This window comes from Symsagittifera roscoffensis, chromosome 7 (assembly GCF_963678635.1).
Source record: "Symsagittifera roscoffensis chromosome 7, txSymRosc1.1, whole genome shotgun sequence".
NCBI lineage: Eukaryota > Metazoa > Xenacoelomorpha > Acoela > Convolutidae > Symsagittifera > Symsagittifera roscoffensis.
Genome location: NC_087068.1, coordinates 59,212,147 through 59,273,094, shown reverse-complemented (window position 1 = coordinate 59,273,094; position 60,948 = coordinate 59,212,147). Strand labels below are relative to the sequence as shown.

General features: G+C 36.6%; 2 protein-coding genes across 4 annotated transcripts; one reads left to right on the top strand and one right to left on the bottom strand.

The window, feature by feature from the left end:
* The first annotated feature begins 559 nt into the window (after positions 1-559).
* On the top strand, positions 560-29,836 carry LOC134850882 (WASH complex subunit 5-like). The gene is made up of 17 exons (XM_063866645.1): positions 560-844; positions 1,243-1,532; positions 1,925-2,201; positions 2,855-3,037; positions 3,327-3,549; positions 4,096-4,221; positions 8,544-8,708; positions 11,939-12,087; positions 12,813-13,055; positions 15,937-16,174; positions 16,620-16,891; positions 20,204-20,352; positions 22,264-22,484; positions 27,643-27,776; positions 28,246-28,460; positions 28,993-29,273; positions 29,535-29,836. Exons 1-17 carry the CDS (start codon positions 654-656, stop codon positions 29,751-29,753), a joined length of 3,576 nt encoding a protein of 1,191 aa, XP_063722715.1. The 5' UTR covers positions 560-653; the 3' UTR covers positions 29,754-29,836.
* Positions 29,837-29,993: 157 nt separating this feature from the next.
* On the bottom strand, positions 29,994-37,511 carry LOC134850883 (uncharacterized). 3 transcript variants are annotated; one of them, XM_063866647.1, is made up of 5 exons: positions 37,196-37,511; positions 36,957-37,088; positions 36,480-36,694; positions 36,014-36,149; positions 29,994-30,431 (listed from the first exon to the last, which is right to left on the bottom strand). In XM_063866647.1, exons 2-5 carry the CDS (start codon positions 37,007-37,009, stop codon positions 30,398-30,400), a joined length of 438 nt encoding a protein of 145 aa, XP_063722717.1. In that variant the 5' UTR covers positions 37,010-37,088; positions 37,196-37,511; the 3' UTR covers positions 29,994-30,397. The 3 variants fall into 3 exon arrangements, 2 of the variants coding, with proteins under 2 accessions (XP_063722717.1, XP_063722716.1); XM_063866646.1 differs by having other exon boundaries at positions 36,019-36,149; XR_010164204.1 differs by lacking the exons at positions 36,014-36,149; positions 36,480-36,694; positions 36,957-37,088; positions 37,196-37,511 and adding an exon at positions 30,898-33,479.
* Between the last annotated feature and the right edge of the window lie 23,437 nt (positions 37,512-60,948).

The window sequence follows — 60,948 nt, the reverse complement described above, 5'->3', positions numbered from 1 at the left end:
CGACAATTATTTTTGGGATAATGTTGGATAATGACTGTTTGGCTCCCATATTTAAGAAATTTTAAAATTAATTATGCCGAAACAGTGATTAATAGATAACTAATTACACTTGCGAAAACCAGCCTGACAAATTCTTCTCTTTTTTCCCTTTTTTGTTCTCTTAACTTCTTCCAGGTTCCTTCCTACTTGGCCTAGGGTTAGCGCTTTCGCCTTTTTACCCTTAGGTCTGGGGTTCGAGTATGGGCCGGACCTTATATTTCAGTATGCATGCAATTGAAAAAAAAATAGGTAAAAATTGAACTTTTTGAATTTTGTTTTCGATTTCTTATGTTTTTTATGTTTGTCGTGTAAAGCAAGTGGTGAGAAGCTCAGCTTCGCCTCTGTGTATACAATAGATGCCACCTTCATCTTTTCCACGTGCTTCAATTGAATTCACAGGTCATCTCTGATCCTGGCGTTCTTGCAAACTTTTATTTTAAGTCGGAAAGTGTATAAATTTAGGTTTTTGAACGCGTTGGTGTATGGTGGGTGGGGCTGATGCAATTTAATTTTTTAGATTAAATGGTCAGTAGTAAATTGACATAATTCCCGACTAAAGAGTTGAAAACTATAGAACAGATACAAGTAAGTTGTAGAAAGTGGGGGTTGCAGACATGGCCGACAATCAGGGCGACTTCCTCTCCGAGGAAAACTTGTGTGGCCAAACTATCCTCAAGTTGGTGTCCCGGGGGAATGCGATCATAGCTGAGATACTGAGACTGTCCGACTTCATCCCCCCAGTTTTTAATGGCCAGGGGGACCATGAGAAATACGCACCCCTCCTTATGGACTTCCACTATTTCACGTGAGTAAAGAATTGATTTTTGAAGAAAAGAAGTTGTAATGGGTGATGCATAATAGAAAGGACCAACATACCAGCTGTTCAGCTCGTCACGGAGGACCGCGGTTGTGTCCATGGTTATAATTAGGTGCAATCTTTTTGGTTATTTTCCTGGGCTGGGTAATGATGCCTCGCCCTTAAGCAACAAGTACGAAGGGCTTTTCGATTGACAGGTAAAGACTTGGCCACTTCAACGTAGCTCAAAAAATATACATCTCTTTTGTTGAGAGCTAGAAAGAGCATATCTGATTTTGAAGTACATCGATTATGTAGAGTTATGGACACGGCAGCCCTTGCAGGTAGTATTGTACAAGTATAGGCCACAAAATGTAGCCCAAAATTAAAATGACATTTGTTCTTAGAATATCGGAGAGCTTTGAGAAGAGTTACAGTGGGAACGGGAAGCTGGTGGATCTGAACGAGGAGTTCCGAGACAACCACAAACTCATCATAGAGAGGTTCTACCTGGTGTTCGAGAGTGTGTACAAGTACGTGGACGACCTGAACAAGTATGTCACTCAGCTGTCAGAGGGCTCCTTTGTGCAGGAGACGGTGGACAGTGTGATCAAGACTATAGAGGGCAAACAGTTGCTGGCAGAGGCAGTCTACATCTACGGGGTGATGCTACTGCTCTTGGACATCAAGGTACCCGGTGAGTGCACATTGAGAACATTTGGGGGAAATAGTCTCTACTCAGAGCTAAGAATTTAGAAAAAAAGAACTTATGTCAAGTGAACCGGCTTCTTAGTAATTTAAGATTTAATGATTGGTTCTAATATAGTTTCAACATAAAACCATTTATAAACGACATAGCGGACTAAGGCTGTCGCGTGCGTTTCAGCTCCTAGATGGAACTGATATTGATATAGTCTTAATAAAGACATCTTGGCTTTTCTTGACGAGAGTTAATTCATGGACCAGGATGTGGTTGGAAGCACCAGTCTGCTTCCTGTAGAGGGACCGGAACTAGTAGCCACTCAACTTTCGTTCACCGTGGTATCTTCTGTGCACTTTTGTATGTTCTTCGATTGAGTCTCTTTTTAGGAGACGTGAGGGAGAAGATGCTCGTGTTCTACTACCGCAATGGAGGCACACACGTGTCCACAGACTCGCACATAGACGAAGTGTGCAAACTACTGGCCTCCACTGGCTACATCCACTCCTCCTCTGTGGACAAGCAGAGTGTGCGGCCACAGGACTACCCGGAGAGTTTGTTCAGAAGGGTCCCTCTCAACGACTACTTCCTCCAGATTGTGTGTGGCAGGATGGAGTCGGATGACTTGTACAATCTCATCTCCTTCTACCCAAACCCCACACACAGGTGACTCAAAGAGAAGACATGAGATATATTCCACAAGTCCCCCACCCCCTGTTCAAAAGGATTGGGGTGGGGTGGAGACGAAAAGCTGCCTCAATAATGCTCGCAAATGTATCAATGTCTGCAAAATGCCTCAATCAGTAGATCAATGGCCGGAAAAATATTTATGGATTCCAAAACGTTTGATTGTTCGTCTATATGGGTTGAGATTAGCCGCTTGATACCATACGGGCTGTGGGAAATCTATTGAGAGATCCCAGATATTTCTTTCGTCAACTGTTGACCTATAATAGCAGCAAGCGCATAATAGCAGCAGTTTCTGTCGAATAATGAATTGGAACCCAAATCGCTCGTCCGTTCAATTGTGAATAAACAAAGATTGAAAACTATTGTGGGAAAGTGAATAAACTGGTTCACCACGTTGTGATCAAAATAAGCGCAGTTAGAAGGCTGCCAAAAGTTTTCATTATGGACCTGTTTTACATTGCGGTGGTAATAAAAAAAGCTTTTAGAAATCTTAATTGAGAATACTTTTGTTCTATGTATGTATGTATGTATGTATGTCTGTATGTATGTCTGTATGTATGTATGTATGTATGTATGTATGTATGTATGTATGTATGTATGTATGTATGTATGTATGTATGGTGTTGTAGGAGTCATGCATTGTCTGGACAGGCCTCTATGATCTACGTGATGCTGTACTTTGTGCCTGAGTTGCTGCACTCGGACAGTGCCAAGATGAGGGGAATAGTGGACAAGTTCTTCCCAGACAACTGGATCATCAACCTCTACATGACCATCCCAGTCAATCTGGCAGAGGCGTGGGAGCCATACAAGTACATACGCTTTTCTTCTTGTCTCTAACATATACTTACTAGCTATTTCCGTTTGTAGACTTAAGATGACTCATGGGTTATAGAGATTTGCAAAGATGTTTATACATGTACAATGGTCGTTAGTAATTCTACTTGTGCTGTTTTCGATGAAAGTGTGTATTTGATTCACTTATATTCGGGCCCGTTTTTTGACCCCCTTACATTTTCTGTGAGCCTATTATTGCAATTGTTGAGGGGTTGGCGGGAGGTGGAAAAGAAAAGATAGAGCAGCTGTGTTGTTTTGTTGAAGGGCAGCTCGTCTAGCTTTGGCACAGAGTCTGATGCTAGAGAACGTGAAGCGACTGTCGCTGAAGATGCACAAGAAGATGGGCGAGTGTGGGGTGAGTGTGAACAACTTCCTGAAGGAGGGGGTGCTGACTGTGAACTACCTGTTGGACAACAGAGACAAACTGCTCAACTGTATCCGGGAGTCAAACACCACACTCAAGTGGATGCTGCTGCACAACAGCAAGGTACATGCAATGCAACAACCATATGCTCACTATGCTATTCCGAAACACTCACACTCAACAGGGCCCCCCATTTATGTACTAGTTAAATCAGATATCAAGACATTCAGACCATATGACTACTGCCCGCTGTACTTAATAATGTTTTTTTTTATATATCATTAGTAGCTGTGCAAAAAGTAGCAGATAAAAGCGAGTAGATTTTGGTAGATTTAAAAATTTCAAAATTTGGAAGTAATACAGTAATTTGAAAATGCAACTGAACAATGGAAACAGGGCTGTAATGTCGATTGACTACCCGGTGGAAATATCACTTGACTAATTGAAAGTCATAATGATGGTCTCTGAAATTGATGATACAATTACTCATAACTTTTTGCGCAACATTTAGATTGTAGTTTGTCGATAATATATGCATCATGAAAGGTCAAAATATGATATCAGCTCGTATGTTGGTTCTTTCCGTTGTTATAAATAGTCTAATCTGTTGAGTGGCTTGGTCCAGTAATGAATGTGGGTTATGAGTGGAGATGGTTGAGTGTGTTTCAGATGGCACAGGCAACCAACCGAATGAAGCAGTACAAGACAGTGCAGGAGACCATCTCCACACACTCACACTTCACACACGAGGCTGTGCTAGAACTCCTCATGAACAGTGCCCAGCTGGAACTCAAGGTTCAAAACTCTTCTTCTTTTCAAACAGAACTTGAAACATTTGAGCCAGTTCGGCATTTAGCAACAATCCCGCTCACCAATTAAACCCTTTCGCTATCTAAACACTCACGCTATATCTGTTGAGTCCATTCAACATCCATTTTTCGCCAGCAAACTTTATTTTACAGCAGCCTTTCAACCTCATTTTTGGAAAGTTTTTATTCTAAAAAAAATCAAAGAGTTCACAAATGATTTTGAGATTTATGACACTGCCGAGCTAGCGAGCGTAGTGTATTAGTTTGAATCTTCTTTTTCCTCCAATATAACTCGCAAATAAAATCGCTCAATTGGTGGCACTTCTGAAACAATCACGATCTGTAGCAATGGAATTTTCAAAGCGTCTCTTCTCTGCTTTTTTGTGGATAGTGTTTATTGATCGTTAAGCATCTAAGACCGAGAGAGAAGGCCGTGGGACTCCAAATCTAGAGGTCATCGAAACGAACCCGGTACGTAGCAAAAGTTTTAATAATTCGAGACTTGCTTTTTATTTTTTCACTTTACAGAGCTGCTTTTTTGTCGTTTTCCCTCTAGTGTTTGCGAAGCGCAGCTTAGCTTGCGTGCTAAGCCTTTGACACTCCCTTGTTGAAATTTTATAGTAAGTGCGCTTGTCCAGTGCTGAATTTTCACTGCCAGAATGACCGAATGCTAAAATATTTAATACCAATAAGATTTCTGTATTTGAAAATCTGAAATGAATGAAAAGGGAAATTAAGTGAAACTTTGAAGGTGTTATTGGTTGAAAGTTTTCGCGCATTTAGTCTTCTTCGTCCGCATAAGGATTTTTCAAGGTTCTTGAGATAATGAACTACAGATTTGAACAAAAGCGAAGTGTCGTGTGTTATTACGAAGATATTTTTTTCTAACTCAAGTTGCAAATAAAAGTACCCATTTGGTTGAATTTTTGGTATGAACCAATTTTATCATTTTTTCAGCTTATTTAAGCAAAAAATATATAATGGCATATGTTGCTGCTTTATTTGCTTTATTTTTGGCTAGTGTTAGTTCCTGTTTGTAAAAACATGTAACATGAAAATGTATGGGATTTGTTGTTTTCCGTTTTTTCGCTTTGGAAAATTTTTGAGCTCTTTTATGAACTTTCAATTTTTCTCAAAAACTACAGCTAATTTTCAAAATGATGAGACCAAATGAAAAAACGGCTGCTCTTCTATGTGCCTGGATGTTTCGCTAGTCTCTTTTCATTTTATTTCACGTTCTATGGCCTTCGTAATTTTCAATAGGAGGATTTTTCGCATATTTGTTGTGAATTTTTCTCATTCTCTCAAATATTAAATGCACAAATCCGAGATAGAAAACAAGTATGGCCTCAAACAAGACCATTTTTTGAGATTTTGGTTAATTTTAAAAAGTTTTACGTCTTTTCTCAAAAATTACCCTGCCAAATCGCAGATGAAGGGTTTAACCGAAAGAATAAAACCAGTTATGCGAATCTTCCTTGTGCAAGCGTCTATGTCCTGCTTTTCAAAAAAAGAATATGGCCTTAGGAAATGTCCAATTTTTGAATTTTTGAACTTTTTTGGAAACTTCTTTCTTCTTCAAAAAGTAACCTACTGATTCTGAGGTTGATAGTTCATTTAAACTAACATGGTGCTTATATTTTCCCCCCGTAATCCTATTTTTTTGTAGAAAAACCGAGATGGACTTCCGGAAAATTCCTTATTGTTTGAAACTTTTACTTTTAGAAATTTTGTCATTATTCTCGAAAACTACTGATTAAATCTGATAATGAGGATTCAATCTAAAAAATCAGGGTTTCAGAAATCTTCAATCTAAAAATCAGAGTGTGGAAAGCAGAGGCCATTTCCATGCTTAAGTAGAGAAAATTTTATGGATTTAGGAAAATCAAACTTTTGAACGATTTTTGGGATTTTTTTGATTTATTTCGCCAATTATCCAATCAAATCTGAGGAAAAATTTTCTATCGAAAGAAAAAGTAGGCGTTTAATTCCCTACTTAAGAAGAGGGTTTAGCGTAAAGTCCATTTTTTTGAAATTTGGAAATTTACGCATTTCCGTATCAGTACAATATATGGTTAAAAACATTAGAACAGGTAGGTTCAGCTGTAACTGGGCCACTAGTTTACTTCCAAGCTACCGTGGCGCAGATGCGAGGACGTGGGACTCCTAATCATTAGGTCGGATATTCAAATCTGGAACATTTAAATAGTTCTATTTTTTGGTCGAATTTTTGCTGCATAATATTGGCAAATTGATAGAAACTATAGCTACTTTTTTGGTGGCTAGTTTTAGTAAAGTTACAAACAGTAGTGGTAGAGATGTGAGATTGTGATGCTCCTAAACTAAACACCTTTTTTTCAAGGTTTGTTTTAAATTTTTTCCGTAACTCACTTTGTTTTTGCATTTTCCTTGCTTATGTTTGCGAAGCGCAGCTTCGCCTCTGTGTTAAAATTTTGATTTCACTGCTTTCTAACCTGTATTACTTGACAAGGTAGCTGTTTCTTTTGATGGACGGGGTGCTATCAAACCAGTAAAAGTTCACTTTTTGGTGGCATTTTTGAATCTGTATGATTCATTAGCACTACAATATTGTGCTTTGAATTTTGGTTAGTATTAAAATGAACACAGTTGATGCTTTCTTAATTCGTCAATTGAGCTGGAAAAAAATTATTCCAACTCGATATACTTCGTGAGATTTTCGAAATGCATAAATTATGCGCAATATGGTTTTTATACATTTTAATTAGTTGCATGCAAAATTGGTGGAAGTTGCCTTTAGTTTTTTACATTTCAAATTATTACATGCAAAATTTGAGTTTTTATGCATTTTACAGCTAAATCTCTGTGGCTTTCCCAAACTTAGCTTTAGTTTTATTTACATTATTTGAAATTCATTATTTGAAAAGCACATGTCTATATGGAAGACGACTAGTCCAAGTAGCACATGTCTATATGGAAGACGACTAGTCCAAGGATTGAGATTCAAATCTCGCGTAGATGTCATTTAATGTTCAGAGCTAGTTTTTAAGTGTAAAGAACGAAGTGATTTTCAATTTTATAGGAACTGATGATTTTTTAATTGGACCAGACGTGTGGAAGGGTATCCGCTTGATTGGTAGCTAGTGCTTTAATGCTATCAAGAGCACTTAGCAATGATGTGAAAACTTGAGACTCTTAATCACCAAGTTAGTGGGTAGATTCCTGTACTTAACGAAAGTTTTGCTATTCAAGACTAAAGTTGGATTTTTCATTCCATATTAGGATAGAATACACCTAGTGAAGATCCTTGTATAGGCCGTGATGTTTTTTTTTCAGGAGAAAGTCGCGCGCAAATTTGATTTTTCGCGGTTTGAGTTTGATTTTACTCAGGTCAGTTCATTCCTTGCTTGAAAGGAAAGCAAACTCGACTATCGAAAAGCAAGAGCTTAAAATTCACAAAAAACGTGATCGACTTCTAATTTTGAAAGTGGTTTTTAATTTTCAGATTTCCCAGGGGAATAAAAACTTCAACTACTGATCCATTTTTCTCAATCCTGAATTGTTATGTCAATTATGAATTGGTCTTGATAATCAAAGAGCTATAAGGCCATATATATTCGTACGTAAAAATCCAATTTTCTCAAATTGGGTTAATTTTATCGAGAAAGTGTCAATCATTACTTGCTCTTGAATTTTAAGGAGCTTTAAGGTCATCTATTTTTTTTTGAAATTCGAAAATTGATTTAAAAAATAATTATTATAGTTTTTTTTGTTTTATTGCGTTCATTGACCCTTTTCCATTTGTTTGTTGGTTGTGTTCAATTAAATATCTTTTCGCGTGTAAAAAGTAAATCAGAAAACAGTGTTATCATTTTTAAATGGCTTGATCGCGCATCTTCTGAGAACTTTAATGCAGTGCAGGCATGTTTAAGATGTCAGTTAGAGACCTACTTTTATTACTGCTTGTATAATTTTTTGTAGATGTTTTTCAACAATGCCACAGTTTTATCTGACTATTTTTTTTCGTTTTTCCTCAGCCCAAAATTTGCAAAGCTCTGCTTCTTTTTTCTTTTGCTCTGAGTCGTTTTCATTTTGCTCCGAGTCGTTTTCATTTGCTCCGAGTCGTTTTGGGGTTCAAAATTATTTTGACAAGTGTTTGAAACTCAGATTTTTATTTTCCCCATGTCGTTTGTGGATTCAAAATAGTTTCCTGGTTTTGGCAATTGGTTAAAACGCTCTGAAATATGCGGTGGATGAAGTTTGCTTTTGTATTGATAAATGAGTTATTGGGTGAAGAGAGTTAATTGAACTAGTGAGTGTTGTGTTTAGGTGAAGCGAATGTTCAAGCAGTTGTTGGCGGAGAAGATTAGTCACTGGACTAGACTGAGGAGTGAGTGTGAGGGGAGGATGGATGAGTTGAGTGACGTGTTCAGTGGGGTGAAGCCACTCACCAGAGTAGACAAGAACGAACACCTCACTGGGTGGTTTAAACAGGTACACTTCTAATAGGCAGTCACTTCAGTGTCTGTAACAACCCACCCCTGCCATCACATGACCAGATGGTTGTAAACCCATGGTGGTAATAGCATTTTAATGCTACTGGTGGCGTTTTGATGCTACTGGTGGCGTTTTAATGCTACTGGTGGCGTTTTGATGCTACTTGTGGCGTTGGGGCTGAAATAATTAGCCTCCGAATTAGGCCTCTGGCCAGTTTATTGAAAAGAAGCAATATTTGTGTTTTTGTGGATCCTTCAATAAAAATCTAAGCTTGCTATTTTGATGCTTAACCTGAAACATATTGTAATATGGGTCAAATCGTCCTGCAGTGATAGTTTTGAATTAACTCATGACCATCTATTGAGGTAGTCAGTGGTACTTTTTCAATCGAGAATCAAAAAAATTTGGGAGCATTTCAGCAAGCGAATGTAAATTTTTCAAAATGATTTTCTAAAAAGTGCTTTTTTATCAAGTATTTAATGTGTTCTTTGAGCGCAAACATAATTACCTCTATGATTAGAGAGCGTTATCAAATTGGAACATAGGACTTTTTTCAGGCCAACTACTTGTTTAACAAAATCAGCTGAACCATATGACCAACTCTTCGATTCTGTCAACAACAGGCTTTTAAAATGCCCTTTTTATTCGAATTTTTTATTGGCTGTGGATTTATCAACTCTGATATGGTTTTTCAGTTTTATCATTTGTTTCTAAGTGTCATTGAATGCGGTGAAGACATTTATATAGGGCGTGATAATTTTTTTTAGAAAAAGTCTTATTTTGATTAGACCAAATTCGATATTTTGCGGTTTGCCTTTCGAATTTTTAAATTTAATTGAAATTCTATGACCAAAAGGAAGGCGAATTACGCTCCCTAAATGAGAAAGCAAAAATGGCGCGATAAACGTGAACGACTTTCACGAAAGCGGATTTCAGTTTTTAGATATCTCAGGGGAACAAAAAAGTTGCCAATTGATTCAGTTCTCTCTAGTGTTATGAAAACACTCTTGTTCACAATTGTTTTCACGCAAGCAAAGCTTGTGTAATAGTATAAATTCTCCTTTTTTCCAACCTAACAATTATTGTTGCGAATCAAATTTTGTTGCGACAAAATGTGTTCATTTTAAAAGTGTTCATTTTGATCAATAACCAGCTATTAAGTACAGCCAATGCTAAGGACATTAACACAGATCATTTTTTTTACAAATAGCTCTTTAGCTTCAAGGTATCTTAGATCTATAGCGTATAGGTAGGGAAGGAGACCCGCAACAAAATAAGAGGGATCGAATCTGGGCAGGGTTGGATGTTTTTGATGAATTTTTTCATATACTAGTTAAAATGCGTCCGCTCTATAAATTGAGGCTTGTTGGTTGCTAAATTGTTTTTTTAATTGATTGGTACTGCTAATGCGTCATAATTGGCTTGCGTCACTTAGCAATTATGTAAACTCATAATTGGCGTGCGTCGCTTAAGAAAATTAGTTGACCGACTCAAAGTTTTACTCATTATTTTTTCCCAGTAGCGTTATCGTTCATATTTTTGCTTGTGTGCAAAGTGCAACTTCGCCTGTGTTGAAATTTACTAAGCTTCAAAGAGATGTATCTATGGGGGTATAGAATTTTTAATGTGTTGGGGTGTAGAGTTTTAATTTCTTTTTGGACTATTTTTTTCGGCATTACTGTTTTCTGCTCAATTATTGTCGGCTTAGTTAGGCGGCGTAAATTATGTATCATTGCTTATTCAACCTAGGCAGTTGTCCTAATCGGCTCGTTTTCCTCAAAAAGAAATAATGCTAATCAAGCTAATTGAATGAAAATTTCGCTGGTTTTTTCCGACTTTTTCAAGTGTAAAAAAGTGAAGTGGTTAAGTGTCAAAGAACGTACTTAAATCACTTATGTTGGTCGTAACAGATATGTTATTGGTCTCGCTTTTTTCAGGAAAAAATACTATAAATTTTATTCACGCTCAAATTTGATTTTTTTTTTTTGCTGTTTGGTTTTTGATTTTCTTTCAAGTTCAATTGATTTCATTTGTTAAAAAAAAGCAAACTCCGCTATTGAAATGCCAAAATTTTGAGACCACGGAAACTTTGAACGAATTCTAATTTTGAAAGTGGATGTTATTTTTAGAGTTCCCAGTGAAATAAAAATACTTATTGATCCAGTTGTCTTACTTCTTGATGCAGTTTTAAAATACTTATCGATCCAGTGTTCTCACATCGCGTTAATTTTATCAAAACAAGTATCTATCATAAACTTTTCAAATTTGAAGAGTTTTTTGGGGTATATATGATTTTACGAAATTCAAAAGTTGACGTTTTTCAAAAATAAGCGAGTGTTTTTATTGTTTGCTAGTTAGCTTCTTTAACACTTTTCCAACTGTCCTTTTTTTTCTAGGTCGTGATTTTTTGTTTTTAGATTTAAGTTCAGCTCATTTCCTTTGTTAAAACGAAGGCAAACTCCACTATCGAAATGTTGCGAAAAATGTGGATGGCTTCTTGCTTCAAGCATGTACTTCCTAGAAATAAAAGTTTACATTTTGATCCAGTTTTCAAAAGTTCAAGCAAAATGTTTGAAAGATGAAACAATTCTTGAAGAGCAAAGCGCTTCAACGTGTTATATTTTTTCATCGAAAGTTGAAAATTGTTCTAAATTTTTTTCGCTGTCCTTGAGTTTTTTTTGAAAATTTTTCAACCATGTGTTGACTTGGTTTTCAAAATTATTTCGACTCTCTTTTGTGCTTTTTTCCTCTCTTTTGTGCTTTTTTGCGCTCCCCTGTTGGGGAAGGTAGGGTACGTGCCATTTGCGGCTGTTTGTACATCTGTCATGTCCACCACTGGAAGGCGGCACTTTTGGACCCCCTCTTTTTGTAGGGTAGCTTGCCAATCTTAGTTTGTGTTGTATCATGAGTTTAACGTTGTTTTTCTGGGGGAGAACTAGTGGCGCATTTCGAATGAAGTGTTTTGTTGCAATTAGTGCTTCTTGGCTATAATGTATCAAGATGCTCTTCGATCTTGCGAACTCATTTGAAACTCCTTCACTGTCGCTTGCCCTTGCTGAAAATGGTTTATTTGGTATATCTTAAAAATAACACTAATTACATGAGGGAAGTTTTTGTTAATTAAGCCTGTTTATTTCATCGTGTCGGACTATGCATTGAATGACTATCAGATGGGAAGAGAAAAATAGTAACTAAGCTTGGCTTGCAATTATAGGTGTGTATTTAAGGTGAAGTCGCAGATAGCAGCTCTGAATCACGAGGAGTGGGTGGCTGCAGGCAGGAACATCCAGCAGCTCAGCCAGGCTCTGGAGGAGGTGCAGGAGTTCCACCAGTTGGAGTCCAACCTATACGTCAAACAGTTCCTCAATGACACCAGGCATGAATTTTCAATTGTCAATCAATGTAGCGAAGGCATTCATGAAGATCGTGATGATTTTTTTGCTTTCTTTTTTAGGAAAAATTTTCCAGGCTCAAATATGATTTTTCGCCTTTTGACATTTGATGTCTTTTTGAGTTCACTCCTTTTCTTTTGTTAAAAGGAATTCAAGTTACGTTCTCCAATTAAGAGAACGTGAATTAGTTCTAGATTCAAAATTGGACTTCAGTTTTGTGAATTCCGAGTGGAAAAAATTTCCTATTGCTCCAGTTTTTTTTTTTCAATCAGGTTAAGTTCTTTTAATTTGAAAGTTGCAACGTGTTCGAACAGATCCTTGATTTCGTCTACACTTTTCTAACTGTCTGTTGGCTATGTTAAAATTGTTTAGGAAAACTTTAAGAAACATTGCATCTATCATGTAAGGAAACCTAAAAAGGTCCGTACGAAACACGATTAGGTCTATATATTTAGCTCTAAGTTACTTCCTTGGAATACCCGGGGCTATAAGTTCTGAAAAGTCGTGTGAGTTATATTCTAAAACGATCTTACTATGCAATTGTGCGTTGAGGCAACAATTCTGAGTCAAGAAAAATGAGCCAAGAATTGTTTGTAATTCATAATGAGGCTCACCAGCGCTTCTGTATAAGCTGGACAGCTATGATGATAGTTGTCCTTTCCCTAGTGGATAAATAGTGTTATTAATTGTGAGGCTAGTGTGGTTGTAGGCAGCAGTTGGCGCAGATGTTGCGCATCATCAATGTCAAGCAGGACTACCTGTCTGCAGTGGAGAGTATCATGGACCTCTCCTATGCGTGGGGCACTCTAATGCACCAGTACATCCCCTCCATGCAGACTCTCATCAAGAGAGACCCCTCCAGTGTCATCAAACTCAAGGCCGTCTTCCTCAAGATGTCCACTGCTCTTCTAGTTCCACTCATTCGCATCACACAGGCCAAGAGCTCCGACAGGTTAACTAGTTGGCATGTTTGAGGCTCAATGGTTTTAGTGAATAGTTAGGCCGTGCTGATTTTTTTTTAGGAAAAAAGTCATAATTTGATCCTGCTCTCATTTGATTTTGTGATTTCAAGTTCAATTCAAATTCATTTTCCAAATTGAAGGCTGATTATTTTCTCTAATAACGAAAGTGGAAAAGGTGCGAACAAAACGTAAATGATTTCTTGTTCCTAATTTTGAGTTTCGTATTAAAGTTTTCACAATTCACAGCGGAATAAAAACACGTTTTGGTCTAGCTTTCTTTATTTGGGCTATTTTATGGGAAAAAGTTGGATCAAATTACAATTACCACCGCAGAGTTTAAATTGAATAAAGTATGCTCAGCGCTGCGTGCAAAATGCTCGTTTCTGTATTGCTGAAAACTCTGAATCAAAACCGAGATAACATCCTCCCCCCTAAGCGGTTTTGACAAGGGTGTTAATGTGGCCCAACAAATTGTTAGTCATAAAACAAGTTATTTGATTTTTTTTATAGCTTAATCGCGATGAGGGGTCAATGAATGTAGTTCAGACTCTTAAATAGATCGCGATAATTTTTTTTCCGGAAAAGTTTAAAAATTTAGTCTGACTCGCTTTTACTTTTTTGCGGTTTGACTTGTGACTTCTCTTTAAAATCATTTCATTTCATTTTTAAAAGGAGGGCAAGCTCCGCTATTGAACAGCAAAATTGGTACTATTAGTACTACTTTTGGTGGCACCTTAACGACTTTTGATATCATGTGTTTTGACATTCGATTAGTAATAAGTTGAGAGAGTTGTCGTAAATGAACCCAAAAAAAGCCATTTGTTTCAAATTACAGTACAATAATAAAAAGGGGATTTCAGATATTTTTTAATTCAATTTATCTTGCGATTTTTTTTTGAAATGCAGAGTTTATACATAATTCGGCTGTATTATTTTCCAATTATTACATACAAAGTATGTGTTGATGACTCAGTTTGTTGTATTCTAATTTTTTTATGCAAAGATGCGTCTATTTGTATTTGGTGTCTCCATTTGCTGCATCTCTTTGGCAATTTATTAGCATATATAGCTGCTTTATTTTTGGCTATCGTTAGTAAATTAGAAAGGGCTCTTAGCGGAGATGCGAGGACAGGGGACTCCAAATCTCTTGGCCGTGGGATCGAATCCGCCTCAGCAGAAGTTAATATTTACACAAGCGAAGCGAAGTGTATTACTAACAACAATTTTTTTCCAACTTAAGTCGCAAATAAAAGTGTTCATTAGTGGCACTTTTTGTATATTTCAATTTCATTATATTTCAGGTTAGGTAATTTAAAAGCATATAGTGCTGGTTTATTTTTGTTTAGCGTTTGGTCATGTTTGAAAACAACAGGTGTTATGAAAATATATAATGTATGGGATTTGTTAATTTTTTTTGCGACTCTTTGCAAAATTTTTGAACTTTTCGCAAAAATTTCATTTTTTCTCAAAAACTACAACCAATTTTTAAAACAATGGTGTCATTGGAAAAACTGGCTGCTATTCTATGTGCCTGCATATTTTGCTAGTCTCATTTCAGTTTACACCACGTTCTACGGCTTTCGAAAGTTTCAGTAGGGGGATTTTTGACTTTTTTGATTTTGAATTTATTCATTTTCTTAAATAATAAATGCTTAAATCTGAGATTAACCTTTAAACTAAAGAAATAATCGTTCGGATCTCTCCTTCTCAAGCGGCTATTCCCTAAATTTGGTAGAAAAAAAGTTATGGCCTCAAACAAGCCCATTTTTTGACATTTTGGTTAATTTTTAATTTTTTTAAAACTTTTCTGAAAAACAGCTGCCAAATTGGAGAATAAGAGTTGAACCGGAATAAAAAATGTAGTATGCGAATCTTCCGTGCGCAAGGGGCTATCCCTGCGTTTTGAAAAAAATATGGCCTTAGAAAATGTACAATTTTTGAAACTTTGCAGCTGCTTTATTGGTGGCTAGTGTTAGTAAAATTACAAGCGGTCTTGAAGCAGATGCGAGAACGTGTTACTCCCATGCCTTGCCAAAAAGTTTCTCAAGGTGTCTTTTAAACCTTATAAAGTATGGGATTATTTGTCAAAGGGATTATTTCACTTTGTTTTGCCTGTTTAGAGATATTTTTTTATTTTTGCATTTCCTCTCTTGTGTTTGCGAAGCGCAGCTTCGCCTGTGTCAAAGCTTCTTTTTATTACTTTCTTTTTATGGAGCTGTTTTTGTCGCTTTACCGCTAGTGTTCAGTGTTATTATTATGATTTATATTATGTTACTGATTTTTTCGATGTTATTATTATGGATTTCAGCATTCATGCAGTACAAGACATGCATGCAGTATGTCCGTCCTACGTGCATTCATTGGTCTGTTACTCACACTCTGCATCCTTATTAGTGTTCCGATAAATTGACAGTCCAATTGTATTATTGATGTTTCTTTGGTATCTTCTGATTTTTCGACTTTGTCGCTGTCGGTTTATTTTTTGTCGACTTATTTTCCGCTTTGTTTTTACCTGCCAGCTACATCGCTTGTTTGAGTGTTATTTATGGAGGCTAGAATGCTAAATAACTTTTCAAGCTTAAAGTTGTTAATTTACAACGCAATTTTTTTGGTGAAAGCGTATAAACGAAATTAGTCTTAGATTTTGATCTTTGTTGATACTTAACTCTTCAAAGGTTCGTCATTGGTCAGTTGTTGAGGCCTGTAGTAATTTTTTTTCCCGAAACTTCGGGAACCAAAAATACACGTCAGATGGGGTGAATGATAATTCATTTTAAATCTTTTTCATTCGTGATTCGAGTTTAGTTTGTGTCGAGCAAGACGACTGAATACTCTTTTTGTTTTTGTTGAAGTTGTTTTTGTTGTCTGTAGAATGAGTGTGTCGCAGTACTATAGCAACGAGTTGGTGATGTTCATGCGGGCAGTGCTCCAGATCATCCCCACCTCCATGTTCGCCCTACTGGCCAAAATCATCCGGCTGCAGACCAACTACCCCAGTTTGAGAGAACTGCCCACTAAAGTTGAGAAGGAGAAGCTGACAGAGTACGCACTGGAGACGCAGAGATTCGAAGTGGCCAGACTCACACATGACGCCTCTGTTCTGGCACAGGTGCAAAAGTATCATTCACAAACTTCCACTTTGCACTATTTTTACTGCAAATTTTCGAACTAAAGCAAAATATTGCAATATTGAAAGCGAGAAGACGTGCAAAGAAGTTTTTAAAAGAATGCCCGAAATTGGATGATCGCAGCACCAGTTTTGACACAGGTGAAAGAAGAGTCAATTTCGCTTATTTGAATCAATTAATTATCTATCTATCTGCAATTATCTAAAAACAAATGAATTTTATCTTCGATAGCGAAGCACTGTTTTGAAGAGGAAGGAAAAGCCAAAATTGAAGTACATCGCTATAAAAAGAATGTTGCAAATATGTTATTTTACTGAAAAAAGAATAACTAAAACTGCTCTGATTTTTAGTTAAGAGAGGCTTAAAGTAATTGAGAAGTCGTGTGTTAGTCAGCGCAGATGAAACACATTGAGTTTTGTTGTCTAGGGCGTGCTGATGATGAAGAATACGATGGTGGGTGTGATCAAGATAGATCCGAGACAGCTGCTAGAAGATGGGATCCGGAAGGAGTTGGTGGTGCAAGTGGCCAACGCACTCCACTCCACTCTTGTGTTCAATCCGAAAGCCAAGGTGTCCGAACTGAACACGAAGCTGCCAGAGTTGGCCCAGAAGATAGATGGGTTCAGGAGGTCATTTGAGTACATTCAAGACTATGTCAACTTGTATGGACTGAAGATATGGCAAGAGGAATATACCAGGTAGCAATGGTCAAAATGCTAGGATTAAAACAAGTTTCACTAGTGCTAATAAAATAAGTTTTTTCCTGAAACTACAGCCAGACTTTGAGATATATCAGCCGGAAAAAATACTTCTCGGTCCAGTATTCCCACATTGTAATAATGTTTATCACAGTAAGTAGTTCCTATCATAGAAGGCTTGAAATTAATGAGCTTTATAGTGAAGTAATTGTTAGCTTCGGATGAGTTTTGGTGCAATTTAAGTTACCTCAAAAAAAATTCTGTTGGGCTGAAAAAAAGTGCTTCCATTACAATCTACCCTATACTATTTAACCCTATGTTTCAATCTAATCATACGCCATTCTGTCCTTTTCTTAGATTTTCCGTAAAGGCCGGCGCTAATTTCTTATAGAGTCCTAAATTCTGTTCGCAAGCTCACATTACTTTGGCTCGACTGCGATCACTATTTGTGTTTGTGTGTTGGCATTGATGATTACACTAGCAATTACACATGCATTTCTCATTGTTCAAATGAATCGAAAAAGCTATTTGCTTCAAATATCAGTACAATAATAAGAAATCGATTTCAGAAATTTTCCAACTCAATATATCTCGCAATATTTTTGAAATGCTCATGCTTTATGTTTTTTTTTTACATGCAAAGTTAGCATGGATGCCTTCAATTATTACATGCCAAATTGTGTCTATTTGTATTTGCCACTTTGTTGCATCGCAGTGGCAGTTTATTGGCATATGTAGCTGCTTCATTCGTGACTAGTGTTTGGCGGTTGTTAAGTGTTCGTGAACTAGCGTGCTGGGCGTCAGACCCCAAATCTCAGTCCAATCCGATACGTACCAAAGTTTTGGTAATTCGAGGCGTATTTCTATTTTTTCTTTTTTCACCTTATAAAATTGCTTTTTTTGTCGTGTTTCGCTAGTGTTTGCAAAGCGCAGCTTGGCCTGTGTGTAAAAATTCATTGTCGGGTAATGTGGGTAAAAACACATAAGGTAGAATGGCATGGGCTAGAATGAAATTAGGTATTTCATAGTCAAGGTTTGGATTATTTCTTTTGAAAAAATCAAGAATTTTTTCGATCGTCGAGAAAAACTTAGTGTCAATTTTGTCTTGTCTTTAAATGTTTAGCAAAAAATAAATTAAAATATCTTCAAAAATCTCATTTTACAGGTGAGCTTTTCGCTCAATTCACTTATCAGGGTTTAAATAAAATGCTTTAAAAGTTGCATTTGCTTGATTTTTTTACAGTAACAACTGTCATAGGAAGATTCCGTATTACTTGCACGGCGCCGAGCACTTCAAGAAGTGATTGCATAGAAATGTGACTCATTGTGGGTTATTTTGAATTCGCCGAAAAAATTTATAGGGGTCAAATATGGCATATTAAACCCCAATTGCTTGTGATTTGGATTTTTAAAAAATCAAAAATCATTGATCTTTTGGTCGTGAAAAACTCAGGCTGGATAGCCTAAAAATCAATCCAATTGTAGCGGAGAGTGAATGAAATTGAGTCTTCATTTTGAGGACGTCGTTGACGGGATCTATAATTTTTTTTATTTTTTCAAAATATCTTAGCATCATAGTTGTTAAATAATCTTTTTTAAAAGGATGTTTTGATCCGAGTTTCAGTCTTTTCACATCACCATAGTAAATAAATCAAAAAGCAATCAAAAGTCAAGTTGGGTAAAATCAAATTTGAACGTGAACAGCCTAAAAGTTGTTCACGCTCAATTTTTTCAGCGATTTGACTTTTGATTGCTTTTTAAGTCATTTCAAATTCATTTGAAGGAAGTCAAATTACGCTCTCCAATAGCAGAAATAAAAATAACGTGAAAAAGTGTGAATAACTTTTGGATTAATTTCTTAGTGGATTTAAATTTTAGAGTTTCTTGTGGCTTTTGAAAAAAAAATTTCTTGATCCAGTTTTTGATCCGACAATTTGAAAAATGAGGAGGAACTTTGTATTCGAGTATTTCAGTTTTTTTTCTTTATTTTGTTTTAGAAATCAGGTTACACAATTATTCATTGGATTGGGTCGAATTCGAGCCCTTTCAGACGTGATTCGAACGACCCAAAAAAATTCTCAGTGTCAAGAAAAACCAGTATGAAATTTTTGTTTTTTGGCCTAATTTCAAGCTAATAAGGTGAATGTGCTGACTTACAATAGATTATTTATGCTCGTTTATGCCGTGAATTTTTAATTTATTTGAGTAAAATTAATTTTTGGAGTTTTTAAGCAAAACTTCAAAGTTCAAAAATTTTCTGCAAATTTTTTTTTTCATTTCTCTTGTAATTTTTCTACAAAAACTGTTTCCATTGGTTTATTTGACTATGATTGTCAAATATGCTTAAGTTCTATTTTTTGTTCAGATCTTTTTATCAACCACGCAGGAAAAATGACCCTTATTTGAAAAAAGTCTTTTTTCAAGACTTTGGTCGAACATTCTATGCTACCTGCACAGTAACAGGCTATCCTTGTTATCAAATTGCGTTTGTTTTATCCAAATATTTTTGAAGTTTAAAGGGCTTCAAGGTCACATTTTTTTTACGTTGAAAAGGTTTCCAAATTAATCAGTCGTTTTTTTGGTCTTCTTATTTATTAAGACCTGTCTGTTGGCTATTTTTCTCCTTGCGATAAGCAAGGGTATTGCAAGCGGGTACTAGACTTTTCCCCCTTATAAATTTGTTCACAGGACTCATCTCCTGGATTCACTCATATACTTTCTTTATTATAAATTCAAATTGACTCAACCATCTGGCGCATATGATGTAGAGGTGAGACATCTGCTTGAGATGGCAAAGGTTTGTGGTTCAAACCCGGCCAGGACCCGTTTTTTTCGCAAATTGAGTTTTTTCTGCTTTTTCGGACTATCGTCCATCCGTCTGTTTATTTTTGTTGGCTGATTTTGTTGAAGGTTCAGCTTTCTTCTAGGTTGTTGTCTTAACTATAATCCCGGGGAGTTTGATTCCATTCGGGACTTTTTATTTTTTTTGCAAATTGAAAGTTTTCTGCTAATTGAGATTTTTGTCTGCATGCTTCATTTTACCGGCTAAGTTCCCGCAGAAAGGACTTCCTTGAAAGTTCGGCTTTTTTGTAGCATAAATGCTGTTTGTAGCATGATGCTGTTCCTGACCTTTTAGGTTTTCATGCAATTTTTACAAATTTTATTGTTAAAAACGAGCTGAGCTTTGTCTCTGTGTTCAGTCTTTGAGTTTAATGACTCTCTATCTGCTATGCTTGTGATGTTCGGTAAAGCAGCCATTGGTCACAACTTAAGAGAGAACTAAAAGCAATGCTATTCTTTTTTATAATTTAGAGTGATGCACTACAACGTGGAGCGAGAGTGTAATGTGTTTCTACGGGTGAAGATCTCAGACCAGGACAGTCAGTTCCAGTCCTCCACCATCCCCATCCCCAAATACCCTCCGACAGACCAGGACTCGGTCACATTCGTGGGAAGACTAGGTCAGTGTCTAACTGTCAGGCGAACCTCACCCACACATATCCACATATCGGGTGCAAAAGGTCACGAAAAACATGATCGATCGACATCTAATTTTGAAAATATAAATTAAGTATCAGATTTGCCAGCGAAATTAAAAATATTGCCATTTGATCCAGTTTTCTCGAATTGGGTTATTTTAACAAAAAAGTGTCCATCATACATTGTTCTACAAATTCAAAGAGCTTTTAACGCCATCTATTTTCAAAAAATTGAAGGCTCTTGAAAAAACAAGTCGGTTTTTGTTTCAGTTTCCTTGCGTTTATTACTCTTTTCCTACTGTCAGTTGGTTATATTTTGATTTACTCCCGCAATTTGTAATAATTTGTTAATTTTTCGCGTAAATATTTTAGATCGGCCCAAATGATTTCGGCTTATATTTTATGGGCTTAACGGACTAATTTTGGACGACTTTTTGAAGGGAGCCATATTTTTAAAGCTCCCCCCTCCGAATTGCAAATGTTAAAAGTTTTGAATAGATTTTATAGTTCAACGTTTTTCATGACAACATTTTTTTCGGTTCAACGGGAATTTACCCAGGTTTTGTCGGCTCAACTTCCGCTCAGTAGTTTTTTTCGAGTTTCCATTATAAAGCCGTTGATTGTGTTTTTTGACGTGTTTTCCACAAATAGAACATCATTCCAGACAACATTTTGATTTTTTGTTTCGTTTTTGTTGGTTTTAGTGGTCCTCCTTTCCTGTTTGCTATATGTGGTATTTAGTTTCTATTGGCATTTGGTCGACTGACAGTTTTTTGTTGCGAGTAAATATTTTTCTGCGAAGTTTCTTTTATTGCATGACCGCTTTTGCTTGCTCTCGGTTAAAAATTTCTCGAGAGTTTGCATTTTGTTTGAAGAAATGTCAGGTAGTTCCGGTTGTTTAGCCAATTTTAGTTGAGAACTTCAAAGTTCTAGCTTTAATGTACAGTTCTATAAGTAAATGTGTAGAATTGTTTGAGCAAATTGAAGTTTTGATTTTAGTATTTGGGTCGCAGAAATTATGAATAAAAGTGAACTCAGAAATTAACAAGGATAGCCGGTTACTGTGCAAATAGCACATAATGTTCCTACCACTCTTAAAAAATTTAAATTTTTTTTTCTTATTTGTCGTTTCTTGGCGTGGCGTGATAGAAGAATCTGAACGAAAAAAATAGAGCTTAGGCATTTTTGTCGGTCATAGTAAAATATTCAAATTGGAAAACAATTTTTGAAGAAAAAAGACAAGAGAAACAAAAAAAATTGAAAAAGTTTTCATTTTTTTTAATTTTCAATTTTTTTCCCCAAATTTTTCAAAATTTTGAAGTTTTTGATTCCTAAGAGGGCGCTAAAATAAATTCATTTGCGTAAAATTAAATTTTCAAGGCTTGAATTAAGCATAAATAAGTTAATGTAAGCCTGATGACTCGCTCGAAATTAGACGAAAAATCAAAAATTTCAAACCGGTTTTGTCGAAACTGGGAGAACTGGGAGAACTCGTTCGAATCATGACTGAAAAGGCTTTTATATGGTATATCACTCAACCCAGTCTGCTGATGTTTTGTGGTATCTGATTTTGCGTGGAAATCAAAAAGCAAAAACACACCCGATTACAAAGTTCCTCTCCATTTTCAATGGTCGGAACAATAACAGTTGCGAGTTAGTTTGGACACAGGCGTAGCGAAGCGTTGTAACATTTTTCACCGAAATATTATTATATATTGTAGAAAATAATAGAGCTTGTCAACGAAAAGTGGCTTGCGTAAAATAGTACCAAATGTGGACCCTTCTGATAAACTTTTGCAGCTAGAGTTGAGGGGGAGAAGGGTGGTCCCCCCCCCTGCCTGATCCCGTCCAGTGGACCCTCTTGTGACTACACAGCACTGTACACTGATTTAGGTCGTGAGATGTTGCGCGTGACAGACTTCAGCAGCACAGTGTACATTGAGCAGAGTGGGGCGTGGTTCGATCTGAAGAGTCGGGAGCCTGTGATGGACACTGTGCTGCTGCAGAAGGTGGTGGATGGCATCGGCCCCATTGGACTGGCCCTCATCGACAGATTCTTCTCCTTCATGCTCCAGAAGAGGCTGGAGAGAGCCTCCAACTTCATACAGGACAAGGTAAGCTCAATCACCGCCATATATTGATTGCACAATTCCCCCCTCAAATATTTCGCCAATTTGCTCACCGTTCCAGTCGAATTGGGCTGTATTTGACACAATAAGGTCCTCTGTGTATTTGGAGCAAAAATAGCCACTAATTTAAGAAGAATAAAATGTGCTTTTGCCATTGATTGATTGATAGCATTAAAAAATTTCAAGTTAATCTGACGACCTTCAGTGGAAACTCGGTATGTTTTTGTAATTATCCCAGAATTAATCCTGAGGGTGCTAGGTTGCTCAGCAGACCTGGTTTTTTTTTCAGAAGACCCAAACCAATTAACAAGTCAGTCAGATCGTTAACATCAAATGTAGCAATGGCAAGTAGCGGCCAAAGATCAATCGACAATTACGCCAAAACTACCGAGTCAATTACTGACAAACTTAAATGAACATGAGCATATTGCTTAGCCCCAAAAATGTAAGAAGGGTTTAATATCCAAAAATTGTTAGAATTAATCCATTTTATTTGATAGACAAAAATGTCATTTTTTCTATGAAAACCACCAATTTTTTATTTTACAACTATTATACGCGAAACATTATAGGCGCATTAACTTTTTTGCTCTTGCGTGAGAGGCTCACTTTGATGTAGTTTTGTCAGTGATTGACTGGGTACGTTATTTTTATTGACTGAAAAGTCGAAAATAATCTTTTTTGGGGTAGAATTTGAGGCCAGAATGTGCAAAACAAATTGCACCATATTAATTCTACTGCAATTCTGAGCTAACTCTTTCAGCGTTTTTTAACTTAAAAAGATCCCATTTTGAAAAAAATGTGTTTTAAATTTCAAGTCTTGTGCGTTTCGTCCGGACAAGACTCTTATACTTCAAGTCTTGTGCTCTTTTGTTTTTTTTTCAGAAAATGTCCTAAAATTTGTTCGCGATTTTTTAAAACTCAGTTCTTTTCCTTTGTTAAAAGAAAGGTAAACTCCATTATCGACAGCAAAAGTGTATAGTTCACAAAAAATTTGATCGAAATCTAGTTTAGAAATTAAACTTTAATTTTCATATTTCCCAGCTGAACAAACACCTAAGCTATTATTTCAATTGTTTCAAATCGGGTTATTTTAACCAAAAAAAGTCCAAATATTGAATTGTTCTTAAAATTCTAAGAGCTTTAAGGGCATAATATTTTTCTTTGAATTTCGCTAGTTAAAGTTTTTCAAAAAAACAAATAAATTTCTCGTGTTTTTCTGTTTACTTGCGTTCTTTGGCTCCTTGCCGATTCCCTGTTGCCTATGTTTTTTTTGTTTCTGATCTTGATAGATTTTTGTTGACAAGTGTAATCACCATTGCGATAGCAAGGGTATTGCAATCGGGTGCTAGACTTTTTCTCGTTAACAACTTTGTCTACAGGACTCACATCTGGACTTCTCCACAAATTCTGTTTGCAAATCCTCTTTTCTTTGTGCTCATTGCAATTAGTACTCCTCTCGGTTGTAAATATCAAGCATGATTGAGTTTGTTCTTTTGAATATCGGCGCTTTTCAAAATTTTCTTCTTATGTTGGTTGTGATTTTTCCGACTCGATTTGTTAAAATTGTTTTCTTGTCTTTTTTGGGTTAATAGGCTCGGGCCTATTTTATATCGGCTTAGTGGCCTAAATTTGAGTAGTTTCAAGATCGCACAAAAAGCTGAAAATCTTAATAGAAATTATAGTTCAAGTTTTTCATGACAATAATTTTTTTCGGCTTGATAAGTTTCGGCCTATGTTATATCGGTTTAATGGTCTCATTTTGCGCCTTTCAATGGGAGAAAAAAGTTTGCTTGTGCGTGTCTGTGTTTTGAGGGTGAGGGGGTTTAATAACTTCCTAATAGTCTTAAAATTTTTTTGATTTTTTTTGTTTTTTTTTCTTTTCGTTTTTTTTCGGCTTGCTAGGATTTAGCCTATTTTGCATCGGCTTTATGACGCATATTTTGTCGTTGCACGAGCTGTGTATGTGTTTTGAGGGTGAGCGAATTTAATAATTTTTCAATAGTCCTAAATTTTTTTTCGGCTTCGTTTTTTTTATTTTCCTTTTTTGGGTTAAATAGGTTTCGGCCATTGTTATATGGGCATAGTGGCCGCATAGTGTTTCATTTGATGCGTGAATAGTTTGTATGTGAGTGTGTTTGTATCGGCCATTGTTATATGGGCATAGTGTTTCATTTGACGCGTGAGTAAGTTTGTTTGTGTGTGTGTTTGTTTGTTTGTTTGAGGGTGTGGGCGACTCGATAATTTAGAAAAAAATGGCCTAAAGGGTTTTTGCTAAGGTATTTCTGGCTTTGTTACCGCGTGATAATTTTTCCTTCTATGCTAGTTTTATATTCTATTGTCTTGGCTCGTTCTTGTTTCAAAACTAGCCTTATCGATTTACCTAGTTCAAAATTTTCGAATTTTTTTCGACTTAGCGGCATTCTTGTTTTGTATTGACCCACAATTGATTGAGAGGCGAAAAAGACGCTTAGTCTTTGGTTGTTCTTCTCGCATTAGGACAAATGTCCTAATACGGGAAGCTCAACCAAAGACTAAGCGTCTTTTTTTAGCCTCTCAATCAATTGTGGGTCAACAGTAATATGTTGAAATGCTAAAAGACACAATTGTAATATTTTTCTGCTACAAAACCGGAATCCTGAGATGTCTAAGTGTCATTAAGTGTGATTGAACGTATTGAGACACTAAAATACGTCGTGTCAGTTTTTCAGGAAGCAGTCTTAAAGTTGCTAATTTTTTATTTCACTGTTGACTTTGTTCTTTCTAAGTTAGTTTCAATTCATTTTCTGCACGAACGGCAAATGAAGCTCTTCTGTCCAAAAAAGAAGATAAATCAACCGTTGATCCAGTTTTCTCAAAGTGGGTTAATTGTATAAACAAAGCGTCGGTCATAGTTTTTTGAAATTGAAAAATGTTTAACGTGATATAAATTTTGGAAATTCGACCGTTTAAAAATGATTAAAAATTAATCAATCTTTTTTTTTGAGTTTTTTGAGACTTTTCCAGCTATCTGCTGGCGATGATACTCAGGCTTCACATATCGAATCTGATGTTTTCAGTTTCCATAGAGCAATTTTTAATCTTCTCATGGACCATCTGTTATGACGACTTGAGTAAAACTAATATGTACGAAGCAAAAGCTGTAATTCTAAACTTCATTTAACTTAAGTAGAATGAATTTTAAAGATTGTTGTATTAAGAGGTAATGATCGAAGTGTGTTTATCTTACTTAGATTATGTTTTGTTTCAAAGTTGTTCGGGCTCAGATATTGCGGATTTATGTTTAAGTTGACTTAGAGTTGTTTTAGATTTATGTTCAAGTTCAATTTAAATTAATTTGCCAAAAGGAAAAAAGTTCAGAAAAGTCATTCACTTTTTTGGGTTTCTTGACTCTTTTCCAGGTGTCTGTCGGACTTTTTTCCAGTAAGATGTGAAAATGTCGTGACTTTTTATCGGTAGATTTTAAACCTTCTGGTGAGGGTGCATATGCAACTTTTTTTGTTGTATAGAGCAGGGATGGAAACCGGTCACTTTTTTCTCGAATTGACCTGCCCCAAGTGGTCAAATTTTTTTACAGGTTGGGTCACCTGTCAACCGGTCACAACTGCAAATTTGAAAATCATTGTTTCATAAACCTTCATTCAACATAAGTAATTTCAGTTATACAACCAAGCATAATTAAATCATACTCGAAAAAACCGAATCAAACCAAAGTTGTGCTTATTAGTTTGGTTATTGTAAGCGAGGCTGGCGTCCCTCATCGTGAAGGGACCGAATGTTGGAAATTTATTTTCATTTCTTTTCAGCCAATCAGAATTGGGTATTCAAAAAAATCTCTGAGAAATCAAGAAAATTTCAACCACTTGATATTTTCTCAATTTCAACCCATCTACCACTTGACGATATGATTTTATTCATCTTTTCATGGGCCTATGAGCTCTCCAGTGTTAAATTTTGCGAAATAGAGCTTGAAATAGGTGTTTATTCAACCTATGATTGGAGGTCTTTTTTGAGATAAATATGTGCTATGGCCCTTCTTGAAGAGTCTACTGTTATTGGGGGGAGGGTAAAATTGTCGAAATTGATGAAAGTTTATTTTCGCGTCGAAAAAATAACATTGGCCGGATACCCAGAACAATGGGTTTTTGGGGGGTTATTGCCGCAAATCAAAGGGAAGTTTTCTATATGCCGTCCCTGATCGCTCTTCCGCTACCCTTATCCCTGTCATACGTCAGTCAAAATGTCCCGGAACGCTTATTTGCTTGGACAAATGCAAAGCTTGTAGTGGCATCATAAATGAGGGTTTTCATCGTGAATCTGTAAATCATAGCCAAAATTTTCTCGACCCGTTCACTTTCTGCTATGTGAACAGCATCGAATCTAAGTGGAGAAATGCAAAAATGCGAAATAAGCGTCAATGTGGTACGGCATGAAGCCAAGCGGACTCGTATCTCTGTGAATTTTAGTGGAGAGAGCGTCAAAATGTAAGTAAAAGCTGTAATCCATTTGCCCAAATTATCAAAGAAATTGCTCACTTCTGACCCGCCCGATAAAGTTTCTTCGTATATTATGTTGTAACTGAGGTATTTGTTTGTTCATTACGTGTTTTCAATTTAATTTTAATAAAAAAATCCGAGCGACTATTTTCTTAATTTTGAGCCGTTTAGTGCATAAGACCCCAAAACGTTGCTGTGCTGCTTCAAGTCATTTTTTGTTATACAGATTTCGGTTATGTGCAAAAATCATGTAGCTGATAAGAACTTCTAAGGATTCGGGATGGTTGAAAGTTTGAAAGTTTTCCATCATTCAGTCACTCCATCATGAGAATAACCCCCCCCCCCCCTCCCCGGTAAGCAAACGCAATTACGTCATGATTGAAAAATCGAATCGAACCAAAGTTGTGCTTATTAGTTTGGTTATTGTAAGCGAGCGCAATTGTCATGCTCAGAAAATTACTGACTGTGTGGTTGGAAATCGTCAACACGACCGGCTTGCCACCGGTCGACTCGGCCGGTCAATTGCCTGTCGATCCGATGGGTTTCCTCCGTGATATAGAGCATTGATGGGATCGCTGAAGGTATGCGTTCATTATTAAAACAAGGGAAACATGATGCGCTTGATATATTGCTGTGTGTTTGTATAGGTGATTTCGCAGCAGCTGGTGGTTGAGCACTTGACGGCCACCATTAAAGGACTGAGTGGAATTAAGGGATTGAGTCAAGGCAGTAAAGACCAGCCTTCTAAGATGCTACTGGCCGCCTTCAACAAACTCAGAAAGTTAGTCAACCTCTTACTGTACTGAACAGTTGCAACTATCTCCATCCTTGCATGTTTTGTATTTGATTGTGAATATTGGCTGACAAATAAATGAAGAATAATTACCATTCTGTTCTGAATTGCAAAAAGTTTTAGTTTTGCGCCGGCAGTTTTTTGTTCTCTGGCTGTTTCTCTGAAGAACACATACTCCATAATTGTTTTCAGTGATTGTAAGACACTTGTTTGGCTCGTTGTTACATTTCGTCATGCATCATGCGAATCTTATTGTATAAATAAAAACTGAGGATGCTATCAAGTTAGGTGTTTGTAAACTAGATGAAGCGGACAAATGAATGAAGCGGACAAATGAAAGAGTTTTTTTTGGGTTAAACTTTTAAGGAGATTGTTGAACTTGATTGTTGGAATAGAAGAATATTCACAAGTGGAGGAGGAGGGATGGGCAAGTTGTTTATGTTGTGATGTTTTGTAGTTTCATCCAGCCACTGTTGACAGTGTTGAACAGGATGGGTCAGATACAGCAGCTGAGGATGCACCTGAACCAGAAGCTGTCTCTCCTCTCCTCCTCCAGATCCCAATACCTGCACTCCTGTCTCCTCACTCTCAACAAGGCCATTCTGCACGACATAGAAGCACACACTCTCAACCCCAAACACAAGCCATACCCTAGCGAGGACCCACTGTTAGGTATGTTAATGACTTAACTTTTCTTAATGTTGATTGCTCGAGCCATTCGAGACTTTTCATTTGTAAACATCCTCACTGTGTAACTTAGGATTGGAACATAAAGTTGGAAACAAAACATGGCAACTAAAGTAATTGAAAACTCAAAAGAAGAAGAAAGATTCGATAATTATTTTCAAAGTACGAATCCCACTTCGGTCGCTGTCGGTGGGTTCCCAGTGTCATCCGCCTCCTCTAGGTGGGACCGGTTTTGGTAAAATGGATGACATCCCTCTCCCTCAGGCTGGCTATAAATGGGCAGGGCCGGTTGCTAATAAAAAAAAGTAGACCTCGGTACAGGAATGTTAGTCGAGAATGTGCCTTGTAGAAGAGTAACTGCAGAAGTAAAGTCAGGTCTCAAAACATGGGCCTTAGATTTTAAAAAAACCTGATGTGTTTGTTCAGTTGCTTTTTTTGAACTTACCGACTTGTTTCTATATAAATATATAGAGGCCGGATTAGTATTAAAAGTATTCTCAGAGTTTTGTTTTGCTAGTTGATCTGTCGGAGTATCTGAACCACAGTGGACTGAGTGACCCCCTCAGCAAAGTCTACATCCTGACTCCGGATCCCAGCATGAAGTTCGTACCTGTTATCACCACCCTGCTAGTGATCGGACACCTCAACAGGGCATCTGCCCCCTTCGCCCGCAACATGGCCACCTTCATCAACCCCTCCCCCTCCTCATCGTCTGCAGTGGGCGTCCCAGCCGACTACGCGGACACCCGAATGTTGCTCCTAGGAGTGCACACATTCCTCAAGCAGTTCCACAACCAGGCTAGTATCTTTCGACATCCTCTTTCTGGTTATTGGGGATTTTAGACGGAAATTAGGCATGTTTTGAAAAAAAAGGTCTTTTTAGGCTTCTATTCTCTCACCTGTCTCTCTCTCTCTCTCTCTTTTTTTCTCTATCTATCTATGTTTGTCTTTCTTAGACGATCCTTCATTTTTGGTCCCTATTTGTTAGTCTGGTCTATAACGACTGAATCTATTCGACCATTTTTGCTCGGGCGCGATGTGATACTCTTCTTTTCACAGGTGCTCCTAGAGGTGTTCTCGTACATGGGCTCATATGTGACGTCATTGGTGTCTCTCTTGCCCTCTGGTGACCCCTCGAAGCCCCTCTCCGAACTTCCTTCTGACCTGTCCCAGGTGCTGCACTTCATGCGCCAGCTGGCTCTCATCTCCGACTCCAACGACACTCTCTTGTCCAACTACATCCCCGCTCATATCTTGGAACTGCCTTTACACATGTGAAGCATATGTCCTCCATCTATCTTATCATAGATTAGAAATTTATAGTTTCATAGCTGAATATATTTAATAAACTACATTTTATATCCATCTCAATAATTTATATTCTTATAAACTGTTTTGCAGCAATTCTCAGTTTGTATGACTAGTTGTTCTCTTCAAGTTGATCCAAACTAAAAACTAACTAAATTAGCCTGGCTGTCTGCTATCTAAGCATGCATTTGTGTTAGTTAAAATTGCTAAGTTAGCTATTATGAAGTTTATTTGTTTTTCAAGTTTCGTAAGTGATCCAGTATGAATTCCAGTTTCTATTTCTCTCGAGTCTCTAAATTTTCCTGTCGTGTTCTCAACTTCTCTCAAAACTTGACGCCAGTCGTTCTAGAAATTTTCGGCCTTGATGAAGTTATTTCGTTTGCTCATGGATGGAGGTTCGGGGTACTGGTTGCATTCTAGTTTCGTGGCCAGCTGTGGAGCAGTGTACCATTTTGCGTATCGTTTCAATGACCTGAATCAAGTTGTTTGTATTTGATTCGGTGTGTCATTTTACACTGCATATTCATTCTTTTCACAGGGGAGTCTGTTTCTGCTGCAGATCCCGACAGCCAGTAGAATCAAGATGGAAATGAAGATTCCACCCAAGATTCCAGTCACACTGGGATCAAATGTGAAGCCCCCGCGTACCTGTAATATAATTTTATGTTCGGACTTCTTATTATCTAGGAACAATAAAATATGACTCATGGCATATCACAACTTAGTATACCAGCTGGTATTCACTAATTCACTTTGTTTTTGAACTGACAGACTACCCCGAAAGGTTGATAATAAGAAGACTATTATTGCTCGCATTACTCTTCTTCTGTCAATTTTGGAAATGATGTTATTAGCAGTAGTGACCAAAGGAATTGATATTTTGGAAACTTGATTGTTTCTGCTTTTTCCAACTAAGCGCAAATCGAACCATTTGGCCTGAGATTCTAATTTTTTGATACAAAATTTAGGTTTCATAGCTTGAATGAATCTCAAATACTCGATAAACTAATGGGGTAGGGGCAGTCAAAGCGCGCTTAGGTATGTCCTGACAACAGGTCAAACTCAGTTTTTTCAAGTTTGAATCTATAATGCATAAGCAGCATGATGAATCTACCTCGTTCGAAATCCTTCATCATCATCATCATCATCATGACTAAGGCACTACTGCCCATTGTCAGCCACATATTGAGTCCCGAACTATCGCACGCCATCGCTTTCTGTCCAGGGCTGCCTCCATGCAGGCATCTTTCCAGCACAATCTCCACTTGTCTGCCCTCATGTTCGGTGGTTTCAGAACACGTTCGAGGTCAGCAGCGACTGTTGATCTCCATGTTCTTCTGACCCCACCTCTTGGTCTTTTCCAAGTGGGCGCCTTCTCGAAGAACAGTGCCTCCTTCGTCACTCTCTCATCCGGCATTCTGAACACATGTCCACACCACTTCAGTCGCATACGCCTCAGCACATAGTCCATAGGTGAGTCAAGTTGTGCTTTGCGAAGCAGTTCCTGGGTAGCTATTTCGAATCCATTGTAGACAAATCGCCATGCACACCTAGTTTCGAATGAGGACAACCTGGCCAGGTCCCCTTTCTTAACCGGCCATGTTTCTGCGCCGTATAGGAGAGCACTTCTTACGCATGCTTTGTACACTTTGCTTTTGGTCCTGGTGGTTATGTTTCTGTTACTCCAGAATTTCTTCAGCTGCGCAGCATTTCTAGTCGCGCTGGCTATTCTGTGCTGAACTTCTGGGGTAATGTCTCCGTTACAGGTGATGCGGCTTCCTAGGTAGTCGAACTCAGTGACGTTTTCTAGCTTAACACCATTACAAAATAGCACCGTTGGCTCGCAACAGGAGAACATGCACTTAGTCTTGGACTCGTTCAGTTGGAGTCCTACCAATTTTGCGGCGTCAACTACTCGATTCAGTAAGTTCTGGGCGTCATCTGGATTGTCCTCTAGCAGGCAAATGTCATCTGCATAGTCCAGGTCAGTAATACTGGTTTCTAGCCGGATACCTAGATTCGTGTTATCTGTGGCGACGTTCAGGATCCGATCAATGAGGATGTTGAGCAGGAAGGGTGACAGGACGCCACCCTGGCGGACTCCTGTTTACACGTGGAACGCCTCTGATAGGTTGTCGTTTCTTCGCACGATGCTGTTGGACTGTGAATACATGTTCCTGAGAATCCTAAGCAGCTTGTCTGGCATTCCGTGATCTTCCAGGATCTTCCATATGGCATCTCTCTTGACGCTGTCAAAGGCAGCTTTGAAATCTATGAAGACCATCACTGTGGGTCTATTGTACTCACTTCGCTGCTCGATTATCTGTCGTAGGGCGAAAACTTGATCTCTACAACCTCTTCCCTTCTTAAAGCCGGCTTGATTATCTCTCGCGTTTGAGTCGTAGAGGTCGTCAAAACGTGCGAGTAGTATAGCTTCCAGGATTTTTAAACCAATGCAGAGCAGAGATATTCCTCTATAGTTGCTGCACACTAGTTTGTCACCTTTTTTATGAAACGGCAGGAGTATTGACGTTCGCCATTCATCTGGGACTGCCTCTTCTCTCCATATATTTTTGAAGAGGTCTTTCAGAAGAAGTACTATTCTCTCACCTCCTTTTTTGAACAGTTCTGGTGGGATGTGGTCGCACCCGCCAGCTCTGTGGTTATGGAGGCTTGCTAGTGCAACCTCAATCTCACTTCTTAGCGGCTCTCCCTGATCTATATCCGTAAAGACTCCAGTACTCGAGACGACCTTGGGCAGTTGGGCCGGGCTGTTGTCAGCATTCAGAAGTTGGCAGAAGTGAGTTGCCCATCGTTGCATGACTTCCTTGCTATCGCTGATTTGTTGGCCATCGAGACCTTTGACTGTTTGTGAACTACTCGATTTGGCACCACTCAAAGTCCGAATGAGGCGGTACATCTCTCTAGTGTGTCCTCTTTCATTGGCGTCCTCAATTTGATCCGATTTCATGTCGAGGTAGCAGTTCTTGTCTTTTCGGATGAGTTTTTTCACCAGCTTTCGTTGCGCAGCTATTTTCGAGAGTTCAGCGCCCTTAGCCTTGAGGTTTTCACGTGTTCTGATGGCTTTGAGGGTTTCATCAGATATCCAAGGTTTCCTTACGGTGCACGAGATTCCCAGATTCTTTTTCGCCGATGATATCATACTGTCTCTTAGGATTTCCCATTTCTGGTTCACGTTGCTGGTAGATTCGGTTACTGAACAAAGGGCCGTACAGTATTTCCTGGAAGTACCTGTATGTTGGAGCGCATCGAGGTTGAGTCTAACTGTTCTATGGGTTTTGACATATGTACGAAGTTTCGTCTTCAGATTGCATTTCACCATTCTATGGTCGCTGTCGATCCAAATCTTGTCACTTCTTGCTCTGATATCGTTGATCGCTGTGCGCCATCTCCTCTTGATCAGGATGAAGTCTATCTGGTTCCGGGTTCGTCTGTCGCGTGATATCCAGGTATATAGCTGGTGGTTCTTCTTCTGGTACATCGTGTTTGCAATTGCCAGGTCGTTCGTAGCTGCAAACATAGCGAGGCGTTCTCCATTGTCGTTTCGTTTCGATGTTTTTATGAAACGACCTATGTGTTGTTGTTCCGCGGGGTATGCCTGTCCTAGGCTGGCATTTAGATCTCCCGCTAAGATAATTACATCACCGTTGGGGCATTCTTCAAGAGTCTTTTGTAGTGTTCGGTAAAACTCATCCTTGTCGAGAGCTTCTGCGTCCTCAGTCGGCGCATATCCACATATAATGGATAATGGGTAGGGTTTAGCAAAGATGCGGGCGGAGCAAACTCTGGGGCTGGTTGCTTTCCATGATTGCACGGAGCTGCTGAGTTTCTTGTCGATTGCGATACCAACTCCGTGGATGCCTCGGTTGTCGTCATACCCACTGGTGTATACTTTGTAGTTTTTGGTGTTATGCGTGTTGTCTCCGGAAATTCTAGTTTCCTGAAGGCAGGCAATGTGAACTCCATGGTTTTCAAGGGATTTATCCAGGAGCTCGAGAGATCCTGGCTGTAGGAGCGTCAGAACATTCCGGGTGCAGATGTTGATATGGTGTTTGGTATGTTGGAGCGGTTTTTGTGCCGGATTAGCATTTTCCACCATGACGGCACTCATGGTGGCCCCAGTTCCCGCGGGGGGCGTAGCAGTATTCGGAATACATTTTGGGACTTTCATAATGTGGGTTCTTGGCTGGTTTTACAGGGCTCGCCACGCCCCAACCCTCCTCCTTTATCCGGGCTTGGGACCGGCTGCCTTCTCAAGAGAGTTAACAGGCGGAGTTGTTCGAAATCCTTCTGAATCATGGAAGCTACCTTCTTTTACTCTTTGCTAATTATACGTGAATAGTGTGGTGTAAATCACGGGGCTGTATATATTAAGCGAAAACTAAATAAGGAGCAAATAAAAGTGATAAATTTGGGCGAAAATTTTGATAATAAAAGTAAATATTTTATCAAAAATCACCCTAATTTTCCAGACATTGACAGGAAACGGTTAAAGACCACGAAGCCGTTTGTCATTTCACGGTAGCCCGTGAGGTATATTCGTATCGTAAATAGTCCTACCTTCTGTTGGCAAGCTCGCAACACAGCGCGACTGCAGCGGTCACTGTTTTGTTGAATTGCTGTTTGAATATAACGTATATTTTGTATGTAAAAATGGAATAACGTAGGTAATCACATAAAATTCCTGCAAAAATGTACACATTTTAAATCAAAATTTTCGCCTAATTTTGACAATCATTTTCGCCTAAAATAGTTTTCGCCGAAAATAGCCTCCCCCGTAAATCACGTATCGAAACGAAATCACGGTTTCTCAATTTGAAAACAAAGAATTTGATATTGTGCTTTTGCGTGCTTGCGTGCGTTTTTAAGCGTTAAAAACAGTTTACTGTATTACAGATTGACTATTATCAGGGAGCGGATAATAGTTTTAGCAACTAAAAACAACTATTTCCAACTTTTCTGTTGTTTTTCCCTATAACTATCTATTTTCCAATAAACTTCACAATAGCAACTTTTTCGGAAGTTTTCTTTGTTTGAAGCTCATATTAACGGATTCAACGAACACAGATGCGCTGCAGCTGGCGAATATTAATTATCCAATGGCAGCTCAGCCATCCGTGGTTCGTTTTGTTTGTTGAAGTACTTTGTTCACACAACTTTTACTGTGCACTGTAACTTGTTTTCTCACGTTCACAATCACTTTCTCACTTATGTTCTGCTACTGTAACAAAACGTTGTAAATTTAACGTTTTTCTGCAAGTTTTTACCAACTTTTTGAGCAACTTTTCCAGTCAATTTTGAGCAACTTCTTAGTAACTTTTTTGCCTTTTTGAAAGCAACTATTATCCGCTCCCTGACTATTATACAAACTACAAACCGTGTAAGCTTTATATCAACCTACATCAAACAGTTTTTGCTGATTCGAACTAACACAGCATGTATTGATCTCCAGATTAGTTTAAATTTTCCCATCATTCGGTCCCTCCATGAGAATACCCCATTCAAGGTATAAATGCCGAGAACAAGTACAATGATTGCACTGATTGGTTTGGTTATTGCAATTGCGATCTTTTTAGCCAATTTTTAACAAAGCCGAATTTTGAGCAGATGTGAAGGTGGTCATTTTTTCCCGGAGCTAATTTTTAGCGTCTGCCTTTTTTTCTGAGTTATTTTGTGGTCTGTTTAAAACTAAAAATTTTTGAATAATTAACCAAACATTCTACAATTTTTAGCTGATTTATGAGTCGATGTAAAATTGTGAATTAAGCATTTTGCGATGCTGCTGAAATTTGATCGGCTAGTTCTAGCCAATCAGATTGAAGCAAATTAGTTTTAGTTCAAAGTGTTGAAATATTGATGTTTAGGCCGAATAAGTAAAAAGACCCCAGGCGCGATTAGCGGTCTATAATTAAGAAAAGTTCAAGAGTTCTTCAAAGCAGGATTGTTTAGTTGATTTTTTGCAAGTTTTTAAATCTAATTTTTAACTGAAGTTATTTTTTGCCGTGAATGAGCCGAAAAATTTGTGTAGGCCACTGTACATTAATACACATTCATGTATACAGGTTTGATTATCTCAAATAGTCTTGTTATATATTTCACAGTTACCTTAACTTGAAGAAAAATAAAAAAAAAATCACATTTTCTCCCAATATCGGAATAGACAATTTGGAAAGCTTGGACTATATCGTGAATCAATTCAAAAGACTCACCTCACCGACTCAGACTCTTTTTCACCTCCTCGTATCGAGGTTGGCGCCATATCTCCTACTATCCATCTCGCCTGGTATGAATCAGAATAGTCGATTGGGAGAGCATCTATCCACACCAACACCTCTATCATGCCACCTGAAACATCGGGAATAGGTATATTTTGTATCAATGGGTTAGTCACATGGGTCTAAGATCTCTCAAGTTAATTACTTTTCCTTTATTTCAAAAATTCATACCCTTTTTTCAATCCAGTTGTATTGGCTGGTAATTTTCACCTGCCCTTTTTCAATTTCTACAAATTGTGCCTCTTCAACTTAATAGACTTCAATTGCACTTTCAGTAATTACCGTGCACTAATTGATTCAATTATCCATGATGCTTCTGATTGGTATTACCTATCGTCAGATGGTGGTGTATCCTCTCTTATCCGAGATATCTTGAACGGTATTATTTTATGTAACTCACTAGTGGAATGAACTGTTAGATTGAAGTGTTGCAGCTCGAGACAGAACATTGTGCCTCTCTCTTCCAATCCACTCATCAGCGTCAAGTTCAACTGCTTGAACATGAACTCTGTGTGAGTTTGTTCAAACAGAATGGGCCATCCTCGGGGTTTCAATTTTCCCTCAATGACCAGCTCAACGTGGATTTCATAGAGGTCTGCAGGATCACTTCCTCTCCTGCAGAAAATTTCAATCATTCATTTATCACTCGAACTAGATGCGAGAAAAAAAACATTCAAGTGGGAACACTTCGTTTCGGCCTTTCGGTTTATTCTTTTCAGCCATCCAATTGAATTGAAGTTCAGTCATAAAAATGGAAACAAAACCATCTCCGATCGATATTCTCCTATGTTTTTCCACGTAAGGTTGAAATTTTGATTATGTGGCGAACGGCGTCTCTAATAGACCTTTTTATAAGATTTACAAACGTGAAACTTACTGAATTTTGATATGCTCGAGACATATTGAGTTGTTTTTGAGGTCCTTTGTCATCTCGCAACTAGACAAGTCTAGCGTGGGGGTCTTGTGATTGAACAAACTGTACCCAAACTTCAGTCTGTACCGTTGAATCCTTAAACACGAAAATTTATCACCTTTTTTGTTATGAACACTTAACTAAGATTCTTGTTAAGAATTTATCTGAATTAGGAAGTGTTTTCGGAGGATTTGAATTGTAACCTGGATAGTAACTTCCAGAGGTGTAAAGATATCCAAAGTGATTCCGGTTCTTTTCACATGCTTCTAACTGGTTGTTTGAGTCTCCATAAATTGAAGCAAGGAAACAGCTGAACAAGAAAGCAAATGCCAAAAGCATAGTAGAAGTGATCATTTGGGGTTTAAAATTAAACAACTGGTTCGTGAAGAATGAGGCTAAAAGTTACGACTGGCTGGTGTAACGTAACAACTATTTTTATCTGTCACTCTGGCACACAAACACATGGTTCGAATGATGTTAGGCCATTTAAATTGTTACTGGCCGCACTAATGGAGGACAAGTTCGGCAGCCGCTTCATGCTATTTTTAATCATGACTTAATCGAGTGGTGATGATCTTTTTACGTTCAAAAACCAAAAAAAAACTTGTTTGCAAATGAGTGAATGAAGTCGAATACTCGTCAAATATGATTATGCTTACTCAATTATGGTCATTTGTTTAACAATAAAAGAATACAAACATTCGGTTTAAATAACGTTATAACACCATCAGCTTACATCAGTCAAGTTATGAATAAAGAAAAATTAATTCGGCTCAAAGCAATGGTATCTGCACAAGGGTGGCCGGTTAATGAGCATAATGGTCTAAGAGCAGAATGGGTCTAAGAGCAGAAGAACAAAAAATATATGAGCTTCTGGGTGAAACAAGTTTTAGAATCCTCAATATTACCACTGAAAAGATTATATTACACATAAATTGGAAACGTTAATCAAATTTTTTAAACTTTTTAAAAAATAAACTCGATGAAATTACCCAACTTAAGTATGAACTATTCATTTCATTTGTAGTATTGACAATTTTAGTGGTTGTTTTAATAGATTAGCTAATAAAAATCAATATTTTCCCGTTATTCTGCACTTAGAACCTTTCTGCTCTTGGACCATTCTACTTATTGCTCCGCCTCCCTGCACATTAATAAAAAACCACTCAAACAATTATTGAGATAATTTAGAATCAAATTAAATTAAGCTAATTTATGTCATCAAGTCAGCGTCTTCATAGTATGCGAACAAGAGAGAATTCTGTGATATGAAAAAAAATAGAAAACGAGGGCTTGGTTTTGAATTCAATTTTCAGCCAAGCGGCAAACACAACCGAACAATTTCAGTTCTGTTTTTGGGAAGCAGTGCACTGTCTCAATCCCAAAACGGGAAAGCGCTCGGTGAACAAGTGCCCAAGCTTGTTTTTTGAGTTAGCTGATTGGTTGGGCGAATATTGAGTAGTGAGAAAGAGACAGGTGCCTGTTAAGTTGCTTGCCAAATGAAAACTCAATTAACGGAGAGGATATGCATCAAACAAGAACTAACTTTGGTTTAAAAAGTGTTAGGGGGAGGCAAAAGGGAACGAAAGGTGGTGGATACCAAATCTCACTTATTTTTGAAATAGGAACGCTGAAAAACGCTATATTGGTCATAACCTTCCAAATAGCATCCAAAAGTTGTTATTTACATTTGGCTGAGGCGGTTGAGACGAAAAGCGTCTTTGTAGCGTTTTGAGAAAGCTGGTTTTCAATCAATCAGGTGACAGCAGACGCAAAATTAAAACTCTAGCCTTGAGATTTCAGAGTTTCAGAAACTATGAAGGACCGCTGGGTAGGTCGACCAAAATGTTCTTCAGCCTTTCTGAAATCCTGAAATCCCAAGATAAAAAGTTATAATAAGCTCGCGCCTGTTATCGACTGATTGATTTTTAAAATTCCTTTCGTACATTTGTAAATATCCAACCAGAAAGAACAACAGAGTTTAAGTTAGTTGTCCGGCTATATAAAATTCCTTGTAATCATTCATGCCAGATAGGATATTGTTTAAGTGACATTCGAAAACGCTCATCAACCCAAATGCTTGTCGGATCCCAATGCAAAAACATCTTTTTGAAAAATTTGTGACACTTAGACTACAGAAAAAATTCTGGACAAGATAGACATAACTTATTTTTTCAAATCAACTGATATGAATCGTAATTTCAAATCAACTGATATGAATAGTAATTTTAGTTAGTTTAAATTGACTATCACATCTTAATTAGATATCTATTATTAGTGTGTCTGTTCGATATAATTGTGGCATTTTTCTAGTTGAAAAAAAAAGATAGTTTGTTTTTCGAACAATTCTTTTAAATCGCAAGATCTTGCCAAATCCAGAAGCGCTCCCCAAAAAGGTTCATATGATTCACGATCTTTTTGTTTGCAAATTAGGATTTTGTAATGCCCAAAATTAGTTTTTGATGATTTTAAAAAGTCGGATTCCAGGAGATCGAAAAAAAATCTTTAAAATATACTGACAATACTTTCAACCGAGGGTGTTTTTGTTCAAACATTATTTTCGTACCGTAATTTTACTCTTTTTTTTCCGCCTCGTATCTTCTCAAGCCACCGATTTTTTTTTCTCTCCATTAAGTTTTTTTTTCTGCGATTTCGTAAGTTTGTACTAATGTTTTTATTTGACCAGTCTTGCTTTCGTTTGTTTTTTTTTAGAAAACTGGTTTTCGCCACCAATAGTTTTTTCAAACTGTCAAGGTGGAGTTTTTCTTTGCAATAATTGCCAAATGAAATTGGTGGATTCAGTTGTTTTAATGGGTAGGCAGTCTTTAATTTTTCAATCTTTATAAATAAGGTATACCAGTGGCATTACAATACTCATTATAATGGTGCACCCTTTTAATTCAAATATGCGGGGGCTCCCTGCTTTTTTGACTGAATCACACTGTAGAACCGTCTACCCAAGAAAACAACTGAATGGAACTATTTCGTTGGGCACTTATAGCAAAAGAAAATCTCCAAATTGACAGTTTGAAAAAAGCGTTGATGGAAGCAATCATTATTCCAAAACCGGAAGGACCTCTAGTTTTAGAAAAGGAACATACGAAGAAAACAAGAGTGATCAGAAAAAAACATGCAATGCAATTTTGCGAGATCGCCGAAACAAGAGAATTACAGAAGAGAAAAGAAAGTTCGGTAGTATGAAAAGATGCGAGGTGGACAAAATAAGAAAGATCTATATTGTGCTTTTCGTTGGGTGCAGAAGGCAAAAAAGTATATTTAGTAACAAGATCGTGAATCAAATGAACAGCTTTGGGGAGTGCTTTAAGATTTGACAAGATCTTACAGTTTAGGAGAACTATCCGAACAAGATTGCATACGCTGACCAGAGTGCTGACCAATTGTTGCTTGCAATGGAGTGCTCAGACGCTTTTCTAAGATGGGCGGGGCGGTTTTAAAAAAACCGAAATTTTTGTCTAGCTTTTTTTAGGTTGACCAATTTGATTTTCTGAGCTCTCCAAAAATACTATAAGGATCTTGTTTAGCAAACATTTTTTGCACCGCAATCAAATTTCAAAAAAATTAGGCCGAAGGCGCCTGGAGAAAAATTTTCAAATTAGTCAGCCAAAATGGATCTCGTGAAATTGTACCAAAGGGGGAGGGTCGTTGGAAAAATTTGTCAACCAGAATTGAGAGGGGAGGAGTTGGGGGTCAATAATCGAGCTCATTATAGTTATTTGCTGATTTTTACTCGTATACTTTGCCTTTTCAATCGGAATAGTTTTAAATGCTCAGTTCGATAAAGTTAAGGAGGTTTCGGTTCTTGAACGACTTTAAACCCTTCAAATGCTCTCTGAACGTTTCTTCAAGCCAAGCTGAATAATGTCATGAAACAAAACTTCCTCGACAGGAAGTAGTAACAGGCTTATGCTTGTCTTAACCTCATCCCTTTAAAATTACAAAGTTGAGTCATACGCAGGGGCGGATTTAGGGGGGGGGGGGGGCGTACGCCCCCTCCCCTCAGGGATTCGCCCTCCTGCCGACCCAAAGGGTCCCTGCTTTGATACTTTTTAAGAAATCCATTTTTGGCCGACCGACACTAAAATTTTTATAAAGGCGCCTTTGGCGCCAATATATACTAATTTTGAGGGGGGAGCGCGCGCCGAAAAAACGCAATTTTTCGGTCAAAATTTTCCAAAAAGTGCCTAAAAACGCCTTTTTTGGCCTGTTTTTTCAAAATTTTGCCTGCGGCGCAAAAAATTTGGCCAAAATAGGGACAAAACGTGCTTTGGGAGACCTCGAAAAATCAATTTGGTCGACCTAAAAAAAAAGGTCGTCAAAATTTTCAAAATTTTTTGAAAATCCGCCCCCCCCCCCTCGAGAAAATCCTAGATCCGCCCCTGGTCATACGTGCTCGAGTTTTTTCTAGGTTCAATATTTCCTTGAGACTATGGTACCACCATTATAGTTATTTGCTGATTTTTACTCGTATACTTTGCCTTTTCAATCGGAATAGTTATAAATGCTCAGTTCGATAAAGTTAAGGAGGTTTCGGTTCTTGAACGACTTTAAACCCTTCAAAGGCTCTCTGAACTGTTTCTTCAAGCCAAGCTGAGTAATGTCAAGAAACAAAACTTCCTCGACAGGAAGTAATAACAGACTTATGCTGGTCTCAACCTCATCCCTTTAAAATTACAAAGTTGAGTCATACTCAGGGGCGGATTTAGGGGGGGGGGGGGCTGACGCCCCCCTTTAGGGATTCGACCCCCTGCCGACCCAAAGGGTCCCCCCTTTGGTACTGTTTAAGAAATCTATTTTTGCCCGACCGACCCTAAAATTTTTCTAAAGGTGCCTTCGCCGCCAATATATACTAATTTTGAGGGGGGAGAGTCCGCCGAAAAAACGCAATTTTTCGGCGCAAAAAATTTGACCAAAATAAGGACAAAACCGTGCTTTGGGAGAGCTGGAAAAATCAATTGGTCGACCTAAAAAAAAGTCGTCAAAATTTTCTGAAAATCCGCCGCCCTCGAGAAAATCCTAGATCCGCCCCTGGTCATACGTGCTCGAGTTTTTCTAGGTTCAATATCTCCCTGAGACTATGGTACCATTTATTTGTGGCTTTTTACATCCGAAGAATCCAGACATCCAAGGAATCCATTTCTGCTAGCCCTCAAACTTCAGCCACTGGTTTGCTTCAATACATCAGGCAACTCCTGCATCAACAAACAGGAATTAGATAGGGGATTACCAATCGTCATCTTGATCGTCCAAATAGGACTATTGTGCTTGCCCTGGTACTATTTTAAGACTGCCGTTTTTTCCGAGATTGTTCGAAAGATTCGTTCTGAAAACGTCTTTAAATTGCAAAAAATACTATTTTTTTGAAGTTGAGAGGGGTCAAAAACGACAAAAGTTTTTTCATAAGATACTTCTTTTACTAAGAAGACAAATGCCTTCGTATAGCCTCTCTTGTCTGCTTAGTAAATCAACATATTGCTATAAATCTCACCTAAAATTGTCAAACTTGTTGACAAAATTTATATTAGAAACAATAGTTTAAAGTGAGTATGAATTTATATTATGGATTGTTAATTAAAAATGATGTGAAACATGAATGAACAACTGTCATTAGTACCAATAGAGATTGGGTCGATACCTAGAATTTACATTTGAAGTATCACCTCATTTGCCTGTAGTCCGCGTCTAGATTTCTGATTGATTGTGTCCACCTATTGTCGCTCAGAGTTTTGTGTCATCGGTTCTTCTAGATCCGTGTTGCTGCTTTTAATTTGCGGGAACTTTTAAAAGTTCTAAGATCTTATCTTCATAAATTTTAATATATCAAAAAAAAGAAATAAAAAATTCCAAAAAAAGGTAACTCTACTGACCAAGTGGAAATGAGAGTGGGAATAAAAAAAGATGGAGATTTTAGACCGGTCAATTTTGTTGCAAGAATGCTTCGAAGTACCTTTGTCTAATTCTAATATTGATAGGTTTCATTTCATTGGATAGCTGTTTCATATTCCGTTGTTAAGAAAACTTTCAGTTGTCTCGTTTCAACAGTTTTTATAAACAAAAAAGCTTTTAATCATTTAGTATTTGATTTGCAGATGTTCGATTTTTTTGTTTTTTTGTTATGCTGCAAACAAACCGGGTGCTTATCGCGTTGTTGCCTGCTTTTCAAGGCAGGATGTTTTAACTGATCAGCCTTTATAGCGATACAGTTTCTTTTTGATACCCGACAAAATGGTCCATGAAAAAATGTTTGATACCTTAAAAGAAATCCAATATTAAAAGAATCCTTCTAATCGGATTAGTATTTAAAGGGTTGACAAAATTAAAAAGCAGAGAAGTCCGCTCTAATCCTAGAAAAACAATTACAACAATAGTCTTTTATGTCAGTTTAGTATCAGCTATACTACAACTCACACCTTTCTAAGATAGGCACTTGTTCGATAATTGCAAGCAGACTGGTATCAAATTATGTTTATAAGCTGTGAAAAATGATTAAGTTAAATATATGGAAAACACATTATACTTAGAGTTGAAACCAACTCGCTACAAATCTAATTTTCGTTCTTCTTCATTTTTGTCAATTTTTTTCCTCAAAACTTTTCTGCATTGAGCCATTTCTGTCATTGTAGTCATGGAAGATCTGACCGAATTGTTACTCAATGTCTTGATTTTGGTAGTACTCATCATCATCCAATCCACATTGCAAATATTTTGAGAGTTGATAGTTTAGATTCTGATTGCACTGTTCTCATAGGTCGAAGTAGCAGTGAGATCTTGCTGGCTTCTTCTTGTACTGATTGAGATTTTATGTAGTTTAACAGAGAATTTTCAGATCAAAACGGGTTCAAACTCTGTTGTTAAACTTCATTACACAGTTGTACCTTATGTTTATTACAGAAGTTGAATATGTGGAAAATTCTTGTCATACAAAAACTAAGTATGGTAAATTTTTCTGTCCAACTCAAAATTAGTGATAGTAACTTTCGTTTTCCACGCGAAACCACCACGATGAAAATGTTACACTTTTTGTTGGGATTAATTAAAAAAAAATTAGAAAAAAATAGAATACTGTAACAGTTTGTTTCAATTTTGACAAGAAACAAAAAACAAATTAGAATTAAACCAAGGCAGTCTAATTTTTAAAGCATTGGTTCCGGTAGTAATTTTAATAAGATTATAATTACCTGCGTGTAGTCGATTCTATATCAACGAACTGGTAATTGTATGAGCGAATAGTAAGAATTTCAAAGGCTGCATGCAGCACTTAATTATTATTTTGCATGGGGTTAACAGAAAATGGTACCATAAATTTTGAAAGGCTACATATGGCTCCCAACAATTGGAATCCGATAGTGCTAATTAACCTCGCAAAATTAGTTTGTTATAATTTCACATTGAAAAGTTTTTTCGACAAAGTTTCACTGTTTTAGTTCTCGTTTTCGTACATATGATATATTTTAATTCCCATTGCTGTAAAACTGAAGTTTCAGTAATACAACCACCTGAATGTGAAATGACTGCAAACCTCTATTATGTTTGAAGAACCTGGCCATCTGCAATTTCTTTTGCTTTTTTCAAATTCGAATTTTTTTTGCCTAAGCCGCTGCGTTTCGTTTTCCCTTTTTTTGATTTTGAGGATGGTCTATTAAAGCTGGCGTCCATAAAGACTGCTTTCGATCTTGGTAAAAAGAATGTTTTGTGTTTACGCATTTTGGCAAATCTTAATGAATGTCTTACATAGTCGCCAGTAGTATATGTTAGAGCCAAATCGTCCGGGGCTTAAAAAATTTCCTAATGTATGAAGATAGGAATTAGAATTGGTAAGTTTTCATGGTTTGAATGATGTTAAGAGAATGGTAAAAAAAACGGTAATTTTTTGGAGTTTGTGTTGAAATGTCCAATTTTTCAATTTTTCGCAAAGTTTGCGGCGCGCGTTACCTAATTGGTACTTTAACGTGATCATAGATTTTCCAATATATTAAGATTAGTTATATGTTTCAGAGTTTTAGATGGTAAGATGGTAAATTTTGAGAAAAAATTTTTGGCGCCCAATTTTGCCGATACAGCAAAGCTAATGATTCTAAACTGAAGTATGTAATCAATTTTTTTGTTTGTTATTAAAGCGAGGTAGTGAACGTAAACAAAAATTTATAGGTAGTGAAGTCAAAATTGCAACACCAGATGCTTCCCCCCCCCCCCCATTTGAGCAGGGACGCCGATCACCATAAACAATTTTTCTTGAAAAATTACTTTTGTTTTTTCAAGCGTTAGAAACGTTTATTCTACCAGATGGGGTGTGTTTTGGCAAATAAAAGAAAAATTATGAAATTCAATTGCTCAATTTTGAAACTGAAAATTGATTACCAAATTTTTTTTTTCCTTTTTCCCAACTGCAATTCTTAAATCATCATCTCCATTTACTGCAAAATCGCAGCTTTCTTTTTTTTTAATTGTCATTTTACACCAAATGTCTTTAGTAGTTCACTCTGACAAAGATTTTAAAAAGATTTAATCTGTGGATCTTCAAATTCTGTAGTGTATACATCTCCCAAAAAAAAACTTTTAAGAAGATTAGTGTTGAAGCAAACAAAAATTATCTGGATAAACTTCCTATTCACAAATGTTGTTATATTTAATCGCCTTCAATTTATTTTTTTAAAACTTTTTTTTGAATTTTTTGATCCCAGTATAAAAAAAATCTCTCTCCAAAATTTCCTACTTATTGCCGGATTTTTTCAACTGGACATCTACAAATCGTAAGTTTCCTTTTTTAATAAGAAAATAAATAAAGAAAAGTTCAATTACAACTACAAAGTTACAGTTACAAAATTTCAGTTACAGTAAAAATCCCCGCATCAAAAATAATTTTTTGCATACATATACTTTTCTTTAGGAAGTAACATATCTCGTTCTTACGAGTAATTACTGATAAAATACAAAAAATTAGCATCATGAAGTTGTTCAAGTTCATCTGTAAGAATTTAAAAATAAGAAACGCCGAATAAATTTTGTAAAACCACACAAATTATCAGTTTTTTGAAAATTCCTTTAAATCATGCGCTGCTAATTTTTCTTGGAAAAGAAGAATTTTAAACGCTTTCTCCCAGAAGAATCAAGAAAGTGATAAGTTTTGTCCAATCGAGCAACCATGATTCAATGTTCTCCTCTATCATTTCTTGAAGCTGATTTAGATCATGCAAAAGATCTTTTGGTTGGTTGAGGATTTTTATCAGAGGGACAAGACCCAATATACTTAAACCTGAGCTCAGGATTTACTTCGATTTTTTGCAAGAGTGAAAAATTATCCATCTTTGCAATTGTTTGTTGATTTACATTTAAAATTTAAAAAATGATAAATTGAAAATGTCTTTTGAGATCAAAAATTAAGATTGATGACTTATGCTTTTTCAGGTGTTGACTCAACAAAGTCCCATAAACATTTCTTATGTACTGGATGAAGGATATTGAACACTCTTTTCCAGTCTATGTTGTAGAATATTCTTGGGTTTTTAATTAGGCAACATTCATTGTCTATTTTTTCTGGAGATTTTGGTCTGAAAAAAAAAACGAAATAGGTTGTACAATGGAAACAACAACAATGGAAACAACAATGGAAAGTCTCAAAAAAATTACAATATTTTTATAGGAACAAAAAACTCGAAAAAATAAACAATTTTAGCAGCTGTTCCGAATTTTTATTTTTGAATATTTCTCCCAATACTATCAGTTTCATTACTCACTCCAAGAGAAATTGGAAAAACATTTCTATTCTCAAGATTTCAACACTAAGTTCTGGATAATGTGACTGTTCAGCTGCATCCTCTGGTGAAGAAAAAAAAAGTGACTTTCAAAAAAATCCAGAGGAAGAGCTGGATAATTTTAGTTAAACTACCTTGCTTTCATTGTTGTAACATAAGGGAGACAAGGGGAAGTTCTAATGCAAAAATTGCTCTTCCATTCCGAACAAAATTAAGATCTCTCAAATGAAATTGATGGTAATTGAAAAGAGTTTTATGAAAAGATCTCGCGACAGCTGAATTTGTATTCGTTGCAACAGCTATTTTTCTTTTTGAAGCATATATGGAAACATTTTCCTGAATGAACTGGTTTTGAAGAATGATAAATGTTCTCGCTATAGTTTCAATGCAATTGTATTGAATAGGTTCGCTAACCAGTTTCCATTGCAAGTATTGATGATTAAGTTCAGCTAATGAAACTCTTCTAGTAAACAGCGAACAGTCAAAAAAGATTATCGGACTAACATTTGGATTATTGGGTCTAGCTCGATTTACTTTAATTTGAACTTTGGTGTTTGGTAGCAGCAATTTTCCACAACTAAGCAAAACAATGGCAAGCCTCCTATTCAGTGAAAACAATATCCCTGTCCATTGGCATTGTAAACCATTGTATTGTTGAAAAAACATTTCCTTATTGGAGAATAGAGAATATAGTAGATTGTTTACATAGGTTATGTAAAGCTCTGATTCCTTGTATTAGTGATCCTCTGATATTGCTTTATGTTCAGATTTTTTTTGAAAGCATCAAACAATATTCCTTAATAGAATCATTGAAGTTTTTAACTCAGTTGGGTATCACGCATATCCAAGTAGAGATTGTGATCTGTTTCAAACTCAAAGCAAAACTGCTTTCATCTAGAGAAGTACCGAAGAGTGCTTCTTGTGTGTACGATGACATAAGTGTTTTCAAAACAGGGACTTTATCAAAAATCTCCGAAGAAAAAAAGCTTCGTACCGAAAATCACTACTTTGATTTATACTCATTTTTTTTGTCAAAAATGTCTTTGCGAGACCGACTGGTTTTCAATCTACTTTTTCAATAAATGGTTTTACTAACTCGACACTTGGATTTTTGCCACCTTCCAATTGTTTCCGAACTGTTTTTATTCAAACAACTTTTGTAAATACTTTGAGTTCTTTTTGTCCAATAACAATTTCTTCAATCTCTGGTGCTGCAATTTCAAAAAAGAAGCTCCAAATCTTTTCGCAGTTGGGACTATATTTTTTTAATAAAGGGGTTGCAGTTCTCCAATGAATTTTTGCAAGAGCACCAAAATTTCTTCCACTCTGTGTTGGATGTCCACAGAAAATGGGAAAAGAAGCTGAGCTTTGAGCAGCCATTTTGTATGGAGTATAAATGGAAATTAATTATGCGAAATCTTGCGGAATAGGAGAACAATTCAAGTAGTCCTTATGTACGCAGAAGACTTTTTTTAAAGCCTGTATTGTCCTATAGTTTAATTTTAATGCTATGAAAAGCGATTTAAACTAAATTTTCAAAATATATATTCGTAAAGGATGGATAATTCGTGATATCGGATACGATTTCTTGGTTTGTAGGAATTGTTCTACTTCCCGTTTTGATGAACCGCTCGCTTTGCTCAAGTTTTGCACAGACCCATACGCAGCTCTAGCCCTCGAATACAATATGTTTACTCTTACATTTTCAAATTTTGAAACGGATCCAGGTTCTTCCGTCTTTTGCTTTGACATTCTTGTTGATAATAAGTGTAGGTGGACTTTGAGTTTAAGTAAGTATCTGGAAAACCGGTATTTTTTCGCTTTAGTGCACAGACAAAGTGTACAACGGATTCTTTTGTGTCTCGATGATCTAATAAGATGTATATGATCTAACTGGCTCAGTATAATTCTAGGAAAATTCGAAAATGAACTATTAAGGTGCTTTTTGTTACTCGTTTTTAATCATGCATTAATTAAGTTTTCTTAAGCGTTAGAAACGATTATTCTACCAGATGAGTTAAGTTTTTGCAACAACAGAAAAGTTTTGAAAATCAATCGTCCAGTTTTAAAACTAAAAATTGGTTACCAGTTGATTTTTTCAATTTTTCCAAATGCAATTCCCAAATCATCATCTCCAATTACTGCAAAATTGCATTTTTTTTCAGAATTATCATTTCACACCAAGTCTCTTTAGAAGTTTACTCTGACAAAGATTTTCAAAAATAAATTAATCTGTGGAACTTGAAAATTTGTAGTGCATACATCTCTCTCAAAATAAACTTTGAACAAGATTACTGTTGAAGCAAACAAAAATTATCTGGAAAATTTCCTTTTTACAATTGTTATTATAAATAATTGCATTCAATTTACTTTTTTAAAAGTTTTTATAGATTTTTTGCTTCCAATAAAAAAGCCTTTCTCCAAAATTGCCTACTTATTCCCGGAAAGAAAAGTTCAATTACAAACACAAAGTAACAGTTACAAAATTACAATTACAGTATAAACCGTCGCATCAAATATAATTTCCTTGCATACATATACTTTCATTTAAGAAGTAACATACTGCGTTCTTACAAAAATTTACTGATAAAAATAAAAAAAATTAGCATCACGAAAATTAGCGTAAAAGCCACAAAAATGATCAGTTTTTTGAAAATTCTTTTAAACCATGCGCTGGTACATTTTTTTTGAAGAAGGAGAAGCTTAAACGTTTTCTTCCAATCAGCGAAGTAATAAGTTTTGTCCAATCGAGCAACCATGATTGTGTCCTCTATCATTACTTGGAGCTGATTTAGATGTTGCAAAAAAGTTCCAAGTAGAGATTATGATCTCTTTCAAACTCAAACGCGAAAATGTTTTCATCTAGAGAAGTACAGGGGTTAGCTTCTTGTGTGTAAGTTGACCTAATTGTTTCCAAAACTGGGACGTTACGAAAAATCTCCAAAGAAATATTTCCAAAAAAAAATTTGTACCAAAAACCACTACTTTGATTTATCATCATTTTATTTTGTCAAAAATGTTTTTTTTTTCTATAATTTCACTATATATCATGAGCGAATGTATTCTTAAAATGTCGTAAGAATACTGAAGATAATGTAGTCCTTTTCCACTCATTCAACCCCCCTGACTAGTTTTGCTTTAAATCATAACCAAAAATATGACTCAGATCAGCTCTTTGAATGATAAAGACTGTTTGATCCTCACATAAATCAATGGTTATTTTTTGTTTCATCTTATCTACTGCTAGTCTTCAAGAGGTAAATTAGGTGACGAAAAATTTACATTTGGCGGACGGCATCATAATTTCAGAGAAATCCGTAAAAGTTGATTTCTTACAATACTTGAAGTTAGGAAAATAGGGTGTGATACATTTCGAATTAAAAAACATTTGGCCCTGATAGGGGTTTCCGGAATGAAAAAATGACGTTGGATGAATCGTTAATATGTGTGGTGAATGCGAGTAGGATTGGATTTTAGCATGGCTTCGTGCGAGCAGTTAATATCACGCTCCTTAGTAATGAGTAAGTTAAAAATTAGTTGAAAGTGATAAAATAGCTGAACCTTGTTTCGAAGGTCATGGTCGATAAACCGATCAAATTTGTTGTTAGTAGCCTGTAAATCAAGTTTGTAATCAGTTTCAAAAAACACCTTTTCAGTTAATTGGGAACTTATTGCAGGTTTGGTGCAATATGATGTGTAATATAACGGATGACTGTGATAGAAAACTGATAAAAACTGCGTGCGATAAAACAGTTAAGTGTTGGTGAGATTCCAATGATAATAAAAAGTATCGCAAGGTTCATCGTCATCAGTGTTTCTTTTTACTAGAGTTTTTGCGAGGGTTGATAAATTATAAAAGAACATCCAGGAGAGTGTGGGGAGGAGTGAAAACCGTCGACATAGGTGTTACGCTAGGACTGGGATTTTGAATTGTCACAACATCATTGCAAGGTCCGCGACTATAATTGTGGTGTGTTAGCTTGACGAGGATGGTTATTTCGAGTAAGACGTCGTGATGATCATGGGCGGTTGAGTAAATATATTTGCAGGTTAGTGGAGTACTTTATTTTCATGAGGATGCGTTGTGCGCGGGTGGGGGATGGATGATGAAGATGATTTTGATGTTGAAGCGGAGTGGGTTATTTGATGGATAAGAAGTTGATGGCTAGTGTTGTGGATTTGTTGCTAGTTGTGTATAAAAACATCGAGATCATGCTCAAGTTGGTCATCAGCAATGGGGCTGGGAGTATCGGGGTCATGAGAGGAAAGAGTGGAAGAATGAGGGTTGCGTTGGTGGGTAAAGATCTGGACGTGGAGAGTTCTACAGGAGTAGGGTAGTTATCAGGACAAAATGTGGTTGTGAGAAACTAGTAGCGCTTGTTTCGGAATCTAAAAATTCGGCTGATGTATCATAGGCAGGGTTATTTGAAGTAGATTTAGTGTCAAAACAGTTTGTGTGGAATCATCAAAGTACATATGCGGTGAGTTAGATTACCATTTCGAATACAAGGACTTAAAACGGGTAAGAGTTGGAGGTCTGTCATGAATATAACAGATTTATGTCAGTAGAGCCTGGTAGGATAAGAGAGAGAACGATATAGTGGTCCAATCTGGTGGCAATCTGGAACTAAAACTACGGCTGTTTTGTGAACGAATTTTTTGTGGCATGTGATTGGTCTTATTTTCTGATGTTTCATCAGTAATTGATGATGCTGTGGATGTAGTAGTTTTACCGTCTTGTGTAGTATCATATGGGTCGTTTAATCCGACTCGCCGTTTTCAGTTTTTATTGTGGATATCGCAATTAAGCGTCCGTGTGGACCGTGATGAGGAAAGTTTTCACTTAGTTATTTATGGCCTTGGCGTTGTTCAAGTTCTGCTTGATGAACGGAGTCAGGCAAATATGAAAATTTTTCGAGTATTAATTTTTTTGTGTTATTACTTTTAAAAGTTTTAACTTGTTTTTACAGTCCTCAGGGTTAAAATGTAATCATTTCTCAATATCGTTTTGATATTAAGATTTATCATCGAGTTTATTTTTCTTTCCATTTGGCCATTTGAGATTTGAGAACAATGTACCGTACTTTTTTTCAGAAAATTTACCTGTGAAATTATAACCTGTAAGAGCCGAAGCGCGGGATTTTGAATAAAGTGCTGCAATCATATTAGTTGGTTCGACTGTTTGTGATTCTGATTCACATTGTGCAACATGTTTTATTGCGTGTTTTTGTAGTGTTTTTTGTTGATTGTCTTCGCAATCATAAGATTCATGAGGAGATCTTGTGGTCCTGTTCGGGTAGAGCAATTGTTGTGAATTGCTGGTTCAGCGTGTACTAGGAGGTAAAAGGAAATCATAAAAAGAGCGTTAGAAGATACATGTACACTATAGCCCTGATAGTGGGTTGAAGAAAGTTATAAAGCTTTTTGTCTTTTTTGGTATCTATTGTATTTGTAAACTTACTTTGTGCAGATAAAACGGAGAAGCTAAAGTATTTACGGTGATTTCTGGTTGATAAGATTTCTGATAAGATTTGCGTGCGTGAAACCGTTAAGTGTCTTTGAGATTCCTAAGTTAGGAAATTGACTTAGGTGTAGTGAAGTGTTGGTTTCGTGAATGATAGTATCACAAAGTTCATCGGCATCGGTTTTTCTTGTTTGTGGAGTTTTTAGAGTGTTAGTAAACTATAAAATGACATCCAGGGGAGAGTGGGGATGAGTAAAAAGACGTCGACATAGGTGTTACGCTGGGACTGGGATTTTGGATTGTCACAATTACATGGGGAAGATTGGAAGGTCTTCGACTACAATTGTGGTGTGTTTTTTTTGACGAGGATGGTTATTTTGAACAGAAGCTGATGCTCATGGGCGGTTAAGTAGTTATCTCTGCGGGTTAGTGGAGTAATTTCGTTTTATGAGGATGCGTTGTGCGCGAAGGGGGGCGTTGCGGTTGGATGATGAGGATGATTTTGAAGTTGAAGCGAGTGGGTTAATTAATGGACAGAGAGTTGATGGCTAGTGTTGTGGATTTGTTGCTGGTTGTGTAAAAACCATCGAGATCATGCTCAAGTGGGTCATCAGCCATGGTGCTGGGAGTATCGGGGACTTGACTGGAAAGAGGGGGAAAATGGGCGTAGCGTCGTGGTGTGTAAAGAGCTGGACGTGGAGAGTTCTACAGGAGTATGTGAAGTTCTCAGGACAAAATGTGGTTGTGAGAAATAAGTAAAGCTTGAAATGAAACCTAAAATATTGTCGGGTGTATCAAGGGCACAATTGTTTATAGTGGAGTAAGTGTCAAAAACAGTTTGTGTTGAAGCATCACAGTGCATATGAGGTGAGCTAAATGAAAAGGTAGAAAAACTAGGGCTAAAACCTGATAACAGTTGGATGTCTGAGATGGATATGAAAGAGTTTTGTCGTTGGAGGCTGGAGGGATAAGAGAGAGAGAGAGAGAGAGCGATTCAGTGGTCCAATCTGTTGATTCATCGTGGGCTCAGATTAGGGTTGTTTTGGGAACGAATTTTTATGGTATGTGGTTGGCCTATTATTTCTTCATATGTTTCATCAGTGTTTTGTGGCTGATATGCTATGTGTGGAAAGAGTCTTCATTGCATGTCGGTGTTCTGTATGTGATGCTAAAGATAATGTAGCCCTACAATTTTGTTGTCCTACTTGTTAAGGATTATAATTTGATAAATTATGTAAATGTGATGGGACAATGTCTGTAGTAGCTCTATTGTCTTATGTAGTATAAACTAACTTTGTTTTCTTAATAGCTTTTTCGTTTATGCGCTATTTTGTGCATCTACGAGAGTTTCAATAATTGATGCGGAATGAATTTCAAAAACACCTGCTAATAAGATTCTTGCTACGCTAGCTTATCTGTTTACATGTGAGTGTATTGCGTATATTCCTTAAAAAGTGAAAAACATTTCTATGAAAAAAAAATATTGCATATAAAATAGTCAATCTTTTTAGAATGTAGTAGGGCCATCCTAGAAGAGCTAGAAAAACATTTTCATGCGTAAAGAGCTAGAGAAATTTTAAACTTTTGTAATGAGATATCCTGTGGGCGATTTTTTTCTCAGTAGAGGTGAAAGTAGTCTCTGATTTTAAAAAAGTTTTCCACCGTAATCTTGCTTATAGATATCGGATAATACGCCTGTTTCAGCGATTTTTCGGAGATCTTGATCTATAGATTGTCGTTCAATGGTTTCCAGTTTGTGAAGAGTTCCTGAAATTGTTGTTTTTGATGTTGTATATCTGATTCGGAGTATATGCATATTGATTGTAATTCTATATTAGGGGCTCGAGATATTTTGCAAGTTTTCAGGTAAAAATTTCTTTAAGGTAGCAATAAGGTGGGTAAGGTTTGAGAAGATAATATAATTTATCATCGTTTGGGTTAAGTTGTACTGCATTGTGGCTATAATCTGAGCCACATGGGACAGCTGTATCCCTGAAAAAAGGATAGTGTATTTACAAAATGAATTTTAATTTTCGTGAAATATTAGTATTTTTGGTAGCTTCTTTTGTGTTCGAATACATACAATGGTGAGACGTTTTTAGGGCATGTAAAACACCAAATGTTATTTCCTTCGTAGTCAGTTGAATTTGAGCTACTACCTGAGAACAGGTATCCTGAACAGGGTATTTTTAAACTGCTAAAGTTTGTAATAATTGCGTTCATTCCAGCTCAAAAAATTGTTGTAGTGTTTTAAGTTCAGATAGTGTCATTTCTTGAAAAATTCTACTGATAATGTAGCCAAGTTTCTCACCAAGAGAAACTTCATAATGGATAGCGCCGAATTATGTGTTATTCATTAGTGATAGTTCTTGTAGTCGTCTACTCTCACGATGTTTTGGTTGGTTCTTTCCTCCAATGTTTTTATTGTTTTTGTATATAATGACTGACATATTGGATTTTTCATCCTTTCTATTTTGATTGTGATGCTATATGGAGATTGTGAGTTTTACTGTTTTCAAATTGAACCCTTTTTTCAAAATTGACTAGTATTTCTTATTGCGAAAATCTGCTTTTCAATATCTACAAGGTAATTCTGTTTCAGAAAACTTTTGAAATCGTGTCAACAAATTTTCTATTCCTTGTATGTCTTCTCATCTGATCTTTTTCCATAAGGGTGTAATTGATCAAATGATATAAATTCTTTGAAAATAAAATTGTGAAGTTTTGTCATTCTCGCATGAACTTCTATTATTACTGTGTCATCTCTTAAGCCGCGTATTAATTGAACTTTTTCGAATTAGATTTTCCAATCAATGAATATTCTTTCTTGATTTCCTGAGGTTTTTGTGCTAGCTTTGCAATTCGATCGGTTGTTTATTCCTCAATGAGTTTTCCACTTTTTATCGTAGTTATTGCAGTTAAGCGTCCGTGTGCGCCGTGATAAGGAAATTTTTCACCTAGTTGTATATGGTTTTGGTGTTGTTGAAGTTGTGCTTGATGTAAGGTGTCTGCAAAAACATGAAAGCTCACTGTTTTTCGAGTATTGCTTTTTTGTGTTATTAATTTTAATTGTTTTATCATGTTATTACAGTCTAAAGGATTAAGATGAAATAGTTTTTCAATATTGTTTTGGTAATATGATTTGTAATCGAGTTTGTTTCAGTTTCCGTTGGAGACATTGTATTGTACCTTTTCTCAGATATTTTACTGTGAACTTATAACTTTTTCCTGTGAGAGCCGAAGCGCGAGCTTTTGAATAAAGTGTTGCAATTACATTAGTTGATTTGACTGTTTGTGATTCTGATTCACAATGAGTAACCTAAATTATCGCGTGTTTGTGTAGTGATTTTTCTTGATGATCTTTGCAATCGTAATGATTTCAGAGGAGATCTTGTGGTATTGTTCGGGAAGAACGATTGTTGTGAATTGTTGGTGCAGGGTTTACTAGGAGGTCAAGGGAGTTTATTTACAAGAGCGTTAGAAGAAACTCTTGTACAATAGTCGTGAAGTTGGATTGTAGAATGTTATAAAGTGTACTGTCTTTTAAGTGTATCTTTCGTATTTGTAAAATAATGCCGTGCAGATAAATGGAGAAATTAAAAATTGAACGATGATTTCTGGTTGATATGATTTCTGATAAGATTTACGTGCATCAAATCGTTAGGTGTTCTCGAGATTCCAATGTTAGTGAATCGATTTATGTGTAGTGAAGTGTTCAGTTTGTAAATGATAGCATCACAAAGTTCGTCGTCATCAGTGTTTCTTTTTAGTTGAAATTTTAGAATGTTAGTAAAACTATAAAAGGACAACCAAGAGCAGGTGGGGAGGAGTCCTCAGGGTTAAAATGTAATCATTTCTCAATATCGTTTTGATATTAAGATTTATCATCGAGTTTATTTTTCTTTCCATTTGGCCATTTGAGATTTGAGAACAATGTACCGTACTTTTTTTCAGAAAATTTACCTGTGAAATTATAACCTGTAAGAGCCGAAGCGCGGGATTTTGAATAAAGTGCTGCAATCATATTAGTTGGCTCGACTGTTTGTGATTCTGATTCACATTGTGCAACATGTTTTATTGCGTGTTTTTGTAGTGTTTTTTGTTGATTGTCTTCGCAATCATAAGATTCATGAGGAGATCTTGTGGTCCTGTTCGGGTAGAGCAATTGTTGTGAATTGCTGGTTCAACGTGTACTAGGAGGTAAAAGGAAATCATAAAAAGAGCGTTAGAAGATACTTGTACACTATAGCCCTGATAGTGGGTTGAAGAAAGTTTTAAAGCTTTTTGTCTTTTTTGGTATCTATTGTATTTGTAAACTTACTTTGTGCAGATAAAACGGAGAAGCTAAAGTATTTACGGTGATTTCTGGTTGATAAGATTTCTGATAAGATTTGCGTGCGTGAAACCGTTAAGTGTCTTTGAGATTCCTAAGTTAGTAAATTGACTTAGGTGTAGTGAAGTGTTGGTTTCGTGAATGATAGTATCACAAAGTTCATCGGCATCGGTTTTTCTTGTTTGTGGAGTTTTTAGAGTGTTAGTAAACTATAAAATGACATCCAGGGGAGAGTGGGGAGGAGTAAAAAGACGTCGACATAGGTGTTACGCTGGGACTGAGATTCTGGAGTGTCGCAATTATATTGGGGGAAGATTGGAAGGTTTTCGACTACAATTTGGGCGTGTTAGTATCACGAGAATGGTTACTCTGAATAACACGTGATGCTCATGGGCGGTTAAGTAATTATCTTGGCGGGTTAGCGGGTTACTTTCGTTTCATGAGGACGCGTTGCGCGCGAGTGGGGGCGTGGATGATGAGGATGATTTTGAAGTCGAGGCGGAATGGGTTGATTGATGGATGGTGAGTTGATGGCTAGTGTTGTGGATTTGTTGTTGGTTGTGTATAGAACCATCGAGATCATGCTCAAGTTGGTCATCAACCATGGGGCTGCGAGTATCGGGGACATGACTGGAAACATGGAAAACTGGGGCAGCGTCGAGGTGTGTAAAGAGCTGAACGTGGAGAGTTCTATAGAAGTAGGTGAAGTTATCAGGACAAAAAGCGGTTGTGAGAAATAAGTAGGGCTTGGTTCGGAAAAAAAAATCGTCGGTTGTGTCAATGGCAAGCTTGGTTAGAGTGAAGTTAATTTCAAAAATAGTTTGTTTTGAATCATCAGAGTGCATATGAGGTGAGTTAGATGAAAAAGTAGAAAAGTTAGGGATTAAAATTGGTAAGAATTGGATGTCTGAGATGGATATGAGAGAGTATTGTCAGTGGAGACTGGAGGGATAAGAGAAAGAATGATTCAGTGGTCCAATCTGTTGGCTCATCGTAGGCTAAGAATATGTTTGTTTTGGGAACGAATCTTTATGTTATGTGATTGGTCTATTATTTCTTCAGATGTTTCGTCAGTGTTTTTTGGCTGATATGCTCTGTGTGAAAAGCGACTTCATTGCATTTCGTTGTCCTGTTGTATGCTATATATGTTGTATGCACTAGAGATAATGTGACCAACAACTTTGTGTTCTTATTTGTGAATGATTGTGATTTGATAAATTGTGTAAAAGTAATCGTGCTGTGGATTTAGTAGCTTTTTTTTATTGTGTAGTATCAACTGTGTTTGGTTTTTATCATAGTTTTTTCGTATATGAGCTATCTTGAGCATCTAAGAGAGTTTTAATAATTGATGTCAAAAAAGTTCCAAAAACTCCTGCGAAAAAGGTTTTTGCTAAGCTTGCTTATTTGTCAACTTGTGTGTGAATTCCGCATTTGTTATATATTCCCTAATAAGCGAAAAACAACTCTATCAAAATTAACTTTGCGTATAATATAGTCAATCTCTTAAGAATATAATAGGGCCATCCTAGAAATGCTAGGAGTTCATTATTTATGCATGAAGAGGTCTTGTTGGCGGTTTTTTTTCTCACTTGAGACAAAAATAGTCTTTGATTTAAACAAAAAATCCACCGTAATCTTGTTTATTGATATCGGAGAAAACGGCTGCTTAAGCGAGTTTTTGAAATTTTTTATCTATAAATTGTCATTGGGAAGAGCTGAAGAGAAGGTCTTGTAGGCGGTTTTTTTCTCAGTTGAGATACAAAAAGTCTTTGATTTTTTAAAAAAAATGTCCAGCGTGATATTGTTACGCAGCCGAGATATCGGAAAAAACGGCTGTTTCAGCGAGTTTTCAAAAATTTTTATGTACAGACTGTTGTTTGATGTTTTCCGTTTTTTTAAGGAGTTCTTGAAATTGTTGTATGTGATGTTGTATATCTAATTTAAAGTATATGCCTATGCATTGTAAATCTATTTTAGGGTTTCGAGCTATAGCGCGAATGCTTTCAGGTGAAAATTTCTTCAAAGGTTGCAATAAGGTAGAATATGGCGTGAGAAGATATAATCCATCATCGTTTGGATTAATTTCGTCGTACCCTAAAACTTATTTGTCATGACAGTGTATCTACAAATTAAACTTAACTTTTGGTGTTCTTCGGTAGCATCTTTTGTCTTGGAAGACATACAGTGGTGAGACGTTTTTAGGGCATGTATAACACCAAAGGTTGTTTCTTTCGTAGTCAATTGAATTTGAGCTACTACCTGAGATCAGGTATCCTGAACAGGGTATTTTAAAAACGGCAACTGCTAAAGTTTGTAATAATTGTGTTCATTCCAGCTCACATAAGTGATGTAGTGTTTTAGTTTCAGAAAGTGACATTTGTTGAAAAATTCATCTGATAGTGTAGCCAAGTTTCCCGCCAAGAGGAGTCTTATAATGGATAGCGCTGAAGTATGTATTTTTTTAGTGATAGCTGTTGTAGTCGTGTACTGTCACGATGTTTCAACTGGTGTTTTCCTCCAATGTTTCCATTGTTTTTAGTACAATATGACTGACATATAGGATATTTAATTCTTTCCTTTTTGATTGGGATGCGATATGGAGATTGCAAATTTTACTGTTTTCAAATCGAATTTTTTTTCTGATTTGAAAAGTATTTCTGAGTGTTGAGTGCGAAAAACTGGTTTTCAGTAATTACAAGCTAACTCTGTTTCAGGATACTTTCGAAATCGTGTTAAGCTGTTTTCTATTCCTTGTATGTTGCCAAATGATTTTTCATCTAATCGTTTTCCATAAGAGTGTAAATGATCAAATCATATAAATTCTATAAAAAACTTTTAAAAATTTGTCATTCTCGCAACTTGAAAAGTGGTATATGTGTCTTCAGGAAACCAAATAATGGTTGCCTAGGAATGAGTGGTAAGGTCTCAATAACCTTGATCATTTGTGCAAGGTAAGCGGACTCCTTAATATAATACTATGTCATCACTTAAACCACGTACTAATTGAAATTTTTCGAATTTAAAATTCCAATCAAAGAACATTATCTCTTGATATCCTGAGTTTTTTGTGTTAGCTTTGCAATTCAATGGGTCGTTTATTTTAATTTAGGCTTCCAGTTTTCATCGTGGATGTCGCAATTAAGCGTCAGTGTGCACCGTGATAAGGAAAGTTTTCATCTAGTTGTATATGAACTTGGTGTTGTTCAAGTTGTGTTTGATGTACAGAGTCTGCAAAAAAATATATAAAAAATTACTAAGTTCCAGAAATTGTCTTTTTGTGTTATTATTTTTAAACCTTTTAACTTTCTTAGTCTTCAGGGTTAGTGATGAGTCAGTAAATGTGCTGGACCAGATCCAATATTGGATGCATCGCAAATTGCATAAAAGGGTTAGTTTCGATCTGGGACAGTGTTTGACACTTGTTCGCTGAGAAGTGTTTTAATTTCGTCGAAACGTTTTTGATGTTCTAGGGCTCAATCATATTTGGTTTGTTGACGTTTTAATTTGTCAAATGGTCTAAGAAAAGGCTGCATTTTTAAACATATTTGTTTAAGAAATTTATTATTCCCAGGTAGTCTCGTATTTTCTTTTCATTAGATGGTAGTTGAAGTTTGAAAATTGCATCTATTCTTAATTTTATGGTGTAATTGTTTTTCCTTCAACATTATGTCGGTTAAAACTTTACACGGGTAAGAATTAAATGTGATTTGTCTGGAGCTGCTTTCGTTTTTTCATTTAACAAAAATTTTTGGTGTTTATTTAAATTTTCGAACTATTCTTGTGTTGCTTGTGATTTGTCTGGAATTCCATTATTACTTAGGATTAGCGGTCTTGAGACTTTACTGATTAGTGTAGAAAAAACTGCTGGTCATTTTGAGATGCCATAGGATAATCTAATAATCTCATACTGTTGGTTTCCAATTGAGAATTGCCTTAGGCGGCGTGATTATTTGTCTAGTGGCTTTTGGTTATATGCGCTATTCATATCTGCTAATGTATATTATTGTCCGTTTGTTTTTGTGAGCATTACTTGTTATAATTGCATTTTGGTTCATCAATTAAAGAGCGAAAAACATTTTGCAACTATGACTATCTTAAAAGATTCACTTTTTGCGAGAATAATGACTGGGTTTATATATGTTTTTGTTTTTGTTTTTTGTTCTTTGTTAACTAGCAAAAAATATTGTATTGTTCAAGAATATCTGGAAGTCTGGTTACTTTGTCATGTATGTGTATTGGAATTTTACTTACGCGCCACGGTTTGAAAATTGCGTCGGGTTTGAATGAAAGAGGTAATGGTGAGAATGATTTATTGACATCAAATTTTGAGATTGCTTGAAGATTGGGGTATTATATTTTTATATTACAAACTCACTGTGATTTATTTGA

Bases quoted from the DNA above. Each gene is read 5' to 3' on its own strand.
- LOC134850883 (XM_063866646.1), bottom strand. From the start codon at position 37,009: ATGACAAAGGACCTCAAAAACAACTCAATATGTCTCGAGCATATCAAA. The intron at 36,150-36,479 runs GTGAGTTACATA...CCGATGTTTCAG, and splicing joins TCTAACAGTTCATTCCACTA to GTGGCATGATAGAGGTGTTG. The intron at 30,432-36,018 runs GTGAGGTGAGTC...ATTATATTACAG, and splicing joins GTGAAAAAGAGTCTGAGTCG to GTACGCGGGGGCTTCACATT.
- LOC134850882 (XM_063866645.1), top strand. From the start codon at position 654: ATGGCCGACAATCAGGGCGACTTCCTCTCCGAGGAAAACTTGTGTGGC. The intron at 3,550-4,095 runs GTACATGCAATG...AGTGTGTTTCAG, and splicing joins TGCTGCTGCACAACAGCAAG to ATGGCACAGGCAACCAACCG. The intron at 16,892-20,203 runs GTAGCAATGGTC...TTTATAATTTAG, and splicing joins TGGCAAGAGGAATATACCAG to AGTGATGCACTACAACGTGG.